The 60,948-nt window shown below is 36.3% G+C and overlaps 5 protein-coding genes and 1 pseudogene across 6 annotated transcripts in view; 2 read left to right on the top strand and 4 right to left on the bottom strand.

Annotated features, from left to right (window-relative positions):
• Nucleotides 1-450: 450 nt before the first annotated feature.
• Nucleotides 451-5,763, bottom strand: LOC147523898 (single-strand DNA endonuclease 1-like). Its single transcript, XM_086600698.1, is given in 15 exon segments — nucleotides 451-915; nucleotides 1,017-1,147; nucleotides 1,470-1,570; nucleotides 1,781-1,863; nucleotides 2,258-2,350; nucleotides 2,906-3,078; nucleotides 3,293-3,355; nucleotides 3,633-3,692; nucleotides 3,694-3,707; nucleotides 3,840-3,912; nucleotides 4,006-4,057; nucleotides 4,965-5,089; nucleotides 5,181-5,242; nucleotides 5,312-5,469; nucleotides 5,553-5,763. Coding segments are annotated over 15 exon segments (1,659 nt in total). The 5' UTR covers nucleotides 5,621-5,763; the 3' UTR covers nucleotides 451-512.
• Nucleotides 5,764-6,446: 683 nt separating this feature from the next.
• Nucleotides 6,447-13,461, bottom strand: NAD-ME2 (NAD-dependent malic enzyme 2). Its single transcript, XM_086600702.1, is given in 24 exon segments — nucleotides 6,447-6,771; nucleotides 7,047-7,161; nucleotides 7,338-7,400; nucleotides 7,553-7,624; nucleotides 7,713-7,763; nucleotides 7,874-7,929; nucleotides 7,932-7,975; nucleotides 8,072-8,144; nucleotides 8,452-8,517; nucleotides 8,913-9,026; nucleotides 9,456-9,558; nucleotides 9,654-9,760; nucleotides 9,850-9,877; nucleotides 9,879-9,931; nucleotides 10,020-10,123; nucleotides 10,302-10,362; nucleotides 10,823-10,951; nucleotides 11,577-11,614; nucleotides 11,617-11,646; nucleotides 11,649-11,711; nucleotides 11,714-11,741; nucleotides 11,826-11,944; nucleotides 12,683-12,779; nucleotides 12,994-13,461. Coding segments are annotated over 24 exon segments (1,818 nt in total). The 5' UTR covers nucleotides 13,126-13,461; the 3' UTR covers nucleotides 6,447-6,699.
• A 784-nt stretch (nucleotides 13,462-14,245) lies between these two features.
• LOC147523896 (uncharacterized) lies at nucleotides 14,246-16,314 on the bottom strand. The gene is made up of 2 exons (XM_086600688.1): nucleotides 16,019-16,314; nucleotides 14,246-14,657 (listed from the first exon to the last, which is right to left on the bottom strand). The coding sequence occupies exons 1-2, from the start codon at nucleotides 16,187-16,189 to the stop codon at nucleotides 14,571-14,573; spliced, it is 258 nt and encodes an 85-aa protein (XP_086456814.1). The 5' UTR covers nucleotides 16,190-16,314; the 3' UTR covers nucleotides 14,246-14,570.
• Nucleotides 16,315-17,337: 1,023 nt separating this feature from the next.
• Nucleotides 17,338-22,765, bottom strand: LOC147523895 (Cleavage/polyadenylation specificity factor, 25kDa subunit). The gene is made up of 7 exons (XM_086600680.1): nucleotides 22,476-22,765; nucleotides 22,270-22,315; nucleotides 19,387-19,480; nucleotides 19,232-19,305; nucleotides 18,852-18,938; nucleotides 18,668-18,778; nucleotides 17,338-17,711 (listed from the first exon to the last, which is right to left on the bottom strand). The coding sequence occupies exons 1-7, from the start codon at nucleotides 22,592-22,594 to the stop codon at nucleotides 17,637-17,639; spliced, it is 606 nt and encodes a 201-aa protein (XP_086456806.1). The 5' UTR covers nucleotides 22,595-22,765; the 3' UTR covers nucleotides 17,338-17,636.
• A 3,176-nt stretch (nucleotides 22,766-25,941) lies between these two features.
• Nucleotides 25,942-27,555, top strand: LOC147523894 (LIM domain-containing protein WLIM2b-like; annotated as a pseudogene). Its single transcript, XR_015196808.1, has 5 exons — nucleotides 25,942-26,211; nucleotides 26,524-26,623; nucleotides 26,720-26,748; nucleotides 26,842-26,931; nucleotides 27,096-27,555. The product of XR_015196808.1 is annotated as an LIM domain-containing protein WLIM2b-like (transcript).
• Nucleotides 27,556-57,822: 30,267 nt separating this feature from the next.
• The window catches only part of RH8 (RNAhelicase-like 8), a 7,458-nt gene continuing 4,332 nt past the window's right edge, over nucleotides 57,823-60,948 (top strand). Inside the window, 4 exon segments of the mRNA XM_086600614.1 lie at nucleotides 57,823-58,512; nucleotides 58,600-58,660; nucleotides 60,083-60,133; nucleotides 60,136-60,319. Coding sequence (XP_086456740.1) covers nucleotides 58,187-58,512; nucleotides 58,600-58,660; nucleotides 60,083-60,133; nucleotides 60,136-60,319 — 622 coding nt within the window. The 5' untranslated portion in view covers nucleotides 57,823-58,186.

Genomic DNA, 60,948 nt, shown 5'->3' with positions numbered 1-60,948 from the left:
CGGCTCTTTATTAAAATGTGTAGTCGTATAATAAATTAATCGAGTCTGAGAGATACTGAAGTTACTCTTTTGCTTGAACTCCGAAGATCTATGCTACTGGAGTTAGTAACTTGGGAATAGATTTTTACCTTTCTGAGGGGTGGTCACTTGTTGATTGTTTTTTCATGTTAAATCAGTGCACTTTTTTTTTTACGTCCAATTACTTTCTGGGAAGGGGTTCTGGGCACATATATTACAGAATCTGCCTTTCTCTGTTCCAATTTTTTTTCTCCACACATGTTCACTACTCACTAGGGATCATCTATCCCCGTGATTTGGATGCTCAGAAAGTGTTAAAACGGGTAAAGCATCAAAGAAAGGACGATGATTTGGGTTGTCTCTGGTGAATATGCCCAAGGTTAAAAAAAAAGAAAAAAACACAGAAGAACAAAAAATATTGACAACAAAACGTTAACAGGAGTAATATTAATTAAATACACATAAGATTACTTTACATCACCACTGCAGTTGGTTTAGGACACATCAGTTTTGATACTTGCTATAAATAACCTGAGCTCTCTTGCCTTCCTTGCATATTCAGGAGAGGTGTCAGTTTCTGATTCACTTACATAAATTACATCAACGAGTGGATCAATGGTTTTTTGTAATTTCCATGTTTTACAAGGCAAAGGGCTCAAAATATCAATTACCTCTGGTAAGGCCTTCCCTATAGGTAGTTGAGTATGTGCACCGCGACATGGAGTAGAACCAGAAACAGCATTGTTTTCTGATTCTATATCGATCAACAGGCCTTTAAGTTTTAGATCAATTTCATCCAAAGCAGCTGTCTTTTGTGGTTTCTTCGTCTTTGGTTTGAGACTCTTCTTCTTCCCTTGAGTTTTCTCCTCAAATTCAACTATCTTCTCAGGACAAGCACTACATCAAAAACCCAAAAGGATAAACTGTTATTACGCACCTTAATATAATTAGAATTTATGGTCTAATTTAGCATGCGGATGGAAGTTTCGAACTGTTACCACTCTATTAAATCAGCTGGAACAACAGAGCTTTTGAGTCCATCATACTCTTTCCAAGCCACCTCAAAGCATTTGCTTCCCTGCACTATCCTGCGCTTGATGATAGCAGATATAGGGCATGTGACTGGTATCTGCAAATTAAACTGTTTTAGTATAGAACAAAGGAGTATATACTCAGTTCCAGAGAGCAACTTGCACAATAAACAAACTAACGAAATCGGCCAACACTTCGAATAGAACAAAGTCAATTATTATTATTTTATTAGCACATCCATCCGTAATAGTTCCAAAACCATATATACAAACTGAAACTATAATATATATCAAAAAATAGTTTAGACAGTTGAAGTGTCAAGACTCAAGTGTGCAGAGTTCCGAATCATGACAATCGAACACAGATCAAGTCATCCAAACATGAGACAACTAAGCTACCAAAATTTTCAAATATAGTACCTCTTGCAGTGGAAGCTGGACTCCGAATTCTGATGATGTTGACCGCAGAATGGCAAATCGCCTCAAATCTCTCTCAGAAATCTTTGGAAGAATATACTCATCTGCGCCCCAAAAGCAATTATATATAACTCCAACAAGATAAACACATGCATAGTTGGTGGTTTTTTTTGTCACAGAGGTTGGCTTGGGTCAGTGGAACATTAATTTGTATAAAGATTATAAGAATTACAATAAAATCTTTTACATGACGCTTCTATGACGTTTACTCATGCATCCTTCAAAAAATAGCATTTCCAAACGATGAGGAGCACCTGTCTTTTCAGAAGGCCAACCAAAGAATTGACTGCACAACTTTTGAAGTTCAGACCTCCGAAATGGATGATGAACAAGAACCCTACAGAGGTTAAGACCTTATTAGGATCAAGAGTAACAAATGGGTCAACATGTAGAGCATGAGTATTTGCCAAACCAAAGAGTTACCAATGACCAGTCATATCATATATCAATGAATCAATATATCTATAGCTGGAAGCATATAAGCACAATCATTGACTACCCCACAGTTTGATAATAAGTAGTATTCCTAAGTACACACAACTTTTATAACATTCTTAGGTGAATAGTGTATGCATACACAATGGTGTTGTAGACTACGCAAGAGGAAGAATTCAAGAGAGAAGTACAAGAAAATCATCCTAGTGCATACCATTTAAATGTTATTATGATGTGCAAAACAATAGAATACTGTGTCAAGACCAATGCACTAAATTTGGTAGAGATGACTCTACCTATGCACCATCTCCGAATCTGGTGAGTGACATTTTGGCTTCAAATATGCATCAATCACCTTTTATGAACTGATGATCCTTCTGCATGTCTTTCTCATCTGCTGACCATATCCAATTAAGAAGAAAGAATCAGCTGAAATTAAGCATTCATCATTTGAAGTCAATGATCCAAGAAAAGGAATACAATTTGTGTTACATCTAACTTAAGTATCCCTAGAACGATAACACAGAATGCGCACATATTCCATGCATATATCGGTTACCAGATACCTCAGTACTCATTATCATATAGATGTTTGGGCCGACTGCAACTAAAAGTCATTTACGGATAACCAAAAATGATGACCACTTCAAATGTCATTACAGTGAATGGAGTGTTTCAAAAAGAATTAGGATAAAATCGAACTCCAAGAACAAAAATGATGAAGCTTCTTTGAGGTCACAAGAGAACTCACTGTACTCCCAGTAAATACTTTTTTTTTTTTTAAATACTTCAAAAGTCATATACTTGTCTTTTCTTTTCAACTCTACCTCTCTTATTTTCCCTTTGTTTCTTACTAGTACAACCTCGAACCACGCCAACTTAAAAAATATAGATGCAGGTATGGCTTAACAAGTTATCATTATCCAGACAAGAGATTTCGTTACTCACCAATATTTTTCTGTCTATAACCCAGGGAGTTCTCCTTGTTTGCGTCACAATTACGAACTTCCCCTTGTTTCTTCAACCCTTTGGTCTTTTTGACAAATGCAAATCCCTCTGAAGCAACCTGCCGAAGGACATTATGATCCCCCAAAGATCTAACAATCTGGCATGCTGTCTCCTGTGACCAGCAGAAAAGCTTCAATTAATCAGTACAAACAATTTCAACTTGTTGGACTCTTCAACTTCTTACAGAAAAACACAAATATGCAATTCTGTAAATTGAGGGGGGGAAGGAAAACTTCTAGACACTGACTGTGCCTTAATACCCCATCATGTTTTTAATATCCAAACAAAAAAAATAGTTAAATGCGCAAGTGATTCTTTCTTACATACCGGCCAAACCCATGAACACCATGAGAGTAGTCACTTCCAAGAAGTAGGGCCAGTGTAATCTGAGAGACAGAATTTGCAATTGTTCCGTGAGATTATTGAAAAGATAGATATCCTATACTGTAAAGCAAGGTCCAAACTTAAGGGTACGCTGTACACTAAACTTGTTCACAGCCATGAGCAGAATCTCTTAACAAACCACAATCATAAAAGCAATAATATTACGAACTTCTTTAAGTAACCAAATACTCTTGACAAATATCTTGAGCTGCTTAGTAAGCATTTTATAGGCCCACAGTTTGCAAGGAGATGTTTATAAATATCTAAAACAGAACTTACAAGTGAGTTCCGTCCAAAACCAAGTTTTCTCTCAATATCTACCATTTCATAACAAACTACTGTGACCACCATCCCCTGAGTCATCATCAAAATATGTCATGTTTAGTACAATAACAGGGCATATGAGACAAATATATTCGACCATCCCGAGACAAGTTGAGAGACGAGCACCTCAAGATGTCGAAAACCCTGTACAGACTCGCTTACCTAGGTCAATATCTCTGTAGATTGTCTTTGCGCCAAAGAGGAAAACATCTGAATCTGCAGTAAAACATCCATCCTGGAGAATATGGCACAAAGCATTTTAAAATCTTTAGTACTTACCAGAGTATGATCAAAAGTTCAAAACTCCAGAAGAATTCAATCAACTTACACACAAGGATTCTGAGTTCAACAACGCACATTGTGCTTCAGCTTCCTCAATGCTGTTTAGAAAAAAATTCAAATGAGAGAAGAAAAACAGATACTATCTCTACACTATCTTCTTTTCATTGTTATCAAAAAAGTATTAAATAAACAAAAACAAAACCTTTAAAAAACAGGTAACAGTTGTGATATTACATCAATCCTAATCGCTAAACATGAGTTATAGTCGTGCATATCTATATTTCGATCAAATGATCAAAAGAAATTAATGTTTGCAGGTATCATAGGGAAAGGTAGTGTTGAATCAGAATTCTGAACATACTTGGCACCCTTCATCCAATCCAGAAAACTTTTATGGCTCGTTTGCCTTCGCTTAAATTTTAAGATGCTTGTATAGCATATGCTACAATATACAACCCTACCAAAGCTTGTACTTGTACCAATTTCCAGACTCATTAAGGTATTAATAAAATTTGTCTCTTAAATGATTCTGCTGATTGCTTTTTAAGATTACACATAGTTAATCTAGTTAGGAACATTGTGTATGAGAGCATCTCTTATAAAACTCAAGGAAAAACTCAAAGTAAAACAATGTCAAACGCACCCCAAGACTTGAAGCTTCAGAAAGTTCTCCCCCAAAGTTGAAAACAAAACAGCAATCATTACGGACTTCAAAGCAACTAACAAAACATGTCTCCAGGTAATGGCTTACATATTCAAAATTTCAAATGCTCGATACACTTCCTAATCCACGTTTGTTCACACCAAGTTTCTTTTTAGATTTTGAAACCAGTTTAACACTCATTTCAACTCCAAATGAACAAATTACATTGTGCCCATACAATTAAAGAACATCACCACAAAAGATGATGTATATCACTATAATTTTTCATAATAAATGTCATTCTCTTTATTAAGTGCTTCTTTGTTGAAAAATAGAACTAGGGAAGTGCAAGTAAGGATTACCTATCTAAACACGGGATACCCAATGCCATGCCAAGGACTTTGGCCTCTTTTATCATACATGAAAACTCAGAACCCATGTTTCTAGGAAGGGACAGCTTTTGCGATTTTTTTTCATCTCGTGTGGCCTGTCTCAATAGGGTTGTTTCCTTAGTACAACAGAGACATGAAATGTCAAAGAAAAATAAATAATAATGCATGGAGTGGAGCAGCTCCTACCTCACTTCCTGAACCAAGACGCCGTCTATAAGTAGACAATTTGATGGCTGGAATAGAACCATCTAAACCATAACAACAACAAGTCAACAACAAAAATGTTGTTAGATGATAGAGAGAAGAGAGGCACATACCAGCAACTAAAACAAGGGTGCAGTTCAAAGCGAGAAGTGCTCTAAGACGGTGAAAGAGGCTTCTGAGATAAACTTTGTCCTTGATGCTAGAATGAGATTTACACACATTTTGTAGCTGAACTATCCAACACGACAGATCTATGCAAACTCTCTTGTTCCTTAATTTTCAACATTCAAAAATAAAACAAAATCAAATAAACAAAACAAATCTTCATTAATTTAAGCAGTGTCAACTACTTACTGAAGGTGATGAAGGGGTAGAGTTTTCTTGCAAGATTCCAATATATCCCATAAGTTTTTCACACCCATTTTCTTTTTCAATCTTCAAATTTTAAAATTTTAAACCCCCCAAATTATGGTGGCAGGGCATTATTACCGTTGCTGTTGATGGAAATGCTACTTCCAGTTTGATATGGGGTTTTTTTATTGGGCCGGATTGGGAAGTTGGATCAGATGAGACCCCATTTATAAGGGCTCGAGCCCATGTAAAGGTTAGGGCTTCACTCTAGTGCCTTTACGGCTTTGGAACAATGTCGACTAGATAATGGATGAGAGTTTTATTTTTTTCTCCAAACTTACACTAGATAACTGCAAGCAGTGGAGCAGTAGGGGCGTGAGCAGAGGTGGAGAAGAGAGAGGGAGAAATGGATTTGTGGTGGAAAAAGAGAGAGAGTTGGATTTGGTTGAGAAGGAAAGAGGGAGAGGGAGAGAAATTGCTCAGGACAAACCAGAAACCAACCAAAATGCTTTTTGGGCCACATACACCCCCTGTCAGCCCAGAATTCACTTGATAACTAGATAACTGCAAACATTGGGGGTGAGCAGAGGTGGAGAAAAAAAACGGGAGAAATGGGGGTCTGTAGTGGAGAGAGAGAGAATTAGATTTGGTTGAAAAGAAAAGAGGGAGATTGAGAGTGAAAGAGAGAGATTGAGAGTTGCGTGGAGAGAGAGAGAGAGGGACAAAGAGAATAGAAGAGATGAGGACAAACAGAAACCAACCAAACACTTTTTTATCCGCATACCCCTTTCTGCCAAGAAGGTTCGCTCCACTCACTTGATTATAGCTACAAGTTTTGTCCACTAACACGTACCAAGTGCTGCTGTGCAAAGAATGGAAAAGCTTAACACTTTCTGATGGTCCAACTGTCCGACATCTATACCATATTATGGTGAATGAATGTATATAAAGTTGAAATATAACAATCATTCAAGCGCTGAACAATTCGATCTAGTTCATAACTATTTTGGTTCTCTCAAAACTGCCGGGACTCACGAGTATACATGGTAAATATCGTTCAGCAGCTCAAGCTTTGACACATCTGCCTAAGATTGATTAGCAAATTTTTGTGGAAAGCTGCAAATCAGTCAGTGGCAGCAACAGGAAAGGCTCATTGTTCGTGAACAAGGGGGCTGTAAACAGGGTACCACATATTACGTGCCACGTATTCGGCTGTCTCATCCTGCACCAAAGTAAATTAGATTGAGTGAATAAAGATGGCACTTCCACCAGTCAATATAAACTCACTACAACTACTACTACTACTACTGAACATCCCATACACGGGCTGAGAATTCATAACTTTACAGTTTTTGTTAGAGAATTTTTTTGAAATGCAAACATCTTAGAAAATATATTAAGAAATTTTGCACTAGTATATCGGATTTTTCTTTCAGGGTAGGTACCACCAAAACACAATCTATTATTCAGAAAATAGGAAAGCCAATAACTTCCAACCTTTGACATGTGCATGAGCTCCTTGGGACCCACATCACAGTGTCCTTCAGCTAAATCCTCAGCGACAGCCTCACGCAAAACAGCTGTTCCAACTTCTGTTGTAATTTGCCTAATACTGTGTTGCATACCATAAAATTGAAGTTATATTACAACCAGACACCCACTTTGCAAGAAGTACCATGTAAGAAAACTATTGCAAAGCCTACAAACTCACTCATTCCTTCAATAGATATATAGTTATTCTGCCTCATGCACAATGTACAATTCATTCTAGACTGACTACGATATTACCTTTGAATGGAGGGATAAAGAATCCCATTCTGGATCTCTTCATCTGTCATATACGATGCAAGGCTGTAAAAATGCCAAATTAGAACAGAACCGTGAGCACAGGGTAAATAAATTAAGAAAAATACATATCAACAAATAGAGGAGTAAAAGACGCTAATGCTGTAAATCTGCTATATCATTCATGATATAACGGGTTGCAAAGATGTTACTCTTACCATTCAGAAGCAGCTTGGAGCATCCCATCTGAAATAGAACGAGCACCTGAGAGAAGAGCTCCTAACCCAATCCTGAATTTACAGATGATATTTCCATATATAAATAATGTTGTGTCTCAGTTAACAATAGTTTGATCAACCTACATAAACAAAAACGTACCCTGAAAACAAATACATGTTATTTGCTTGATTAACATGTCCGACTTTTCCGCTCCTGCACAGAGGCAATAGTTGTTCAGGAAATACATCAGATTTCTTAGAAGTGTGATTTGATAAAAGTATCTTAGTTTAAAACGAAATCCCTAAACTTGATGGTAGGACTTGGGAGTCTAACCGAGTGTAACGCTCTCAAAAGGACTTCCACTAGCAAAAACTATGTGTTCTCCCCAAGATATTTAAATGCATCAGCAGCAGTGCATTCAGCTGTTCAATATGAAAAGATAATGAAAAATACTCAAATTCAAAGGAAAATCAGTGAAATAAAACAGCTAAAAACTCTTAAGGTTCAAAAAGACACACCATTTGTTGTAGGATTTGACATAGAAAATATTGCAGGCCTAGTGGAATCTGACTCCCGCATGGCCCTGAGTACCTGTTTTATACGTCAGAGAAGATATCAAGCAATACTAACATTGAATTGAGTAAATTATAGAAGCATATGGACAGAAGAAAGAAACCACTGGTGGAATGAAAGTACACATATTGAGTATCAAAACATACAAAACCACCGAAACGTATCAAAACATTGGAAAAGCCATGTGTTCTAGACATTCACACAAACAAAGAATTAAGTTCAAGCAGAAATGAAAATACCCTTTAACGTATACATTCGCCGCCACGATATTAACAAAAAGGGAAGGAAAAAAAATGAAAATAGAGTAAGATCTTGTTCAACTTACCTCCTCATTGAAGACTCCTCCGACTCCAGATAGACCAAGAAGCACATGGGGTTTCACTTTTTTAACCTGTAAAAAAGGGAGTAACAAATATAGACCTGAACACAAATATCTAAAGCTTGAAGTGGCTGACCACCTTCATGAATGGAGATAAAAATTGGACAAAAAAACACTTTTAACACGTGGATATCCACATATTCTTTCTGCAAATTATTAGATTTAGAAATATCTATATTTGTGAGTTTATTTTAACGGTCATAAATTAAAATTTTACAACCCTCTTTTGGAATCGTTAGAAATTTTCAAATAAACCACACTTTTTTGCAGGGATGTTCTCCATAGTGGGAAGATGACATCCACAAAAAATCAAGTCATAAACAAATTTGTAGAGTGAGATGGAGGCCACTGTATAGAAAGTGTTGTATATTGATCCTATCCCTTATATATAATACTACTTTATTTACCACTTCAACAAGACTAGCTCCCTCCCCAAGTCCCTCAATCTCTCCTGAACCAAATCCTCTTGCAAAAGGTTCAGCCGATGGATCAATATACTTCCTGCCTTTTGTGACAAGTCCCTGCAGCCAAATAATACTTATCAAACAGCTACCAAAAGTCCAAACTAATCGGTTACTACAAGTAGAAATGACCTCAAGGAAGGACAATCCAACTTCCAAATGCCTATGGGGCATCAAGGACATTGGGTACACATACACATATAATTAGATAAAATAAAATTATCATGGTATAGCTATACATATATGCCATGTCCACGGCATAAATTTCTGGTTGCACTAGGTGCCAACCATTTTTAATCAATATTAATCTATGAGCACTAATTTCTGCCTAATGCTTTCTTTCTTACATGCAAACTGGTATATGCACATCGTACGATCACCAAATGTTTGTGCTTGTTTTGGGAAATATACCACGATATCCTAAAGAATAAAATGATGATAGTAATGATGAGATTCGACAATGATTGTAATGATGAGATTCGACAATACATCTTTGTCAAGTAGCCAGAATGGATTGTGCGTTCCCGTTTCACTGTTTCCCGTCATCCTTGAAACAGCCTGTTTGGCCATGTTAAGAACACCAATCCCTGCACTATACGCAAGGTAAAAGCATTCGAAAAATGCAGAGTGAGAAATTAATTGGCAAAACTTTGATGCATAAAGTGTAAAGGTTAAGTTTTCCAATACCTTCCAGCTCCAACTACAACTATCTTTTGTTTTACAAAATCACTCAACGGTCGGCCCTGAGCTCTTACAGCTCCTAGTAAGCCGGCCAGTGCAACACCAGCTGTTCCCTGATAGACACGAAGAGTAAACTTACTAATCATAAGTGCAGTTGATGACAACGGGTCAATATTTCATGGGAAAACAAAGAAATATGCACCTGTATGTCGCCATTGAACATGCAAAACCTTTATGTAGCGTTGTAGAGTTTCAAAAGCCCATTTCATTTGAAAATCCTCAAACTGAAAAATTGGCAGGACCGGCCAAGTAACAAGAGTGAGAATGTTCAAGGTTAAAAATGTTCGATAACATTCCTTAAAATGATTCTACCTGGACAATGGCTTTGGGCCAACGTGTGAAAACTGCTTCCATGAATTCATCAACAACAGATAAATATTCTTCTCCTTCCAATCTAGGCTGACGTACTCCTAAATCTGTGAGGTTAACAAGTGATAGAGGAGACTCATTACATTTGCATGATTAACGGTAAGGGTTTGCAAGAAAAATGTCAACACCAAATATGTACTCTTATGCTTCCAAAAGTGTACTCAAGCATTTTATGGAAAACTGAAGGTGAAAGAAGATTAGACGGAATAAGTACTCAGTACTCACAAAGACGATCTTCAAGAAGTTTCTGATTGTTGGTACCAACATCAAGCATTACAGGAAGAATCTGTGACACAATAATTTCACTTAATCAATCATATCAGGAAATAGCTTGTGACATATGATGTTAAAGGGAGACCACAGACACGCAAACGCACCGGACACACATACAAACTGCTCGAATATAATAGTACACAATAAAAAAAAAAACAAAGAATTATTCACAAAAAGTATTAGAGCAGAGATCCAGGATTTGGGACCGGACTTTTGAAATTTGGAGAGCGAGATTTTTAGAAGGCTTCACTAAAAAGCCAACCACTAGAGTAAGGTTTTAGAGTGGCAGTTGTACTCCTGGTAGGAGGTTTGTGTTATTAAAACCAGTCCGTGACCAACATTGCTTTCGGTTCATGAACACTCACTGATCTAGAGAAATTTGAAGTCATGTTTAACATATAACAAAGGAAAACTTTCTTAAGTAAAGAACTTACAGATATGAGATTGAAAAATCTAACAACGCGACTACTTACCCTCTGTGGGTTTATACCTGCTGCAGCAACATACATATCAAGTTTACCAATGGGTATTCCAATTCCTTGAACTCCAAGGTCACCAAGCCCGAGTATACGACTCCCATCTGTCAACACTATCATGTCTACCTGCAGTGTAACAAACAGTTCTAGTGGATAAATAGAAAATAACAGCAAAAATGTTGAAACTAATAGATTTCCGAATGAGGGAGAAAGTCATGCATCCTGAATTGCTATGTGTACTTTTGTGCTAACTAGTGTTGAACCAACAAACAAAATTTAAATTGAGAACTAATATTTTACTACTTCACAAGGCTACTATTTCATCAGTATTTTGACTAACTGATTAGTTAAAAGAAGTGAATATACATTTAAGACAATGTTGTTGAGTTTATGAAATAACATTTGACACTTGTTCATATCGCCGACATGGAGATAAGGATTGATTTTGGTTGGGGATGGTCTCCGTCATGGAAAATTGGACATCATAAAAAAAATAGTCCTATATTCATCTCCATTTGAGCTCCATAAAGGGGGGGTTAAAATAATAAACAACCAGTAGTGCATAACTTTAACACCAATTTTCAAACGAAGCATTTTAACATTGCACTACTCACTAGAAGGATGATTCTGCAAGAATGGTGGAATAGATGAAAAGTAGTTCACCTGTTTGGAATCTGGAACATTTGTAACACCAATAGTAATATACCGAAAATAAATGGATATGTAGCACTCTAGCAGATATGCAAGATACCTTTTGAGATGGCCAGTTGTAGATCATGGACATCATCTCCCTTTATCTTTTGCACTAAAATACATTCCACGGGCCGCCTAAACAAGCCTCCATAGTTTTGACAAACCAAGCCCACAGTTGGAGTGTATATTATTGAGCAAAGTCTTTAATGTTATCGATAAGAGCCTATAAAAATATAGCATCAAATTAGATGGATTTGAGTTAATATTACATTAGAGAAGTGACCTTTATTTTGTCCATCAACCTTACCCGGTAGTATAAAGTTTCATTCCTGTCATGCAGTCTGTTGAGGATTCTCCACTTTGCTAAAGATACTTCATTTGGCGGCGCACCAAGGGTGTGTTTCTCCAGTGATCTATATGATTCCACTAACAATTTCAGAAAAAAAAAATGAATGAGTGAAAACATACCAATGATAAAGATGTACTAAAACCAATAAACGTCGAGATCAATTTAAAATAAAATAATCAAGATGTACTAGTCATGCACAAGATATTTTACACCATATTGTTGTTGTTGTTTTTTTTTTTTTTGGCAAGCCTGTTTTAAATGAGATCAGTAACTCTTTGATGCTGGCGGGGTTCGAGCCCCAGACCTCTGGTATCATCACCCAAAGGTTTTACCGACTTTGCTAGTCGGCACCTTCATATATTGTTTTTCAATAGTAAGAAAAATATTAAAGAAGAATCGTTTCTGAAAAGCTTTCCTTTTAAAACAAGAAACGCAGCAATGTCCATGACCAGGTATGAGATCATTGAGGGTATGTTGTTTTTTCTGTTCTTTTCTTTTCTATGTCTGTGGATGTGAGAGTGTGTATGGTTTTTCACAAGCTATGTGGTTATTTAATTGGGGACTTAAGCAGCATAATTAAAATCATGCTAAGACCTTTTATTATTTTAGTCTGGGCTATGAAAGCATCACACATCTCCAGGAAATATACTAATCAAAAGTTGGCAAAATATAAGAATATGTTCACAAATTCTAAACGGAAAAGAAAAATGTATATGTTAATCATGGAAAGGGATAAGCGTAGCATAATGAGAGTATGAACTTGAGACTGCAAAAGATAGTATATGGAAAAAAACACTTAGACCCATCAGACTTACTGAAGCGGTCATATTGCTGCTCAAATGATATAATTCGAGGTGGAAGAAGGCCACGGAGTCCTAGCCGATCTCTTTCTGTCAGAGGGAAACCGGTATCCTGCTCCAAATACAACATATTAAACATCAGAAGAAGGAAATTTATTACAAATTCATATCTCAAGTTAAAACATGAAACGTTAATCGCCATAAGAACAATTACTAAATCTAGATAAAACATGACAACCATAGTAGAAAACTAAAGCCACATTTGTACTTTGAAGTCTAGCATAAACCAATCAAATAAGCAAAAGAATGAAAAAATATTTGCCAACCTTATTGAACCAGGGATCGTGAAGAATATCAGCACCACGTTTGTGAACAATACAAGGACCAGGTATTGCTGCAGAGAACAACCTCGTTTGCCGACGGTTCAACTCCACAGAAGCTCGTGCAACTCTCCACATTTTTTTTTTTTTTTAATTTTATTATTATAGATCTCACTTCAAAACTAATGAGTGAAGTGAAGTGTTAACTTCGAACTAGTTCTAGCTTAGCTTAGTTTCTACCAGTACTTATTAGTTTTAAAACAACAACTAGTTTGGTTTAGTTTTAACTTTTAAGTTGTAAGTGTGAAGATGGTCAGATTGGGAATAGATTTTATTCTGGATTTGCTTTTAAAGGATTAGATATTTAGATGTCTTTGTCTCTCTCTCTTTTCTAGCCTTATTTCGATGTCGAGTTTCGCTGTTTGAAAAACTAATCAGATCAATCAAACAAAGAGCTCAAAGTAAACTGCCCGAAGACTTGTACTGAAAGTGCGTGTGTGGATGGTAGTTGAAAATGAGAGGGAGGTGGTATTCTGCCCAAACAGAACGGGCAGTATTAGGGAATTGACCAATAGCAGGACTGCAGAGCCTATGACATTATTCTGACTTGCCTGATCAGCAAAGCGTTGGCACTGAATTATTTTCATGGATGGACAATGTTGTTGTGATCCTGGGACTACAAACTAAAAACCTCAAAAAGTCGGAGTTGTTACATGAGCACCCAAACTATGATACTTTTGACTTTACTACTGAGTTTTGCGTGTTTCCAGTTTCCACTGTTTGTATGTTAAATTCTCCAATTTATGCTCTATATTTTTTTTATTTTAACGAACCCAAGTACACACCAACCGTTTAAATGAGCAGAATTTTGTTCCAATTCCAACTCAATCATTCATTTGCCATAAGAATGAATGATTTCAAGAAAGCAAGGATGCTAATATGCTAAAACTAAAAAATTGTTTACTAGAGTATCACCGAATCATTCAGTTCAAATTAGTATTGATGCCTTTGGTAAGAACTCTTTCAAACCATAGCTGAAAGATAGGAATAGATGCCAATCTTGCACTGCCTTACTTGAAGGGGAACACACTGTACAACAATAGCATGCACTTTGAAAAGCATGCCTATAACTCTGACCGGTAGAGTTTTAACCTAAAGATGGAAAAAACTATTCTTTATTCAACCTGTAAAAAGTTTGACATCCACAACTGCTATAACATACCAATTGTACCAAAGGGTACATCAATGACGGCCAAAATTTCTGACAAACTTTTAATCTTTAGAGAGAAGGAAATGATACTCAATCAACACCCAAGAATACTAAGGTGATCTACCAGTGAAAGACCATCCATTGTACGGCGCTTTCTCGTCCACTAGATTAAAGATTCTAGCATCAAATACATGCAAAAATTTCAGCTACAAAACATCATTCCATAGATATAAAAACAGACAGCAAAAACATCATTGGTCACCAAAACTTATTCAATTCAAGTCACGTAATCATGGAGGTTGTGATGTCCCAGTCGGTTGATTGGTTTAAATACAAACAAGACAGAAATATAACACACTTGTCCTCGTTCCAATTAGGTTGGCTTCTCATAGTCCTTTGGTCCAAAATTCTTACACCAAAGCTGAGAAGGAATCGGGCGAACAGGATGGTGAGGTCGTTGCTGCCAAAAGGAATAAACCGTTACATTTCAATGAAAATTAATTGAGAGAACTTATGAGAATAGGAAACACGCACATAGGATGTCAGAGTTACTAATGACCCGATTTCAAATTTCAAAGATACATTGAAGACCTAAACTACTACAATGAAGCTGAGATGAGTAGATGATGTTTTAAATAATTCAGTATGTAGATAAATAAGACTAATTCCACTATAAACCATAGTTACCACAGTGAAGACTTTATAAAGTTTTCTTTTAGGGTGTGTGTTTGAGTGTGAGAGAGAACTTTTGAGGGTATATCTTACTGTTTTGTAGAGATTAGCGGAAAAAAAATACTGTCTAGTAGAGAATTTTCTTGAGGTAAGAAATTCCCTGTGATTTTTTCTACTGTGAGAATTAGTCTGTACAATTTCTCTCATGCTCCTCCTGTGAATTCTCCAATAAAATTTCTCCCAGGAAGGTTTTTGAGGGTAAAGAAATATATAAAAAAGCTTCCTATCTCATTAATACACTCCACTCAAAAGTAAAACCCACAAATTGAGATTCACCCCTGAGAATTCTTCCCCACAATCAAATAAACCCTTAAATAAAACAGAGAGTACAATGAATGTCTTCAATTTCAGCGGCCTAGGCAACAACCAATATCACTAATGTGTCTGCTGGATGGATCTTAAAGTAAAAGGGAAAGTGGCGTATGGTGAAAAGGAATTTATATCTTGGGAATGGGGTCTAAGAAAGGTCCAACAAATCTATCTAAGACTATGAATGGTGAAGCTGCCTACGGTCTGTCGAAACACTGCTTGGAACTTTGCTTCCAGCTAGAGGTAAAATTATTAATAGAATTTATAAGCGGGATGTAATCAAAGTCAAAAATGTATAAATATGCCTAATATATACATTCCCTGTCTAATTTTTTTTTGCAATATATGCAACAAAATAGTTATGTATAAGCAATCAGGGAATTAGGCTAATTGCACTATTGTCTTGGCAAGCATAACTTTGAAAGGAAGTAGCTCCTATAAAAATTTATGCCTCATTCAAATTTGCTTTCCAAACCAAGAAAACTTTCATAGTATCCAGCACAACATATGACATGTGTAATCGAATGACTACCTACATATGGCCAAGCTCTTCATCATCCCAATATACACTACTCATTCAGCTCATTGCAACTTTTCAACTACACTGTGCTGACATCTCACGAAAATAAAATAAAATCCACCCATCTTTCTAATTGTTTGAAAAGATTTACAATTACCCTAATTGTCGATTGCAATTCGTAAATCCAGAATATTCACTGCACTACGTAATCAAAGATTCATAACAATCATCAATTTAAAGATGTAAGAAAAAGTGGAAACCTCGAGCTTAGCTGATAACATGGCGATAGGAATACAGACAAGGAAAACGCCGAACATGGCAATTGCAGTGTTGCGCTTCCAGTGTTTTGGCCTGCAATTCGGACCACCAGTCATGCTCCATACTTTCCCCCTGAAATCTTCTCCATTTGCGTGTCCGTGATCTCCTCCCATTACTTATTTTTTTCTTAATTCAACTGTGGAGATAAATAGATCCAAATTTATTTCTATAATAATTTCGTAAATTGAAATCAATCGAATGAATGCAGTGAAAGTTGATGTGTTTACTCTTTACCTTGTGCCCGTGAATTACATACAGAGTCAGTTGAAGTGTTAACGACCCTCTTTATATTTGAGTCCTGTTATTGATGGACCCATTTTGTATTGGGCAGACCCCAACCCAATTTGGAGTCTGTAATTATGTTGGGCACAACACACAACATAGAGTGTTGGGCAGACCCATCACCAAAACCCGAACAAAAATAAACTGGAAATAACCAGTTTATACCCCAACCAAAGAAATCAGTTATCAACCTTCGTCTCTGTTTCCTCTACTCCACCAAAAACCTAAAATTGATTCGGTCTCTGCGAAATTAAAAATTGATTCGATCTAATCTCTTGGTTTCTCTTCAGTTGCAAATTCTTATGTCAACACAAAATATGATTTTTAAGTCAATGGCAAATTTGTAGTAATATTTTTTTTTGTTCCGCCCAACACAAAATTGGAAAGTGCCCATAGCAAATACCTTATTTGGAAGGGCGTAGTTTTATAAAACATTCGGGCACATGATATAGGATAGAACCTTTTGACAACTGCAATTACACGTAACAAATATAGTACATTCGCCATAGTAAGTGTTCAAAATCATGGCATTGATCTAGGAGGCCTCCAGGCAAATGATATTCACATCTCATCCCACCCATTTAAGCTGTCATTCTTTGTTTGACAGAGTAACTTTAGTAAGAGAGAAGAGATACTACTTCACATGGGAGGGAAATCTCATCACTCCCATATCCTCTACTAAAACATTGGATGTTATGAACATGAAAACACAAATTATGCCCGAGAATTATAGCCTATCATGTTAAAATCATGCAAACGATTACAACTCCTCTAATCAGCCAAAAGTATAGCCATTCTTGAAAATGGATCAATTAGTCGCCCAGTTACGGTACATTTACACTTTTACAGCGCAAGTATAAGTGCCAAGACATGTGAGAGCCCATTACATTCTCATCCTTAGCATACATATCTAATTACTCAACGCCTTGAGAATTACAACTATAGCTACAGATACAGAGTCAGCAACAAACCCCTACAATTCCTACAACATCACATACAATTGATGATTCTTCCGGGAGTCGATACAGAGGATAACCAGAAACTGCTTTGAGCCACATCAAAGCCACATGCATGAATCAAATTCTACAGACAAATATTAAAGGAGCGAGAATTTTACAAGTGCAAAAGGCTGTATAATACTAGACTGAATAGACCAAATAAGTTAATCTAATTAGCTTCACTCCTTTGTGTAACTCCAAAAGTTGATAACCCTATCCTAAGAATGAGATCATCAAAACCAGTCTCAGCCTGATGTGAAATCACGGTAGCTTAAGTGTCTCATGCATTATTGATCATATTGAACTGGAATCTCGACAGCTGCTGTGGAATGGTGGAGATAACTGGTCCATACCTCTGCAGCAAGTAACAAAAAAAATTCCAAGTAAGATTCACATTTGTCAAGGGAAGGGCGGCGAGACTAATGGAAGTGTAAAAATTATACCACAATTCCATGGAAACCTAAACAACTTATAATGAGCGAGCAAGAAGGTGACTCTACATGAAGATGGTTTATTATCAAGTAACATTTTTCAGATGTCAGGAGATAAGCGAGGCAGTACATGAAAGTAAGAAATGTGTGAGTGGTAATCAAATCTGTCAGCATGATGAAATCAGAGTAATGGACATGCTGCAGAGAAAGAAATTGGTGTACTCTTTGATCTTCAATCATCTGAATTCCCAAATGTAAAACTTCTTATCTAAAAGTCAGTTTTAAACAGATTTGGTATTTTAGCAAGAGAAATGTGAAAAAGCTACCCCTCCAAAGAGGAAGCACGGGCATACCCAAAACAATATACGGTACTATATACTTTCAATTCTCAAGGCATAGCACATAACTACAGAAATCTTGTCTTTTACAGGAGTAGCTTGGGCTAGTACATAAACAGATTATTCCGTGTCCTGTTTTTCGTTATCACTGGAGAATTTTCAAAGTAAAGTTATGATGAAGACCAAATCTAACATTGTTTATGTTTGTGTGAAATGTGTAACTATTAAAAAAATTATAATAATATGTTTATTTGTGGGGGGTGGGGGGAAGCATATAAACATGTGTCATGTGTCTGCATCCCATGAACAGGAAGTATCAAATTAGTTGTTTAAGACTTTAAGCAAAATTTACTCTAAATCTGTGAAATTGGGTGCAACATTTGCAAACATTAATATAAACACTCTTATATACAGTACATTAAAAGTTGCAACAGTTTCTCCCAGATGATGAGAAATGCAGGTTCTTTGAAGTATGATACTTTTTAAAAGTGTCACTAGGAGAGGGGAAGGGGGATTTGACAGGAGGGGACTGAAATAAATACCTGAACATTGTCATAGAGCTCAAACAACGGAACAGCTAACAGTTTCAAATTTTTGGGTACTGCAAAGTATTCTCTTTCTGACAAGTGAACAAGGAAGAGTTTCTTGCATTCCTGGCTCAAAAATCATTTTAAGATTAGTAAGGGGAGAAATTTACAAAGCCAAAAGTACCACAGACAGCACTACCTTTGGTTTTGTGATGTGGGGAGGGCAGTATGGGTACATTATTGTTTCAAAGTTCGGCCTCCACCAGATCGCTACGCATTCACCAATCTGAGACCAAGAAACAATTGAGAAATTGAGAAAAAAATCCTCTCAAAAGAATATTAACCTAAATTTGTGTTTTGCTAGTTAGTTCGTGTAAACTCAACAAATTAATAGTTCAACAACCAACCAGAGAAGTTACATTATGATTCGTCATGCCAGGAGAATTGCAAGCTTCACAATGACTTGGTTATAGACTTATAGTGTTCAAATATTGTTGGAGATAGACAACCCATGGATTGTAAGTACCAAAGTGGGAGAAGATCTCCTTATAAGTCGTTAAAATAAATAATAGACTCTACCTGCCAATCTGGCTGAAGTGCGCTTGAATTAGCAGCAAGCTTGCTAGACAGCTTTCGCTTCAACCCCTCAATTTCTGCACAGTTCATAGAAGATTATAGAAAATGCATCATGAGTTATGACCCATTAAGTAAATCAGGAAGAGTAATCAGCATACCATTCTCTCCAGGCTTCAGACGCCCGCCAGGAAGTTTGCAGAAAGTGTTACCAATTTGCAGAAGCAGTATATGAGGGTGGTTATGCTCCTGTACCTGAAAGGGGAAAAAACAAATATTGTAAGACCATTGTGGCAACCACCTCCACTCTAGCGCCGATACTATCGGTCTATCCCCACTCAACCATCCCATAATACAGGTGTGGGGTTCCTCAAAAAGCCGCGGTACCGGGTAGAGATTGATCATCACTTAAGAACACCAAGTCTAGGACGACACCCACCTAAGTACCTAACTGATGGGGGACTAAATTCCCGGAGGAACCTTTCCCTTTTGAGTTAGGTGACATTTCCAGTATATCCTTGGGAAACTAAAACCATATGAACTTAAAAGGTTTACAGTAACTGTTGAAATCCCTCCGAAGGGGAATGCCATATACAAATGGGGAATCATGGGACAGAAATAGCGACTTAGCATATACCTAATTTTGTATGCTAATATACAGGAAATATGACTATGCAGATAACGAAATAAAAACTATTGCCAAGCCTTTATATATTACCAAGACAAACCTAAAACCTTTTGGCTTTTGCTATTCAACTATTCAAAATTTAATGAAACGATAACACCCTCTTAGACCACTCAGTCAATTCTCTTTACTTTGTTCATCAACCCATCTACATTGTGATGAGTTCTTGATAGGTCACTGTGCTTTGTACCTTTGAGGTGAGGTAGCTTTACATCTTAAGTTCCATATAGTTTAGGGAACAAAGATCTATACCCAAATAAGCTAAGTGGATTACAAATTAATCTAGCTGTAAATTGGAAATTTCCTATATGGCAGTTTCCAAATAATATAACAGGAATCAAAGAACTGTACGCAAGAGATTTAGCATGAGAACATACACATGGAGAGCCTGCACAACTATATAAATTTCCAGAGGATACTTAACACACATCAAAATATGCACAACCAAACCTACTTCTCAGTTCCATAACGAGAGATGCATAAAAAAACAGGACCTAACCCTAATTGGAATGTAATGACACAGAGATGCATATCTAAAAATGCTATGTACTTACGTACACTCAAATGACCTTCTCACAATCAGAACTTGGATAAACCTAATTCAGTCTGATCCAGTAAGGATTGAATCAACTCGGTAATCACAAAAAGCATTCAAAAACCACCAGCACTATCAAAAGCTAATCCTGAACCTTAGGTAACTCACAACCCTACCAACTTACCGAGTAATAACATAGCCAAAACAATGATTATTATCAAGGACAAGTTGGTTCTTCTGTAAAATGTGTCCCGAAGGATTCTACGATATCTTCCAAGTATTTATTCCAACAAGTTGCAATCGCAATCAATCCGAAAACAAAATAAAATAAGACCTGCAATCTTGCACTTACAATTAGCTAATCTATGTGTCCCTTCAAACATTAAATCGCCTTCCATAGATGAATTGCCTGTGAATTACGATAATCATTTTTCATTCACAGCTAATACCATTTGCATCTTGGTGTATCACTTCATAGAGGACACAAGCGTCAGGCTTGAGAGATGCTTGTATATGATTGAGGCAGTATCCAGTCTGAGAAACAACTTCTCTTGAAGTGAACTCACTCTAACTGTTTTTAATTAAAAAAATATGAATCATGCTACATTCGCTATTTCTTGCCCAGTGGCTATTACAGTTCAGTTGGGTAGATATAGAAATCGGAACATCTGATAGTAAACTGGGAAGTCGACAAGACTAAGATCTTGTAGTACATGATCTATTTGTCTTTTGTTCTGAGATAGAAACAATTGACAAGTAAATTACTTTGATGCACTCTTTTCATCTTTTTATTTCCCAATATATGAGGCAATAACCCTTGTCGTACAAGGCATTATTTTAGGTAGTAAGCAGAAAATTGTAGCTTTATTTATATATATCCAATCAAAAGATACAATAGGATGAGACATCCTGCAATACAAACATCTGAAGAAATGGAAAAAAAACACAAAAGACAAAATACAAAATACAACATAGTACAACTTTACAAGAATACATGGAAAGTCATCAATTGCTAATCGACTTCCATCTACACACAAAGTGTCCACAAGCGTATGTTCCATACTACAGTGTCACCTCGTGACATTAAACCAAAAGAACCCAAATGCCTTGATAGACAAAACAACTTCCACTACTGGGACCACCACTCCATCAAACTTTCCTACATCAGAAACATCTGGAAAGAGATATAGAAATATAAAAAAGGAATGACAAGAAACAGACAGTACAAGAATAAAAGGAACACTGTTTATCAACTCGCAATGGACTTCCATCTACACACAAAGTGCTTATAGGTATGTCCCATGTCACTTCATGCAGTATAGACCAAAAGAACATATGTATCTCAATAGACAAAACAAGTCCCTCTACTGGCAATGCCACTCCTTCAAAATGTCTTGTTTTAGTATTTCTATCCAACCAAAAGTCTAAGAAAACTACAAAAGTTAACATATTCCATATAAAACCCCTCTCTTCAAATGAACTATCAACTTTGACAAGGCTAGTATCCCCTTCAACAAACCTGGCGCCATGGCACGCTTGTTAGAGGGGAGGATACTCAAGATCCCTATAAAATAAGCTCCTCCTTTTTAAAGTTGTGATCCTATTAACAACTTTATAAATTCTTACAATTCTGAAAGCAAAAGATAGTGCATTTTGTTCCTCGGTAATCCTTAAACTGAAGATTAATGCATCCCCAAAGTGTCATTAAAAAAAGAACTGAAAACTACTTCAAATACTACAGAGAGCTATAAGCGAAACTAATGATCTAACCAACAATTGCATTTAAAGTGAATAAAATAATCTATACAAAAGTTTATCACTTACCAGTAGAATCGCTTCGACGCTTGTCCGCATTCCTTCTCTCATGTAGCTGTTAAAAACAAAACCAAAAATACTTGGTTGTTATCAGTCAAAAAAAAAGGTGTATTTATAGATCTAGGTTTTGCTGTGAACATATATAAACCCTAACAAGAAATTTTAAAGTAAAATCTAGGGTTTTGAGGTTTGACTTAATAAGAGAGAAGACTGACTTGACTTTCATTCGAGCGAGTCGATCAGCAACAGAAGTGTCTTTCTCCATCTTCGGCTCCTTAGTTCCGAATGTGTAGCTTGATAAAGGGTATGTGTTTACAATCGCTGAATTCACCATTTTTTTTTCACTCTCTCTTCGCTTTGGCAAACAAAATCAACTATTTATTTGTCTAAGCAGAGAACAAGGCTTTTTTTCAAGTTTCAACACTCTGCACTTCTGGAGCGTAGCGGTCTTTCAACTTTTCAGAAAACCTTTAGAAAAATACACTACTGACTGACGATAATACCCTTTATAGCATTGCTCAACCGAAATATATCGGCTTTTTTTCAAATCTCGAATACCGGACTGTTCACTGTTGACGCATCCGCATTTTGTGAATAGAAAAGTACGTTTAAGCAAGACCAATGGAGGGCTGCTAAACCCTTGCCACATAGGATTTTTAGGGTATTTTTATCTTGCCAGCTAAAACTTTTAATTTCATTCTAATTGCTTTTTTTCTGTTTTGAAGTGTTAAATGATACGAACGACACAGTTTCTACCGTCTGTCTATTATTTTGTAATTTAAGTTTTTTGGACAAATGGCAAAAATTTAACACGCAAACGCAAAAACTACGTCGTTTGTGTCCCGAAACTTATTATGACAGTTGTTAGACAAGGTCACAAATTTGATTGGGTTTGTCACACCAGCCAAATTAAAAAACCTTCTAGCAATCCCATTAGAATGACATTTTGGTGTTTGGGATGCTATATGGCATTTTAGCAGCCCCATATAGCACCCTATTGGATTTGCTCTTAAAATAGTGGTCTAAATAGTCAGGACCCGGGAGGATAATGGAATGACTTGAAGGAGAAGGCCACGTGCTAGAACAATTGAGAGCATTTCCAATGCAAGCCACTATTATTCACCTTCACGTAGGATGTATTTTATTTCTTTTTCACCATTTTGGTAAAAAACAAGGTGAAGTTGTCCAATGCAAAGGTAAACAATAATCTCATACGGGATGTTGGATTCCGTCTGAATGTAGAAATCGAAAAAACGTGCCGGACGGAATGAAACATCCCGTATGAAGTTAAAAAAAAAACAAAAAAAAATCGAAAACATGCTAGACGGAATCCAATATCCTGTCTGGAAAAAAAACGATTTAAAAAAAACACACAAGACGAAATCTAACATCTCGTCCGAAGTTCACAACTCAATCACTATATCGGTTAAAGATTTCACCCTTATTTTGACTTGGGAAAATAGTCACCACCATATTCTAGTGGTGTCAAATGGGCTGGGCTGGGCTGGCCCGACCCTCAAACAATGAAGCCCACATGCTTTGAGGGTCGGGCTAGCCCTACCCTTATCGGGTTGGGTCGGGCCAATGCTTAAATCTCGAAGCCTTTACCCGCCCCTCAACCCTCTCGAGAAGGCTTGAAGGGCTGGGATTGAGGGCCAAACGCGAGGGCCGGATACTATGTTATACATTTGATTTACAAAATAAATTTATAAACACTAGTTAAAAATGATAAAATCGAATGCACTTCACAATTAAACCTTCAAACTACTAAAAAAACTTGTTAAAGTTGTATTAGTCAATTAAGATCAGTTAAATTCATTTCATAAAATATTATAATGAAATTATAAGGTTGGCAAACTTAATAGATAAACGTTTTTTTAAGTGATTTTTAGCATATTAATGTTAAAATGAAATAAATTGTAAATTTTTTTATTAAAATATATGTAATAAATGTTGAGGGCTTAACGAGGGCCGGGCTTAAGGGAAGGCTTAAGTTTCGAAGTCTAGGCTCATACCCTCCCCTCCAAGGCTTGAAGGCCGGGTCGGCCCAGCCAACGAATGTGTGAGGGCTTAATTTTGAGGGCTTTTTCGGCCCATGGGCCGGGTCGGAGCGGGGGATAAACGTTTTTTTAAGTGTTTTTTAGCATATTAATGTTAAAATGAAATAGATTGTAAATTTTTTTATTAAAATATATGTAATAAATGTTGAGGGCCGGGCTTAAGGGAAGGCTTAAGTTTCGAAGTCTAGGCCCATACCCTCCCCTCCAAGGCTTGAAGGTCGGATTTATTGACCCACAAAATGTGTGAGGGCTTAATTTTGAGGGTTTTTTCCGCCCATGGGCCTGGTCGGAGCGGGCGGGCTAAGGGTTTGAGGGCCATTTTGACACCCCTGTGGCATATTCACTTTTGCCCAAAAGGTTTTGAAGGATATAGAGGTAAAAAGGTGTGTTTGTTAAATTTTAACTCATGGAAAGTAAAAACTGGGGAAAGGAAAGTAAAAATTGGAGAAATGAATAATCATGTTTGTTTGCAAAAGCTATGGAAATGAATAATTGTATTGTTGGGTCATGGGTGTATTAGTAGTAAGCCCTATCTATCTATTTCCTTTCCACAAAAATTTCAGGGGTTAGCTAAGGACACAAAACCTTTTCTATTTATATGATTTTGTTTTCATATGGAGAAGCTCATTTTCTTTCCATGGGTAAACAAACGCTTTAAAAACTATGGAAAAAGTGGACCACTCTTATTTTCCTTTCCTTTCCATAGTGTTTCCATCATAACAAACAAGTCACATATCCACTGCATTCATTGGGAATGTACTGAACAGCCACTTAAGCCACGAGTTATTTAGACAATTTATTCAACTACTTCAAATACAGTAATTCAACTGTACAACCATGGCGAAAGATCTCCACGCTATGGAATACGTCGGGATCACTGAAATGTCACGGAAAATATTGACGGAGGTATCTATATTCAAGACAAAATTTTAATGCGATGTTACAATTGGTTGATATAATAGAATATTAGGTATTAACGTTCAGACCTACTTGGCAACATTTCCTGTTTTTCTCAACTAATTTTGCTGAGTAGTGGTTTTCTCATTTTAGTTGAATAGAAGCTATGAATTCAATTTGTTTGGTTTCTCTCTGCATTCAATGAATATGAGATACTTTTGGATTTCCTCTCAGATGACCCAACATTTTCCTGGTATAACAATTCGAGTTACACAACTTACACCTAAGTGCCTTTTAAGTTCCGAATAAATTTAGATGAAGGTTTTTAGTATTTGGTTATGGTGCGTACATAATTTCCAGTTGTAGAGATTGTAAAGAGAAAATAAACTTACAAAACAATTATAACCACCCAACTGCCAACAGAAAAATAGCTGAATTGTTGCTATTTTAGTACCAGCTATTTTTCTTTCTCAGACTTGGTCAGGATGACAGGATATCATCTGTCTCTTAATTATTAAAGGCTATATTTGTAACCTTAATCTCCAATACCTCCTAAGTATTTGGAGCTTCAATCATGTGTCCTGCTGACAACCAAGCCAGTCATTACAAAGAAACGCTAAGATCCGATATAATGTGATTTAAAAAGGTTGTGATTAACCTTATTCACGAGTTCAATCTTTCCTCTAATTTTGTTGGGATATAAGATTATAGAACTCCAATTGGAATTCTTTCTTGCACCTCCAACTTTTAGTTTTTATTCCAATCATTCTCATTAAGATTGGAATATCTTTCTTTCCTTGGTTTTTTTTTTTTTCATTTTTTATTTACAGATCTTCAATAGAAGAATAAGGAAAAGAAAATGTCATTCACCGGGACTCTGCAGAAGTGCAATGCTTGCGAGAAGACTGTTTACGTGGTTGATTTGCTGTCTGCAGATGGAGTCCCGTATCATAAGTCCTGCTTCAAATGCAGCCATTGCAAAGGAACTCTTGTGGTATGTAGACAACGCTTTAGCTCAATCTGTTTGGCCCTTTACCTGATTATTCAGTGTATATGAAGATAACAATATGCAGAATGAAAAAAATTGTACGGACTGTAACGTTATAAACATGTAAGCCATGATGAAATTCATATTAGATCACATCAAACAAATGTTTTGAACACAAGTCTACTTAACGTTTAACTTCTACTAGGGGTTTCACAAATTAAAATCATGGTTTATGCCATGAATTGAATTAAATAGTGCCAACTTTCTGTATTGGCGGAATACGTTAATTAATTAAGCGCGTTTAATACGTGAACACAGATGAGCAGCTATTCCTCGATGGATGGGGTGCTCTACTGCAAGCCTCATTTTGAGCAACTCTTCAAGGAGACAGGCAGCTTCAGTAAGAATTTTCATGCGTGTGAGTAACCTCTCTTGCTGCTAAATAATTTCCATCCATATGTCATCAACCTAGTTAGGCTAATGGTATTCTGTTGTTTTTATGATCTATGTCCAGCTCCAAAGCCTGAGAACAAAAGTGAGCTGGTAACTTGCAAATCCATCCACTTATTAGTTTTGTGATTCTCTCGAGACTGGATGCTTGATATCTGATGAAATCTTTTATATAATCTTTTACAGCCAAGGGCACCTAGCAAGCTATCTGCTATGTTCTCTGGGACACAGGATAAATGTGCCACTTGCAAGAAAACAGCTTACCCGTTGGAGAAGGTTTGCATTATATTACCGAGCTCTATATTCTTACCACTGGGATGGTCTTCAGTTGTTTATTCCTTACGATAGTGGGAACCAATTTTCTTAACTAGTATGAACATAAGAAATATTGATCTATTCACAGATTCTTACATATGTATAATTGATAATATCTGTTATAGGTAACTGTAGAGGGAGAATCGTACCATAAATCTTGCTTCAAGTGTGCTCATGGTGGATGCGCCCTCACACCTTCATCTTATGCTGCTTTGGGCCGGAATCCTTTATTGCAAGCACCATTTCTCCCAGTTGTTTAAAGAGAAGGGAAGCTACAACCATTTAATCAAGGCTACTTCAATGAGGCGTAATGCTGCATCTGTACCAGAACCAAAACCAAAACCAGAACCAGTACCAGAATCAGATACGGAAGCAGCCACAGAAACAGCACCAGAACCAGACCAGACACAAGACCAATCATAAGTGTGCCTTAATCATTGACGTTCTTACCCTTTTCCATCTGTTCAAAACTTTTGGCGTATTTTTCAGTGGAGGCAGAGAATATACTCTTTAAGTTTGAATTCTTTTTCCATGCCAACACATTTCCGCATCAAGAGGGAAATCGTATCTAAAACTGTCGGGTCATTTGCGTTCTGTTTACTGTCCATTGTTCATTTAAATGCATGGTATTCACAGTATTCTTGGTGAAAACTTAGGCTGGGTATTCAAAAGCAATGGTCCTGCACTTATTTTATTGGCAAAATAAGAGAAACCTGGACGACCTCATTCTGCATTTAATACGTACATATACAGTGACTACCGGCATGCTCTTTTTTTCTGTGTTTTTAACCCTCTGCATTCTATTTACTGGTTTAGCAAAGTGGCTGCCTGCCCAGCCTTAACACATCAAACCTTCGCCATCACCTTCTCTGCTAACGTGAACTCATTCCTAACACTGCAACGTCTAAGCAGAGCTCTAAAAATGGCAGTTATAATGTTCAAATTAAATGGCATCTCTTTGAAAAGCAACTATGCTTCATCTAGCATAAATTACAGAAAAGTATAAAAGAAACATAAATTTCTATGGCGCTTCATGGAATATATACAATGGCAATTGGGAAATCATTAAATTCCAATATACTAGCTACGTCCGTTTCATAGTTTCAGGCATTTTGTCAAACAATTGTCTCCGGGATCAAACTCCGCCAACATTTACATACTCAGGAATCATTTTTTTTTTCGATAATAACTCAGGAATCATTCAACCAACCAGAAATGAATGTATCTGTTTCAGCCGTTTGAAGGTGCATCGTTAAAGAGCGTGCACAAGGGTAGTGGATACTGGAGTGTATGGTTGCCACTTGGCTAATACTAAATGTTTTATCAAGAAATTGGTCTAGAGGACCAATTTTGAGCCAAAATAGGCTAGAGTACAGCCTATTTTAGAAACCACTCACAAATGTTTTGGGTATGAACAATCCGTGTTCATATCTGTTTTGAGTGTGAACATTTATTATTCTTATATGTTTTGTTCATACCTATTGTTCATAGCTAATGTTCATAATTTGGGGTATGAACAATTATTGTTCGTATCTGTTTTGGGTTCATGTTTTCATAGCCACAATCAATATTTATAGCTGATGTTCAGCATGGGTAGGTATAAACAATCAATGTTCATAACTGGATCAATGTTCATACATGGATAGGTATGAACAATGCTTGTTCATAGCTTAAATAGGTATGAATACTCATTGTTCATAGCTAATGTTCATAATTGGGGGTATGAACAATCAATGTTCATAGCTATTGTTTATACATAGATAGGTATGAACCTATTGTGGGTATGAATAATCAATGTTCATAATCGAGTTGTTTCAATTGGGTCGGGTCGTTTATTTTTTTTCTTCAGGGGTATACTTGACCTTTCATCTACTCGAGCCGATCTTATTTCGCATCAAAGATAAACTTGTGAGTGATTACAAAAATAACGTGTCCTCTAGAGTTTCTCTTTCGGCCCATTTGTCCTCTAGAGTCGCTCCCTGATGTTTTATACCATCTGTGATAGGGCTTCACTTCAGTTTGGGCCGAATCGTGTCCCAATAACAGAATTGGCTTCCAAATGTCACTCCAAACTCCAAACCCAATGATAGACTCGTTCCAATTTGTCTCGCAAAGGCTTTAGAAAACCGGTTTATATTTTTAGGTCATGTCCCTTTATATTTTGTAGTACTAGCATGTGTCCTGTGCTACGCATCAGTTCGCCAAGTTGTAAAGAACTAAAATGAAAATTGTTAAAAAAACTAAAGAGAAACAATTTTTTGTGAATCTCTCACTAAGAAAAGAGAAACAATTTTGTAAAAATGGGGAAGATATACAATTCCTATACATAAATTTTAGCTTTTAAATTAAGAAGACTATCCTACAATTATTGAAGAAGGAGGTGGTTCAATTTTAATAGAGATCAGGGAGCCAATTGTAATTATTAATAAATAGGAGAGATATAATTTAAATAAACGTAGGGAGGTGGTTCTAAAATCTTAAAATTGAGATATTAGAAATACTATACACTGTTCGGTTGAGAAGTGTGGTTCCTACAAACCCGGCTATCATATAGTGTAGAAATTAGGTCTTTGTCCTTTTATTTCTGTTTATTATTATAATATGGCCCTATGAACAAAAAATCAATTAATAAGTTTGACTTCCCGTTCAAAACAAAAAAAAAAAAAATAGTCACATTTGCAAGATACGACCACGGACGAGTATAAAACTAACTGCATCGAAGCAGCTATGATTCCGGGTTTATGAACGACGGGTACTTCATATAGTCATAGTGTAAATACTAACGGGCGTAAAGCTAAAGACATCAATACATATGCGGTCTCGACTTCACAAAACGATCTATCATAAATAACAATAATAATAATAACTGGTATACGCACTTTTGAACAGATAACACAATTTCATATTTAGCAAAAGCGGGTGGCACTTATATTAATTGCAAAACCTTTAGCAGAAGTTATTCTTCTGACAACCAGTTTTCAATAGTTTCGACTGTTATTTTCTCACTGCAGAAAAATATAATCTAGTGTTTTAATTAGCAGTTAGACCATAAGACCATATAGCTTCTTTAGCATTTCAACGTTCTAGAGCTAAGAGCTTCCATCCACACTTGGATACCGTATATTGTTTCCAGTATTTTGTGGAAAAAGAATAAATATGATACTTGATGGGTTTTTTTTGTTTTAGGCTTCTGACATTACTACAGTAGTATTTTGGGTTTTAACTCCTGCAATTTGTGAGCAATTTGGGTTTTGACTCCTGCTAGAATAAAGTTCTTGCACTTTGTTTGTTATCGTGACGATCATTTGTTTTTGTATATATCCTAATAATCTTTGTATCATGTTTATGGATTCATCCCTTTTAGTGAAAGCACAAGGACTGTAGGAGCTGGTTTAGCTGTTCCTGCCATGCAATATGGATGCATGCAGATGGCTGATGTTTTCAAACTAGCAGTCTCAAGCTTCAAGGTCCAAGACTGGAATCTTTTCGGTTATGGGATTTGAGAAAGGTATCACAAAGCTGTTTTAAACAATACCGTTCCTTATGGTATTGTTGTTGTCTTGAATTTGGATATTATTTTGTTTTGCCTAGTTGATTAATTTCCTCTTTTTAATTGTTCTCAAGTTTGTTATTGCATCTCGCCTTTTCAGTTTTCATGTGGCCTAGGCCATGATTTGGATGTCTAACTTTATATTTGGTTGTATACCCAAGTCAGCTGTAGTTGCCATTTTAATACCATGTCGTCAACTTGTTCTGAACACATTGTTTTTTTTATCAGTTATTGATTCTGAACATTCACTCTTAGTGTTATATGCAAACCTGCAAAACTTGATTGATTATCTGGTTAGTGGAAAAGCACTAGCCATTAGTGTTTGATCTGTGAAGCAAGACTACTGTTGCAGTGCTGCATAATGGTTGGTTTTTTTATATGCACAGTACGACAGTCGAGTCACATTCATTATACGCTCTTAATAATCTTTTCTTGAACCACCAAAGTCATTGATTTTGTGTCTGTGTGTGGGAGAGAGATTTTGTTCATTATTTCCTACAGATGTTTTAGGTTTACTCATATTTTGTTTGTTTCTCTTGCGAATTGCCGTCGTGCCCTACGTATGTAAATTTGTGTTGATCAATGATCATTGCCTACAATACTAGTAAACACCTCGATATAACAGCTCATTATTCACAAGTTAATCTACCATTTTCTTTTTCCTTATTCTAGACAACTTACGTACCATCAAGCCATCTGCTCTTTCGTTGTAGACTTGTAGTGACTTTTCCTCATGAATTAACTATACCATAACAAGATATGTGATGAATTTGGGGATTGGTTCGTGGGTACCGCTGCTCGACTTTCTTCTTTTGTGTTATTATTTTTTTATTTTGTGTGTGTGCCTGCTTGTGTGAGCGCGATTACATTAGTATCATGTAGTGGAAAAGAAAAGTAGAAAACGTAGTGGATTTCTCTGTGCTGAGTTTAGTGTTTGCAATTGAAAATAACTATATAAAGAATGTGATTAGTTTAATTATATATTTTTGTTGGTTCTATAGGGAAGTACTAGAAGCTAGAGATTTGGAATATCAAGCATGGGCGCATGTTCGAAGCCTTAATTCTTCTCTTGATGAGCACAACTTAGAGTCACGTGTTAAAGCTGCAAATGAAGCTAAATACTATTAAGATTTTGTATGTTTCTTCCACACAATTAATTCCTTTTGAGCTTCCACTTATTGGGAAGTAATATATTGTGCATATTTGACTAAGTACACAGACACATAAGTTTTGTTTCATTCATAACTTGCACAGTTGTACTAGTACATACATAGCTAGTCATGGAATGAATACTTTATATATATTACGGAGCAATGGAGCACATGACCCTCATTGTTCTTTATGACCCACTATACTAACTTTACAAGGACGCGTGGCTTGACCACGTGTCAATGTCTTCACAATTTATCATTATTTGTTGACTTTTTAGGTTTGGTTTTCCCTATTGGTGGACTAGAGTTTGCATTGTGATTAAGAAATATAAAACAGGTTGGACAAATCTTTCATACAACTCTTTCTTACCTTTCTTTTTATCTACAATTTCTCTACTCCATTTATCTCCGTATTTGAAACTAATGTCTTGATTATTAGATGCTTCTAGTTGGGTGTCATGGTTAGAGAATCCACATTATTTGCTCTATATATTATCATTTGACACAAGTGTTTGTTTGAAAATTTGAATTTCACTTGGTACAAAGTAGGCCAACCTGCTTTATACATTGTTATGTTCCGACCCCTCCTTTTTAGAGTTATGTTGGATCCATGGCTTGCTAGTACATGTTGATGCAGGACAATATTTTTGGACAGTCCTAGGTTTATAGAAGTGGTGTTTTTGTTTATATATAAAGTGTTTCAAAGCCTTTTAGAATAGTTAGATAGATCATTTTGTTGCCGTTCAATGTGTTGTGTAGGGTATCAATTTGATGGAGGGAAAAGCAAGAAGCAGACCAAAATAATTACTTCCCAATCAAATGATCATGCTCACCTCAAGCTCCTTGTCAAGGTAAAAGCTTAAAATTCCACCCTCTATTTTCTCATTTGTTCAACTTCTTACTTCCTTTAGGTGGATTTTCAAATATTTAATTAATTGCACGGGTTTAATTAGTACTATTGTATTTTTAAGTTCATTATTTGTTTTGTGAATTTTTAGAAATTAGATGGACTTTGTGGAGCCGCATTAGAACTTATAGTGAGTGCAGACATCACCAATACTTGGTATTGCAATGATTCGAGATTGCTTGGAAAATCGTATTGAATATGTTACCCTTATTTGTAAATATGAATTTGTAACTCTTAAAAAATATTTTAAAGTTATATTGCATACATGGTTTAAAGAATATCTTATTTTTTTCAGTATTTTGTTTGTGTTTGCTATTATTTACTTGTCAAATGGTATGAAAAGGCAATGGGGACTTTATCATGGAATTGAGATGTTTGTTTCAATATGGGGCAGGTTTAGCTGGTTGTTACAAAATAAAATAGGATTTTTTTTTTTATTTGCAACCCATCAGCAACGGTTCATAACCGTTACAAATTTAAAAACGTTGCTAAAATTTTGAACGAAACAGGCATAAACAAGCGTTACAAATAATATTTGCAACGCTTAAAAACCGTTGGAAAGTTTTTCTTGCAACGGTTAATAAGCGTTGGAAATTTCTGTTTGCAACGGTTAATAAGCGTTGGAAAGTTTAGTTTGCAACGGTTAATAACCGTTGGAAATTTCTGTTTGCAACGCTTATTTACCGTTGCAAAAATTTCCAACACTTTACCCACGCCATATTTGCAACACTTAAAAAACGTTGCAAAAATGATTAACAACGATTTTTTGCCGTTGCAAATAGTCTGTTATGGTGTAGTGTTCCTCTTCAATAGTCGCTCTTTCTTCTTCCCATATATCATCATTATTATAAAGCAAAAAGTTATGCAACCCACAACATGCACAAATTATCTTTGCTTGTGTTTGAACGTCATGGTGGGGAGCGTGCCTAAGATACGCAAATCTTTTTTTCAACACACCAATTGTCCTTTCAACAACATTCCGCAAAAATGAATGACGGAAGTTATACATTTCTTTTGCATTTCAGGCACCGTTGTATCTAGAGTTACGTTGTTGGTCACTAAAATGATATCTTACAACACGATATGGTGTAAAGAAGTGTGAAACTAGCGAGAACCCAGCATCGGCGAGATAATACTTACCTATGTGAAAAAATTAATTAGAATGATTGCTGAATTTTAATAATACTAAAAAACAGTTGGGATTTGAAATGTTTTAAGGATATGGTACCATGTGGTACAGTTAGTTTGTGCCCTGGCCGACTCACTGCATTTCTCAGCAAACGACCATCATGGGAGGAACCCTCCCAACCAATAAGTGCATAGGTGAATCTCATACCAAATATACATGCCACTAAGACATTATGAGTAACACGACCCTTTCGATTATGATACCTAACTTGATCTTGAGGTGGTATGTAAGCTTCAAAGTGGGTGCCATCAATTGCATCCACAACATCCTAATTAATATACCATCATCAGTAAAAGAATTACTAATTAACATTATGTACATTAGATATATAGCTAACAAACCTGGAAAAAATGGTGCCAAGGTCTAGGTGTTCCACCACAGTCGGCTGGAGAGTTTTCCATGATAGCAGGTCGAATCTCATCTTTATGTAGCCTAAGCAGTGCATTTAAGACTCGGTGGAAGTATCGGTTATTGTTTCGGTTGATCTAAAAAACTGAACTTCCAAATTCCGATTCCTTAAGTCGTGCCCAACCGTGTGTAAGAAAATGGCTACTTGTTCTTCAACATTAACAGACCGACTATCAACTAACCCATACGCCGACAATCGAGTGTATAGACGTTCAAATGTGAATATTCTCATTCTCAACTTGTCACACCCCGAATTTCGACAGAATTCGGAAAAACATTATTTGTTCCCGACTCTTCGATCTCCGAGGTGTGACGCACTCTCAACTCCCAAAAACCCATAAACAGTTTAAATATGCGGATAATAAAAACCAATAAAATTTTTAACTTAAACAAAAGTCTTCTTCATGACAAAGATTCACAAATAAGATTAGGTTACAACTCTCATTTCAATAACTCTTTAATAAAATTTACAAATGAAAATACAAAAACATTGTCTAGACTGAAATTCTATGTCACCTCAAGGGAAAACAAAACAAATCCTGAGATGCAACGCTAACGCAAACCACAAGCAGCAACCACTCTTCTTCGATCAACACTAAACCTGTCAAAACTTATCAACTATGTTCATTGAATGAACACACCCGATAAGCAAACATGCAAATCGGGTCAGCATTATAAAAATGCTGGTGTGAGTAGCTCTAAAAACAACATATACTTATACAAATATATACATAATCCATAATGGCAGTAGTTCCCGCACCGAAGTATTTTAACTTTCAACGACTAATATAACATACTCAAATACAATAATTAAGGCAGGTAGTTCCTCCACTGAGGCGCCTTAACTTCTCACTAACCACACAACAAACTATACACATCATAAATAAGGCATGTAGTTCCTCCATCGAGGCGCCTTAGGTTATAACTAAACAAATAACCAACCAAACATATTACCATAATTAGATTAATTTAGACTTTCTTTGTGTGTCCCCACTACTACAGAATGACACTTATACCACTGTTTTTAAGTGTGGTATAAATATATTTACCATTGTTATACAACCGTGACAATAGGTGGTGTGGTATATAATAATAGCAAAACTGTGGTATATATGTTTAACGGATACCACGGTTTTTCAAAGAACCGTGGTTTGTAATGCCCATTATATACCACAGTTGTCAACATAACCATGGCATATAAGTTATTGAAACCGTGGTTTATATTAGTGTATGTGTTATAATACCGTGGTATATAGTTATACTAAACACTACGGTTTATGCCAAACCGTGGTATATATATATATATATATATATTTTAATATTGAAACTATTTGTTCAATATTGAAACAAACATCTCATTTCTATATTAAAACAAACATCTCAATTCCATGATAAAGTCCGCATTGACTTTTCATACCATTTAACAAGTAAATAATAGCAAACACAAACAAAAGACTGAAAAAAAAAAAAATATTTGTTAAACCATATATGCAATATAACTTCAAAATATTTTCTAAGAGTTACAAATTCATATTTACAAATAAGGGTAACATATTCAATACGACTTTCCAAACAATCTCGAATAATTGCAATACCAAGTATTGGTGATGGCTTCACTCACTATAAATCCTAGTGCGGCTCCACAAAGTCCATCTAATTCCTAAAAATTCACAAAACAAATAATGAACTTATAAATACAATATTACTAATTAAACTCATGCAATTAATTAAATATTTGAAAATCCACCTAAAAGAAGTAAGAAGTTGAATAAATGAGAAAATGGAAGGTGGAATTTTAAGCTTTTACCTTGACGAGGAGCTCGAGGTGAGCATGGTCATTTGATTGGGGAGCAATTATTTTGGTCTGCTTCTTGCTTTTCCCTCCATCAAATTGATACCCTACACAACACACTGAACAACACATTGAACGACAACAAAATGATATTCTAAAAGGCTTTGAAACACTTTATATATAAACAAAAGCACCACTTCTATAAACCTAGGACTGTCCAAAAATATTGTCATGCATCAACATGTACTAGCAAGCCATGGACCCAAAATAACTCTAAAAAGAAGGGGTCGGAACATAATAATGTATAGAGTAGGTCGACCTACTTTGTACCAAGTGAAATTCAAATTTTCAAACTAACACTTGTGTCCAATGATAATATATAGAGCAAACCCAACTAGAAGCATCTAGTCATCAAGACATTAGTTTCAAACACAGAAATAAATGGGGCAGAGAAATTGTAGATAAAAAAAAAGGTAAGAAAGAGTTGTACGAAAGATTTGTTTAACCTATTTTATATTCCTTAAGCACAATGCAAACTCAGATACCGAGTAGTCCACCAATGGGGAAAACCAAACCTAAAAAGTCAACAAATAATGATAAATTGTGAAGACATTGACACGTGGTTGAGCCACGCATTCTTGTAGAGTTAGTATAACAGGTTATAAAAAACAATGAGGCTCATGTGCTCCATTGCTCAATAATATATATAAAGTATTCATTCCATGACTAGCTATGTATGTACTAGTGCAAGTTATGAATGAAACAAAACTTATGTGCCTGTGTACTTAGTCAAATATGCACAATATATTACTTCCCAATAAGTGGAAGCTCAAAAGGAATTAATTGTGTGGAAGTGCCCCACTGTGTTGCTTGCTCAAAACCTTTTATTTCCTTTATGAGTAAAGGGAGGAAATAAAGAGAACGAATGATTTAGTGCTCCACCAAGGTTTGTTTGGCATGTTAGGTTGGGCTAGGGCAGTAGAAATTAGATCTATGTTGGTATCGAGATGTGGCTATTCTAACTCCATCTTAGCAAGACAATAGTGAAGGGGAGATAGTGAACCGTAAGAATAGAGTTTTCAAAATCTGGAATCGCTGAACGCGTTCCTCCACTACTCCCCATCCCGAAAGAGACCCTAAACCCGACGGAGTGCGAAATTTAACATTTCACTAAGTAGTAGATTCTCGTTGAATAAGCGGTTGAGCTAGTCGATCAAATCTCATTATCGGGAACCACCGCCAGCATTAGATCCCTCAGAGCCGGTTTAAGCATTACTATAAGAAGCAGTTGATTCCGTTGATTAATGTGATCCGGGGCACCTAGGTTATTAAAGATCTACGCTTAGAGGTATAGGACCGCATAACCGATTGATTCATTTCAACCAACAAAGAATACCCAAGAACATACCTAGTTGCCTATCCGATTGGATATCGAGACCGCATCTAAGCCCGGTGTATCATATATTGATCCATACCTTTTGCATATCCAAGACCGGTGAAGAGCTAGCCATCGATGTGGCATATCCACCAGCGGTGCTAGTGGCATTATAGGCGCATATGTTGATCCATCGGTAGCGGCGGGCGGATGCATAACCACATCACTTCAGCCGCATACCTTCGGGATCGAGATAGAGACCTAGCGGCATCAATAGCGATGGATCCATCCGAGTCGGCGAGCCACCAAAGATAGGCGCAGGGAATCGATGCGAGCAAAGACATAGGGTGGTTGATCCAAAGATATTGTGCGGAGTTGTTTACCCGATCCGGTCGAGAACCCAACAAAGAGTATAGTAGCGGAGGAAGCAATGATAGAGCTAGTTTATGAAGTAAAATGAAGCGGATCCTCGCCGCTTCATACATCTCGCGATCGATAACGGGTTATGGATCTAAAGGTAACATTTAGTCCTGCTCCGGGTTTTCCCACATCCCCCAACTCGTGAACGGATTCACTTCGGCCGGGATTATCCGCATCAAAGGTGCGAGATACATCTCGAGATTGAGATGGAGACCCATGGCAAATTGTTGAGATCGAAGCGGACCAGTGGTTTGAACCCCCATTGACCTAGCACTAATTGATCTTGAATCAGTAAATGACCCAGCAGATTAAGAAGCAGGGGTGGTGAGAGTCGGACCAAATGGAATGCCATAGACAGCAACTCGGTGAAAGCCTAATGAGACGTAGGTTTCATAATTAGAATAGCCAAGTTATAAGAAAATGACCTCAGGTTATAGTAGGAATTTTCATACCTGCAAAGAAGCCAATTGTTGTTAGATTAGCAATGGCCATTGTATGGTAGATTAGAAATTCACTCAAGAAGTGGCCCAAGGCATAGATGAATGATAGGAAGGTCACGGCATGCATCAGCTTGTTCTCAAGGTTGAATGCGCAAAGAAAGCAAAGGGTGCAAGTCAGAAGTGTCCACACTCCAAATGTTCTTCCATGAACGTCAGTCACTACAATATAAAAGCATATCCTTTTAAGAGAATCAATGTCATCAATAGAAATATATAAAACAACAACAAAGATGAAATGATGTGGAAACGATCACTTAGGGAAAAATTAAGGAAATGGGACTTGGACAGTGGAATGAAATGTGTAAATGGATTAAGAAAGTGAGCAGATTAGAAATCATCGACAACATATATAAAGGTCCTTTAGCCCAATCCCTCAACAGGCCACCTGCACTTATTCCAATATAAGAAAAATTCTATGTATTTGATAGAGCTCCTAATATTCCAGGTATATCAAGACAGATGTTTTTGATATTCTGTCTTTACTTCATTCTTGATACTAAGAACTGCTATTTAACTATAGAGGAGAGTAAAACGCCACACAAAGTAACAAATGAACATATCATACCAGCCCATAGGTCAGATCTAGCAATCGATTGCTTCAAACTTAAATTTGCTTTTCCTAAGGAGTTTATCATAGAGACAAAAAATAATAAGAAACTCAATTCAGTATTTAAAGTTCTTAAAGAAACATATCTGCTTTATTGATCTCACCTTTCTTCTTCTTTATATACAAATCCTAAACGGTAACTTTTTTCATAGAGGTGTTAAACTTTAGATTTCATTTTCAATCTTTCTATTGATCATTACAACTCAAGATAAAGATCACCTAATTCTTCACACCTCTTAAACTCTAGCATCTAATAAGAAACCAATCATAGCTCCAGTAGTTATGTAAATAACATTGCTTATACTTGAAATAATCCAAGACACGTGGTCTCAAAATTAATTCTCTTTCCTTCACCTTCTGACATATCGGTAGCAAAGAGCCATATCACTCTTACCGATATGGTAACAAAGAGCCATATCGGTAGAGTGGTAAATTATCATCCTATATTCCAAAATCAGATATAAGAAATGGGCATTTAACATGAAAGCATCCGATTGAATTTATGGATATAAGAAAAACTTGTATATTTACGGCATAACTTCAAGTATCTTTGTGTTTTTGCAGCCTCATCCCAAACCCAATCGAATCTTGCAGTCTACGTAACAAAAATACAAAAAAAAGCAAAAAGAAAGAAAGAACATAAGTAGTCATTTCGGGCATACATTTGCATGTGAGTATTAACAGATATATTGGAAAACATACCTCTAGATAGTGCAAATGTAAAAAATCGATTACCAAGTAGCCCTGAATCAAAGATGCGAAGAATTAGACACATTACCAAGAACAAATCTCGAGTAAAAGCGAAAAGGCACTCAAAAGCGAAACCTGAAAATGTGGATGAGCCGCTGCAATTCAAAATCTCTAAGGAAAATTGCTTTACCAAAGTTGATGAGTTCAAACTATTTATTGAGAACATAAAAGTATCACCCATTAATAATTTCATACATACAAACGAGCCACATTAAAACAATTCTTACAAGTAAGAGTGATTTATTACCAAAAATACAGCCAACGGACCGGATGTTCATCAATGAAGTAATCGCGTAGCTCCAAGAAGCACTTCGTGCTGCTTTCGATACCACGAGTAAGGATCTGAAACCATCGCTCAAATTCAACATTACTATCTAACTAACAAATTTTAACATCATAGTCACAGGACTATATGTAGTAAGTACCTCATGAGTATACTTCTTCATTGGCAAAGTGAACGCCGAGCAAGACCGAGATCGACTATCTTAAGCATCATTGTCTTTGGGTCCATGAGAAGATTGTGAGGCTTCGATCCCTATGCAACACTCCATGACCATGGCAAAAAGAAACTCCTTTGCAAAGTTGGTACATGAGATTCTTAATTGTCCGAGGAATAATCTCCCCTTATTACCAAAACTCCGCGATAAACTTCTTCAAATCGTGTCCATGTATTCAAAAATAAGATACGAAACAATTTTTCCCTTCTTTATTCTCGTGCTTGTTTAACATCCAACAATCTAATTTGAACAAAAAACTAATTAAACCCTAATAATAATAAATAAAACAAGCCTAATTAAATAAAGATTGATTATTTATACCTGACAACGGAGGGATCTAGAGAAAGCATTCTGAGAATGGAGATTTCACGGAGGGTAGTGGGTGGGACACCTTCTTCGTCTTCACGAAGTCTTCATTCTTTAGAACAAGTTTTCAAGTCGTGTTCTTGAGAAGAAACAAGAATAATAATACCTCCTTCTTCTTCTTCATCATCGCCTTAGCAAAATAAGAAAACCCTAACCTAGCGGTGTGAGAGAGAGAAAGAGAGAGTGATTTCTTTTTTGTTTCCCTCTTTTCGAAATTTCGATGATGTTTTGGTTTTTTGGATTTGTAACACTTCTCAAACGATTTTCAAGCGTTAGCAATTAATTCCGGAAATTCACCAAAATTAAGTAACGCTTTACAACATTGCCAACGCTTATATAGCGTTGACAACTTACTAACGGTAAATAACCGTTGCAAAGCAAAAAAAGTGCATGTTGCAAATATTCTATTATGGTGTAGTGATTGCAAGATAGAAATACCTTCAATGTGCCACGGTACCCTACAACACGCACAGTGGACAAGATCAAAGACCCTGTCAGAATACGGTAATCTCTTAGTCCCCATGACGACTGATATAGCTGGTAAAAACAATTAAATTTAAAACTCAATCAACAAGAAATTTATAAACCCTAGAAAATGAATTCACGAATTACAAAACCAAAATAGCGAAAGACAAAATTGAACTTCGTCGAAAGTAGTAGTATAGATACCCTAAAAAATCGGAAAGATGGTACCTTTGTCTGAGATGAAGAAATTGAGATGAACAAAAACTGCTTCCTTTAGTTCAATTTCATCGAAATTTGGGGAAGATGAACAAAAATGAGGTGGAATTCAAATAGATCAAGAAACATGGAGAAAACATCATGCGGAGTTAAGAGGGAAGGGGTTTCTCTTTGTTGTGTTCTTGAGTTGAGGTCGAGAAGAAATCCAATTCCTTGCCTTTCATGGTGTGTAGTGGCCGCTTTTCTCACCGTTGTGGGAATCCTAAGAGTCGTAGAACCGTAGAAGTTGTGGGGAGAGACCGAGAGAATAGCGGGAATCCAATTTGAATGAGTTTCAGATCGTATTTTTTTTTTCGATTTGACTATTTGGCATAAAGTCATAAACCACGGTAGAAAGTGGAAAATTTATATACCAATCGCTTATGTTTAAGGTAGTGGGATGTGGAGTACTCTCTCATGCTGAAAAAAAACTAACCATGGTATATGGCCCAACTTATCCCACGGTTTTCATGCAACTGTGACATATACTAGTAAACCAATGACCAAAGAAATTTCTGCCGTGGTATACAAGTATTTCCCACGGTTTTTGAAAGAACCGTGGTATAAACGTTCTTATTGACCGTGGTATATGTGTCATTCTGTAGTAGATCCCTAAAATCACGCCGTATCTATGTCTTACCTAGTTTTCCTGGCTACCACAATCGCTACCCAACGTCGAACATGTACATCCACATGCCTCCCCTTATAGAATGAACCACTCCGTGCGTAACCACCCTGAGCGGGATGCCGCACACCAGGTAAATCCTCACACGGAAGCAATTATGTAAGTAATGCCACTATTCGGCATAAAATATTTCGCATCTCGTTCTACTTTGCGAACGGAATAATCAAGCCATTATTCAGCTACGATTGCCCAACACATGGGTCAATCAACATCTCATATATATACAACATCGTATATATCAACATCTTATATATCAAGCCACTATTCGGCTACGATTGCCCAACACATGGGTCAATCAACATCTCATATATATACAACATCTTATATATCAACATCTTATATATCAAGCCACTATTCGGCTACGATTGCCCAACACATGGGTCAATCAACATCTCATATATATACAACATCTTATATATCAAATACGCCCACACCAGGCAGATCACATGAGTTGTGGTAGTCAGGTTCTAGGATTTTCGTTACGTAACTTATTCAGGTGTCATACATTTATGACTCATAAACGTTTCACTATATCACGTGCATGTCAAATACATTATTGCACTAAGCCACAATATTTAGAAATGTCTCGAATATATCTCATAACCATTTTCATTCTTTCACGTGCCAATATATTATTGCACTAAGCCACAATCCCGTAGGCAAATATTCACCAATCATATACTACCTCATAGTAGCATTTCACATATATAATAATGGAGTGTTTATACATTTATTTCTCCCAAACATATTGCATTATATATATATCCCAACATATTATATAATGTCACAATATCAACGTCAAATCTTAATTAGATAATGACCACCAAATTTATACAAGCTTCTACAAAGATTTTAGCATTTGATTTGTCCATACAATTTACAACATATAATGCAAAGACAATTAAATGATCCACATATCCACAATCAAAGCCCAATATATATAAGCTTTACACACTACTCACGTCAAATCTTAATTCGATAATGACAAACAACGTTATATGATGTTCGACAATATTTTATTATTATATTTGTCTATATTCTTAAATATGTGAAAAATGGGAAAAAGTCAACAGTCAAAGTCTACACGTCCTGGTCAAAGTCAAACTTGCATGGTCAAAGTCAAACTGGCATTTCCATGTTCGACAAGTTTAGAGTCATAGCCATGGTTCATGGCTAAGGTCAATGTGCATGGCTCATAGGCTCATGACTACGGAAACGGTTCGGACCCAACTAGCCGAGCCCAAACCTTAGAACCCGAAAATCTAAAACCAACTTATTTATTACACCTGACCCAATTGGGATCTATATTAAGTCCTATGGACTGGCCCCAAGCAATATTAGAACTGGCCCAAAACAGTTAAGTGATTCGGTCCAAAAATAACTAATGTGGTCCGGTTCAAAACAAATTAAACTAAAAGAGCCCAAACAAAACAAATAAAAGGTTGGCCCAAACAACTAAAACAAACTGGGCCCAAAAACTTAAACATTTTGGCCCAAGCAACAAAAACCAAAAGAAATGAATTCGGCCCAAAACCTCAGGCCCAAGAGAAACCAAAATAAACCGGCCCATCAACTAACCCACCTAAGGCCCAAGCCCAATTCACCCCAAACAAGCATCGTTCATCTTCTCCCACCTGTTCTCTCCTCCACCACCACCAAAATCGACCGGCCACCACCATCTCCCATTTCATCAAGTCGATTTTGATCCTCATACAAAAACAAACAACATTAATGAAAGAAAAACCCCAAATTGTTAAATCCAAACCTCACCCAAAACTAGATCTAGAAATCATTCCCGCCGCCATTAACGCTATACAACCTCCTCCGACCCCCATTCGAACATCAATACCCACACTACACTAACCATTTCAACCCATTATCCATCAACCAACAACATCAACCAAAATGGTTAGAATTAAATTTATGGAGATCGCCCGGCGTGCGCCCATCGACGCCCTCTAACAGCTTCGACAGCACCCACGACAACCTCCAGCAGCCACCACCAATCGAAATCCCACTACCTAACCCACACCACCAACAGTTATATAAACTTGTATCGGCGATTTCTTGGTGCCGCCATTAATGGTTCTTGAGCTTGAAATGTATTTCATCCAAACCACAATAACCAACCTCAAACCTATAACCCCCGACATAATTCAACACATTCCAAGCCACAGTAAAGAAAACAAATGAGTTCAAACAGAGAAACAGATAAACAAAGAAAAATGACGATCTATAGACTTGGCTTTAACTGCCCTTAACCGGCCATAAAGCTTGGACAGTTCAAATTCGATTTCCTATCCTCAACAGAGTGTCGACAGTTTAACTAATATGACGGAAAAATCGACAGTACACTTAACCCAAAATTATACTGAGCCCGAAGCCAAAACTCTGACAATACCGTAGGTTCGGTGAAAATTTAAAAATATAACCACTCACCGGTATTAACAGCTCCTACGAATCCTCCTAGTCCAAATCGTCGCGCTCCACCCTCTAGCAATCCAATTTTTATCTCTGCCTCCATTTTTATTATTTTATTTTTCTTAGAATCCTATTCTCTAGAACAATGTGTTTATATACTTGGGTCTGAAACCCAAGCCCAACACAGACTCGGGCCCAAAAACCAGGCCCACGTATCCCGAACCCAATCCGACCGATTTTTAAATAAATAAATTTAATTAATTAATAAATAGATAAAAACGTATTTTAAAAATACGGGCGTTACACAACTGTTCGTAGCATATACGATCACTACACCAACATTCGCGTGAACACAGTTTCTCTGAGCATCCCAATTTCTAATGAGGGCCCTAAGAACTATAACCCTTTGCTTATTTCTCCTATACTATTGGTACCACATCATAGCCTGCATGATTGTTAACATCATGGTAACCGCAACAAACCTACGCTCTTCGTCAGTCGGCATTCTACATAATTAAATGGACAGTCATGAATGAGACCAAATAAGATAAAGCAAAAACATGGAAAACCCTAATTGATAAAAACTTTAAACCCATCAAGTGTGATTTAAAATATGCAATGGTTGTTAATCTTAAGAAAGTATAAAATAAACTATATGCTGTTAATCTCAATAAAGTATAAAATAATCTTAGTAGGTACAAGATTCCCTTGGTTGCCAAGGGCCATGCTTAGGCTTGAGTAACATTCCAGAACAAATAACTTTTATCCTATTAGAAATACAATAGTTTTTTTTTTTTTGGGGTTGAACACAAGTACCACATTCCGGAACAAATAACTTTTATCCTATTAGAAATACAATAGTTTTTATTATTATTATTTTTTTTGGGTTGAACACAAATAGTTTGTTCTTAACATTCTTGTCGTGCACTGGATGTAAGTCATAACTAATAATTAACCAAAATGATCACACCCCCATTTCATAATTACACTTGAAATTTACCAAAGTGGCAAGACCCAAATAAAAAATACTTCAAAATTGACTAAAATAAAGAGATGGGTACCAAAATTGAACAAGAAGGAACAAACTTTTTATCTAAAAAGTTGCCAAAACATTCTCAATATAAAAAATATATATATTACCGAATAGAGAAAGAGAGGAGGAGGGATGAAGGAGAGGAAGAGAGAGGAACGAACCTGGTAAGGAGAGGAAGTGATTTCTTCCTTGAGAAAATTGCAACTCACTGATTGGATTTTGAAGAAGTTGGGTTGGAGAGATGTTACCGGGTTTTTTTCTTTTGGTGCGGCAATTTTTTTTTTCGATGACAAATTCATGTGTTATTTTGGCGTTGCAAAATTTACGCAGCTCCCCCCAATGCAAAATTTGTCACGAAAATGGTGGTAAATCAAAGGGTGTGACAAATCTTTGGAAAATTTGCCACCGGGTTAAAAAAGTATCAAACAGTGGCAAATATAAGTTTTTTGCATTTGCCATTATTTGTCATGGTAAATGAGTAAATGGGCTATCAAACACAGCCTAAAGGTGCATTTAAATTTTAAAGCATTAATATTTTTAGAAATACACCACAAAAATGAGACTCAATTTCTTTTGTTCAGATTGGCACCTCTACCAAGTAGGGGTGAGAATTTGGCCCTAACGACCCTAACCCGACCCTGACCGACCCGACCCTAAGCCCTATAAAGCCCTCACAACTAAAGCCCTCACAGAGTTTAGGGTAGGGCCGGCCGGCCCTAATGCCTTCTAGGGCGGGGGCTAGGGGCTAAGATTCTAAAATATAGGCCCCGACCCTAATTCAAATTTCATTAGCCCGACCCTAACCAAGCCCTAACTCGGCCCTCGTTTCACACTTTTTCACTATAAATACACATACCATAATTGTCCAACTATTTGTTAAATATTTTCAATTAAAATAACATTGTCCTTTGTAATTTATCACTTACACCCAAGGGTACTTCCAATAACTTGTCTTATATAACAAAAACTTGTATCAACTTAACAGCCATGAAGAACAATGAGCATTAGCCTAATAAAAAATAAGACTTTATTTATTTGATCATCAAGTCAAAGTCCATAACTTATTATTCTCAATTTCTTTTCTCACTTATTTCTTATAAATTATATTTTTATTCACATCCAAGCCAAGTTTAAAACTAAAGATTTCCTTCCACACCATTAAAGCAAAATACAGAGCAGACATTTGTAACATAGAAACTAAAAAACAACCTTTGTCAGAAAAATGACATTTGTAATCTCAAACCTTTCTCCATCACTTGTTCAAAAGCCAATATTTTCATTTCCATATACAAAGCTTGAATCACTTTTAAATTAGAAGAAAGATAATATTATATTTGTTTGAATCTATTATAGAAATAATTTATGATATTACAAATAGTTTAACAACTTCCATGACCCTTAACCAAAACTATTATGTTTCTTCTTTATATCTATTACTTCTTCCTTTAAAATGATAATATAATTATTTGTCTATGTATTTCAATTTAAAATGTAATTTTAGTGAGGTTTGAGTACAAGGAAGAACAAATTCGAACTCTCGATGTACTTGAGTTCATTAGATTGTGGATGTGCATTTTAAATTTTTGGACTTATACAGATTATTACTAGATTGGTTGGACTTTGAGTTTGTAGATTATTGTACATTTTTGTAATATAAATGAGTTTTAAACCGATGTAGTAAATATATATATATATATATATATATATATATATATATATATATATATATATATATATATATATATATATATAGGCGCCCCAAAGCCTTTAAAGAGGGCTTAGGGGTAGGTGTAAGGGCTTGAGGTTTAGACTTGTGACCCAGCCCCAACCCGAATCTCTATCTTTTTAGGGCCGGGTCTAATATTTGAAGGGCTTTAAATGTTTAGGGCCAGGCTAGTCCGACCCGGCCCATTGCCCACCCCCACTACCAAGTTAACTAATAGTACCTTTAACAACGCCAAAAGCAGCGAAGGCCCCACTCTTCAGATGAACATCATCCAAGTCTCTCCTTATAGTGTATCGGTAGGTTACACCAAATAAAGCACAACTTATGGCGGTGATTGCTAGAGGGAGTAGTAATTGTTCAGTGCTGGATACCTGAGAGAATGAAATAGGGAGTCCAGCGAGTGTGCCAACCATGGCGGAAATAGATGCTGCTTTAACAGACTCCCATCTTTCTTGATCTTTGTCAATTTCCACATCTTCAGAACTAACACCATCCATATTCAGTGAAAGAGAACGATTGAAGTGTTCTTCGACCTGAGGTTGCTGGTTCAGTTGGAGTTGTCGTGCTTAGGGTTTGCTGGTTCGTTGGTTAAGGAAGAAGATGAAGGCGAGGGTGATCCTATACACTCTGTCGTTGTTTAGGTTTAGTTAGTTGGGTTTGGACCGATTTCTTTTAGTTTGTGTTTAACCCCGAGGGGTATTTTAGGTAATAGAACAAATATGGATGATTTCTAAACAGGGTTGGGACGGAGTGGGGGGTCTTTTGTGATGATTCAAATTTTGGGGGGTAAACACAAATGTATGTCATAAAATGGGGGTTTTGGCCAATAAACCCTTGACTTTATGTTGTTTCAAGACAATTCAAATTAAAATTGAAATTACAATATTGGAAATGAACTAAAAACAACAATGGAAATGAAATAACTAAAACAACATTGAAATTAATCTAAGTAGTAGAAACACCACCCCCACTAAAACTCTAGAAGCACCACTTGGAGTTCCAAATATTCTATTATCTCCTTTGGCGAATTATCTCCATTTTCATCATCTTGAAATATTAGACAACTTTCGGCTCAAAAGTAGAAGTATCTTGTGCTAATATTTTGTTGTCTTCTTTCCACTTCTTGAGCTCCATCATCTTCACCCTATCGGTGGCGACATTCGTCATTTGTTCCAAATACTTTTCCATCATCTTGTAATTCTCTCTTCCTTTCTTCCTCACCCCTTGTTCTCGGTGGTCGTTTTTTCTTAGTTCCACTTCCATTTCTACTTCCACCTCCACCTCCACTTCCATCCCTAACTTGTGTAGGAAACGGATCAATTGGAGCGCCACTAAGAGTTGGCGATGGCATTGTGGGTGTTAAAGGCACAACTTCTTCATCTACATCAAGAATGATGTTGGTTCGTCTCCTCGATGTAGTTGTGGACTGACTCTCCAATTCTTCATTCCATTTTGGCCTATCCTTGAGGAGGACCCAACAATGTTCAAATTGAAAGTGTGTGTTATGAGCTAACATATATGTTGTTTTTCCCTCGGTCAACCGATCTTGGATCGTTGTGCCACTTTTTGCGATCTTTTCCGTAAAGAAGATAATTTTCGTCCACCGGTTGCAAGCTTTTTGGATTTGTCCAAATCAAGTGGACACCGAAGCCTTGCTTCTCTTATTGTTTTCGCCAACTCTCTCTCGAAAATTTTATAATATTCTCTCCCAATAGTGTGTGACTTGTTGCCCCGCACCAACAATTCAATATTCATTAACATTTATCAACGCTTTGCAAATAGCCTCGTCTTCTTGAATTGAATTGAAAAATTGGCGGACCTTATAGATTTATTTACTTTTGATGTGGTTGTATGTTCATTTGGATTATAATACCCCGTGTTTTATTATTTTATTTTTCCTAATAATAATAATAATGGATAATAGATAAAATAAAATAGGATAAGTGTTAGTGGAAATAGGAGACGTGGGTTTATGGGATAAACCCTTTTTCCTATTTCGGGGGTTTTTAAAAACAGAAAAGAAAAAAAAAAATAGGGTTGGTAAAAAACAGAGAGTTTTACAGAAAAGAGAGTTAGTTTCACAGAGAGGAAAGAGATAAGATAAGTTTCTTGTTGGAGATCTTGCTGACAGCAAAAAAGGAAGATTTTTCTATTAGCTAGCTGATAGTCGGAGCGCGCTACGGGTGAGTAGATATTTTACATTTTTTTTATTTATCGTTTACTGTAGGTTGTATGATACGAGAAAAAAGAAAATATATAATATTTACTGTTCACATGCTGCTTTATTCACTACTCTATGCCGTTTAGTGCTAATTGCGTTTACATGTTGGGTGTCTACTGAAGAACCACTCTGGTCTCCGGAAAGAAAAGTTGGTCCAGATAACTTGATAAAAATCGAGTAATCAAGCGATTAAGAAGTTATGCAAATTACTTTGTATATATAGGTATTTAATATGCGTTTTTCGCGTTTTGGATTGAACTGTACGTCGAAGCCTTGAAAACAGGTTGTTAATGGCGCCGCCACATGAACCAAATCGTCCTGATTTCTGTTGGGTTTGAATGAGTTGTTTTGTTTGATTTTGTTGTGATGTTATACTATTAGTTTGATTTTGATGTTTGGTTTGAATGGGCGATGGAGAGTGTGATGTGAATCTCTGTAAATGCGTTAATGGAGGTGCGAACTCGAATCGGTACTATTTAATTTTGTTGTGTGTTTTGGTGGGTTATACTGTGATTCTAGTATGGAACTGTGTTGGTGAACTGAGATTTGATTTCGTAGTGGGTTGGGGGCTGTTGAAGCTCCAGAGAAGCCATTAATGGCGTCGATCGCGATTTTCGCAGTATAATGAAATTGAGATTTGAGGGTATTCGTGGATTGGGTTTTTTGTGATGAGTCAAACCGTGGGATTTAAATTGGAGATAGGTTGGTGGGTTGTGGTGGTCATTTGGTGGAAGTGGCGAGTTGGTGAGGGAGGAGGAAGATGAACAGTACGTGAGTTTTAGTTTTGGTTTGGGCTTGGGCCGAACTAAAAATGTGGGCTTGTATGTTTTTTTTTTTTTTTTTTAAATTCTATTTTGGATTTTAGTTTTAGACTTTGGGCTTTTGGGTTAGAGGAGTTTGGGGCTGGTTGACTGCTGTTGACCTGACTGGGTTAACTTTGACTGTTGACCAGGGTTGGCTTTGACCAGTTGACCCAATTTGACTTTTAACTCGGATTATGATTCGGTCTATTAGGATAGGTCTAGGGCTATTAGCATGTTTGGCTTTAGGCTAAGACCTTTCTATATATATGTGTGTACGTGTATTAACTACTATGTGATATTGCAGTATTTTATGATATGCAATGTTATGACACTTAGATATCTATATAATTAATAATGCGGAAACCAAAAATACATGAAACAAGATACTCCTACGTTCTCTAAAATAATTTATGCAATAAAGTTCAATAATGCGTAAACAAATTTACCGCACCCTTTTAGATCTCTCCACGTCTCAAGTTTTGGAAATGAGTCTTATGACTGAAGATGTCATGTGATAGGTGGGCATTTATTGAATGTGCCATAAATGGCCCGTTAGCGTTATAATTGGGTATTCATTGACTGTGCCATAAATGACCCGAGTATTCATTGAACGTGTCATGAATGACTAGATTGTTTTGACTGTCCTAGAGAGGAACTAAGGTATTCGCCTTGTGGGTTAGTTGTATTGATTTGATTGTGCGAGTGTACTTGGATTTACATTTGAATATCTATAAGATATCTACATATGTTATATAAAATTTATAACTTATGTTTGCAGGAGGGTAGGACTTAATAATCTTTTGTGCAGGGACGCTGTCCTACACTTATACAAAAGTGGATATCGGTAAGGTTTAATTCAATTACTAAGTTATTAAGATGAGTTAATAGAATGGAAGTCTTGCTTGAGAAGAAACTATGTCGGTTGAAATAACGGAACTACCTGTCTTCCAAGATGAGAATGATTAAGTTATGGAAAAATATAAAGTGATTTGTTTGGATAATTAAAGTATGATATTGTTTTATGTGGTTAATCTATTCATACCAGCAAATTCTATTTTGCTGACCCATGTTTGCTTTGTTTTGGCAACGTGTGTGTGTTCTTGGAAACATAGGTGGAAGGCAGTGGAACCACAGTGTTTGATTTGGATTTGTTTCTGGAGCAGTCCGGGAGTTTATTTTATTAGGTATGATCTTTTTGGAAATATGTAATAGCATAATTTTATATTCATATGACATGAGAATACTATGTTGAAGACCTATTATTCTTAGAATGTTATATTGATGATTTTTGGGATGGAAGATTGTCACACCCCGAATTTCGATAAATCAGATAATAATAATGGTATCCGACTCCTTGATATCCGAGTTGTGACAACAACTTCACAACCCAATCTATATCATAACCCTAATGAATAATAACACATGCGGAAAACTAAACAATAAAATACTCCAAACAATCCACTCATCATTAAGGAAACTTGTGATAAAAAATTAAGTTACAAACTTCTTCACTTAAAAATTCGGAAAAAATAAATTAAACATATGTCCCTAACAAATTCCACTACATCTCTGAGGAAAACTGAAGCGACATCTTATTAAAAATAAAAGCTAACATCAATCGCGAGCAGCACGCCACCTTCTCGAACATCAGGTAACCCTGTCCAGGCTGATTGACTATGTTCATATAAGAACACACCCGATTAGCAAACATGCAAATCGGTTCAACATTATAAATAATGCTGGTATGAGTAGCCTTAGCAAAACCATTTAGATATACATAACATTTCATTCTTTACATGGCAGGTAGTTCCTCCACCGAGGCGCCTTAGCTTAAGGTAGTTAGTTCCTTCATAAAGGCACCTTAGCTTCTAACTAAGAGTAAATAACTTATGTCAGCCTAGTACTTACCTTTATGCATGCTCTATCGCAGAGTGGGTCCTCTCTGCAAGAATAATTAGTTTAACCCACTCTCCTGCAAGCAATTTGTAATAATCATAACAAAAATGAAACTTAACTTGAAAGGCTTAAATTAATAACCACGCCTGAGGAAAATACCATGGCAGTAACATTTATCAAGTGTCCCTAATAACCCGTCGTCTCTATGTTTTACCTAGTTTTCTTGGCTACCACAATCGCTACCCAACGCCGAACATGTACATCCACATGCCTCCCCTTACATAATGTACCACTCCGTGCGTAACTACCCTAAGCGGGATGCCGCACACCAGGTAACCCTCACACGAAAGCCATTATGTAAGTAATGCTACTATTCGACATAAAATATCGCGCGTCTCGTTCTATTTTGCGAACGGAATAATCAAGCCATTATTCGGCTACGCCAGAAGGGCCAATCAAATTGCACACGCCTACACAGGGCAAGCCACATGAGTTGTGGTAGCTAGGTTCTAGAATTTTCGTGACGTAATTTATTCAAATGTATATATCTATGCATCTTAAAATTTCTCTATCTTCACGTGTCAAAATTTACACAAGATCGACGTCAAATCTATATTAGATACTAACAAACAAGTTATACAAGAGTCACCCACATCCTATCATCGGATTGGTCCATAAAATCAATCTATAACATTTTAAGAAAAAGTCAACGGGTCAACAGTCAACCCAACAGTCGACGGTCCTAACAGGTGGTCATTCCTCCCGGTCCTCACCCAAACCCATATTTAAAAAGAGTTCAAACCCAGGTCCTAAGCGACTAGCTAAACTGATCCGGTTTAACCCGGCCCATAAACTGATCTGGCCCAACTGGAAATCTCAAAACTAACTAGATCCCATGCGACCAAATTCAAATTTTAGGACTAGCCCACATAAACCTTGTAAACCGGCCCAACCAGAACTGATAGAGTTCGGCCCAACTAATTAATCCTAACTCAAAACAGTAAATCGCGACATGGAGCACCCGATCGCTCTCACGGTCATCCCCTTCGCATCAACAGCCGCTAGCTTCTAGCCACCTCCAAAAATCTTTCACACACCACCCACCAATAACTAAGCGAAAATTATGTGGGTGAAAAACCCCACAACTTTACTTCCCCACCCGATTTCCAGTTTTCGCCATCCCCTTCAAATCCCAGATCCGACCGCCATTAATATTTTTGAAGCTTTCAAACCCCCCACAAACTCCCCACTACCACCATACATCAAACCACCAACCCACAATACAACAAAACAGTTCAAACACGAAAATAAATACACAAAAATCAAATTCCTCAGTTTCACAGTAATGGCAGTAATGACGTTTTTACAGAGAAGGAGGTTAGGGGCTCGCGCCTCCCTTCACCACCACCTAATGGTGTTGACAGTACTAACAATCTACTAAGGTTTTAAACATACATATTAAGAATACTCTTTGAAGAGAAAAAAATAGCAGAAAACAAAATATGAACATAATAGTTTTTTTTTTGCATACATACCATTCGCGTGTCCATATAATGGAAAAAAAAAAAAATAAACTACTCACCTCCCGTGTTATCGGCAAATGAAAAAATATCGAAAAAAAGAGAGAACCAATCCCACCTAGCTCGCTTGAAATCCGCTTCTTCTCCGCTTTTAGGCTTGTGTGTGTTGTTTGTGGTTTTTCGAATAACTAGTTTCTCCTGAGACACACCCTATATTCTCCTTAACTTCCAAATTACTAAATATTCTTATATCCTAACTATGGAAATATTATTTCTATTAAAAGGATTATATATATGTTACTTAGGTTAATATCTTGTTTCCTTTTTATTTAAAGCTTTCCAAAAATTAAAGATAAATTACCCACATTCAAAATTCAAATACTAGTTTCCTATATTAACATTATTCGAAATTACTATTTGGTATTCCACATTAGGGGTGGGAATTTGGCCCTAACAACCCTAACCCGGCCCTGACCGACCCGATCCTAAGCCCTATAAAGTCCTTACAACTAAAGCCTTCACAGAGTTTAAGGCAGGGCCGACCCGGCCCTAATGCCTTCTAAGGCAAGGTCAGGGCTAAGGTTCTGAAACATAGGCCCGACCCTAACTAAGCCCTAACCAAGCCCTAATTATAATTTCACTATAAAATAGACAACTAAAACTATCCAACTCCTTGTTACATATTTTCAATTAAAATAACACTGTCCTTTGTAATTTATCACTTCACCGTATGGGGTACTTCTAATAACTTGTCTTATATCATAAAACTTGTAAACCTAATTGTTTCTATCTCATAACTCACGCATATCTCACAACTCCCCGCGCCTAACCTAGTCGCCAAGAACAATAATAATGAGCACCGGGCACTAGCCTAATGAAAAATAGGTTGACGTTAGTAAAACTCATTCCATACTCTTATTTGTCTTTGTGTTCTTCAATGTTAAATGTAATTTTGGTGAGATTTGAAGTACAAGAAATAACGGATTTATGTCGGAAAGCTCATTCCAAAATAAGTCTTGTGCATTTTAACCGTAATTTTGAAATATAAATATGAGTCTCTATGTACTTTCAGTTTTATTAGATTGTGGATATGCATTTTAAATTGTTGGACTTATCAAGAATTATTACTAGATTGGTTATTATTCAAATTTCAAAGTGGTGGGACTTTGAGTTTGCAAATCTTTGAATTTTTTTATAATATAAGTGAGTTTTTAAAACCTACGCAAAAAAATAAAATATATAGACCCGCCCTAAACTCAAGTAAAGAGGGCTTAGGGTAGGGTCAGGGCTTGAAATTTAGACTTATGACCCGGCCCGACCCGGCCTTATGGGGACTTTAGGACCGGGCTGGCCTTAATAACTTAAAGGCTTTAAATGTTTAGGGGTCGGACTAGCCCGACCCGGCCCATTGCCCACCCCTATTCCACATGCTAGCACGTTGACCAGAAAAATACAGTCAAATACAGAAAATATTAAATATTGTTACGCAGATAATGTAAATATAAAATAGGGGTCTTACAAAGATAGTCTTTAATAAAGTGATGGTTGAGAAAGTTTGGAGATTATTGTTGTTAAGTTGATTCTTTATGATGTTTGAGATATTTATATTTCAAATATTTACTTTGTAATTGTTTATAAATTCGGGTTGTGACATAGATCTATTGTTGTACTTGGATTAGTGATTGTTGGAGTTGGAGTAGATAGAAATTGTATGAGAATTAAGAGCAAATGGTGAGAGAGTTGTGTGAAGTAGTTGCTATAAATTTGCAATTTCAGAAAAACTAGCCGTTTCTAGTCGTTGGGATGTTTAGACTAGACAGACGGCAAAATTTATTTATGCCGGCCACAATTTAACGCATCTGCACGCCAGCAGAAACTTTGTCGTCCAGATCCCTAACATAACAATACAAATGCCTAAAAGTCCCCTATTGGACTGATTTTTCAGATTTTTAGAACCAAATTTGACTGGGACTGCTAAAGGGCCTAAGTGACACATTTTAGTAGCCCATTATAACTACTCCCCATTGGACTTGCTTTAACACATCAAACCTACGCCATCACCTTATGTGAACTCATTCCTAACCCTGCACCGTCTAAGCAAAGCTCTAAAAATGGCAGTTATCATGTTCAAATTAAATGGCATCTCTTTGAAAAGAAACTATGCTTCATCTAACATAAATTACAGAACAATATAAAAGAAACATAAATTTCTAGGGTGCTTCATGGAATATATACAATGGAAATTGGGAAATCATTAAATTCCAATATAAGCTACGTCCGTTTCATAGTTTCGGGCATTTTGTCAAACAATTGTCTCCGGGATCAAACTCCGCCAACATTTACATACTCAGGAATCATTTTTTTTTTCGATAATAACTCAGGAATCATTCAACGAACCAGAAATGAATGTATGTATCTGTTTCAGCCGTTTGAAGGTGCATTGTTAAAGAGCGTGCACAAGGGTAGTGGATACTGGAGTGGGTTGCCACTTGGCTAATACTAAATGTTTTATACCCTGTGTGATAGGGCTTCACTTCAGTTTGGGTCGAATCGTGTCCCAATAACAGAATTGGATTCCAAAGGTCACTCCAAACTCCAAACCCAATGATAGACTCGTTCCAATTTGTTTCGCAAAGACTTTAGAAAACCGGTTTATATTTTTAGGTCATGTCCCTTTATATTTTGTAGTATTAGGTCTTTGTCCTTTTATTTCTGTTTATTATTATAATCTGGCCCCATGAACAAAAAATCAATTGACAAGTTTGACTTCCCGTTCAAAACAAAAAAAAAATAGTCACATTTGCAAGATACGACCACGGACGAGTATAAAACTAACTGCATCGAAGCAGCTATGATTCCGGGGATTTCCGGGTTTATGAACGGTACTTCATATAGTCACAGTGTAAATACTAACGGGCGTAAAGCTAAAGACATCAATACATATACGGTCTCGACTTCACAAAACGATTTATCATAAATAACAATAATAATAATAATTGGTATACGCACTTTTAAACAGATAACATAATTTCATATTTAGCAAAAACGGGTGGCACTTATATTAATTAGTTTAGGGACTGTTTGTTTTTTTAATTCAACATTGAGAGCCTCTTAAATTTAAGTTTTAAACATTTACAGTCTTAAAATTTGTATGTTTTTTGTAAGTAGTTTAAACATTCAGTGGTACTTTCAGCATTCAGCACCAATGTTTCTTCTGAATGCTAAATTTTAATACTTGAAACGAATAAGTCATTTCTTACTCTTTTTTAAAAACCCAATCTCAAAAACACATCTACTTTCTTATCTTGATCTTTATGGCTTCAAAATATGTTATTCAAAATTTGCTGTTGGCGTCACGGGTTTTTTCATTTTTTTGGGTGAATGATATTCACTTTGTTAAAAATAGAATTACATATATATTTTATGAAAGTAAACAAACTATGAAAAATAAACCTTTAAAATATATTTGTGAAAACATATTTTAAATAAATTTATTTATTATTTTTTAATTCGATAATCCATCTTCCATCCTCAAATATAATATATATTTTGTTTTATAAGAAATCAAGTTATTGTTTAAAATAGATAGCATGAGTAAAATTGTCCGAATGATTTATATGCAGCCTTCAAAGCCAGATTATTCTAACAGAAAACAAACATGTTTTTAAGAATTCAGAATTCAGCATTCATTATTTAACATTTAGAGGACGAGTCATTTAACGACTCCTAATTTAATTTCATAATACAAAGCAAAAATTGCATTATGACTTATTAATAAACTACCAAAATGAATTAAGTTATGAATTACACCCGGCCTGTCTTAGTAAGTGCACGTACGATCTGAAAACACAAACTTTAAGCGAGTCTCAACTATTTATCGTAGTTTTAATTAATAAATTTCAATTACAGAGTCATCAATCACTACTATATAACCATGGCAAAATCTATAAATACGCTGGATTATGGATGCGCAGTCCATCTGGGCCCTCCACCAACAAAAGGTATGGGTGTATGGCATGACAAGATACTGGATCTAGGTTCTCTTAGGCATGGGTACCGGTACAGCCAGGGCATACTAGAATCCCTCTATAACCATTTTCCAACAAAAAAACAACCACAAAACCATTTAGCCATTGCGCACAATAATTTATCTGAGCCAGACATAATCCTAGTTCTAACTTCTGAGGGTGTTGCACAATTCTCAAAGTCACAGGGAGTCGATAACAAATAATTCACCTAGCCAAAAAGAATATTTCGAGAATTTACAATAAACTCCCTTACTCAATAAAATGCCCTATATAATAACATACATTTTTTCATTCCGAAACCGCCCATCACAAACAACCGAAACTACCACTCCTCTCGTCTCCTTGTTTTTTCCAACTAGGTCAAAATCCAGAAACCAAAACCTTTTCATTTGATGATGAATCTTGTTTTCGTTCTTCCAAACTCTCCTTAAAAATCAATTACTGTTCTCTCCCATAAACTCTCAGATCTTTAGTTTGTGTCGTTTTTTTTTTTTTTTTTTTTTTTATAATTAGGTTTAAAAAAAAAATCCAAAAACAAAAAAAAAATGCATTTCCTCTTCGTTTTTATGTTTCATTAGAAGATTAGTATAGTTTATTTCACAAATCTTTGTATTTCGTAATTTTCGTGTGTTTTGAAAATCGAATCTTGGGATGAATCCACGAGGTAGATATCCACCTGGGATTGGTTATGGTGGACGCGGTAGTGGTAGTGGTAGTGGTTACGTCAACAATAACAACAACAATAATAATAATAATAATAACTCCCCAAACCCTAATTTTCAACCAAGAAACCCTCAACAACAATATGTTCAGAGGAATCCCGTGCCTCAAAATCAGCAGCAGTATCAGCAGCAACAGCAACAGCAGCAGCAGCAGCAGCAGCAGCAGCAATGGCTGAGAAGGAACCCGATGAGTGGAGGAGATCCCGGTGCGAATGAGGTTGAGAAAACAGTTCAGTCTGAAACTATTGATCCAAAGTGAGTTTATATTTCTTTTATGAAGTATTTGGTTTTAATGAATAGACTAGTTGTCTTATGTTTTTATGTATTTTGTTTAAATGATAGTGCTCAAGATTGGAAAGCAAGACTGAAGATACCACCAAGCGATACACGCTACAGGACTGAGGTACTATTTATTTATTTTACTGTGACTTTAAGGGTTGTCTGATGAGAAAACAAAACATAAGAAGAATAAAAATGGAACAACAAATTACAACTAAAAATAGATATATGATCTTAGTAACTCACATCAGTGCATAAGAATCTCCAATCTATATGCAATGTGGTCACACAGTATGCCATCTGATACTGATTTATTTTATAATCTAAGTTCGATTTGGTCATTTGGGTAACCTTTGGCTTGCTTGCCAAGGATTTGTTTAGGCCAGATAGACTCTAAGAATCTCCAATCTATGCACAAGGTGGCCAAACAACACTAGAAAAGAAGAAGAATTAACCATTCCATTAACTATTTGGTTTGAGCGAGTTGTTAGTGTTCTTTAGATGTTTTAATGGTTTTGCATTTACTTCAGGTTTATACTCTTTGGTTTGTTTGCCAAGGACTAATATAGGTCATATAGACCTTTTGTTTCGCATGATTGAAGGCCAAAGTCAAGTAGTTGGGAATCATATCTGATATCCCTGTAATCCTCATCTTATTTTCCTCTCATTTTTATTTTTTTAGAAGTAGATTTCGCTATTAAACAAAGACTGATTATTATTTCCTACTCACTTTCACGGACTATTTTATGATAATGTTTGGCTTGAGCAAATATTTTCAACAGTGTCAACCTCGAACTTATGATACAATGAAAAATATTTTCACATCGTAGAGAGGGGACATATATGACAACTCAAGAAGTCTTCACTGGGGAGGGGACATATCGTCTGTATGAACTTAAAATGTTATTTATAATAGTTAGTCATAATATGTTATTATTTCTGAAAGAGTTTCAGTCCTTTTGTCTACATTTTAAACATCTTCTCTGCCACACATGTGCGTTTAATTCTGGTGGGGAAAATATGACATAGGCAATATGCAATTTCCCAACTGTGTAAGTGTTGGATTTATGGAGTTTGATCCACAGCCCAGCACTAATTCTAACAATCTAATATAAGGATATTGAATGAGAACCTCACTAGTTTCAATCCAAATGATATTGACTGAGGAAACCTTTCGAAGGTTCTGTAACTTTTTGTAATTGGTTATTTATACAAATTATACGAGTCTTACAATTTCGTCTTTGTAAATTTTACGGATTCAAATATGTTTTTCACATGACAGACTATGTCATTATGCTCGTACATATACCAAACACGCTAAGGAGAACGAGTGGATGTTCACATGGTGCTATATTGTACATTGTCTTAATATTTAGTAATTAGTGCAGTACTTAGGTTCATTCTCTTACAGAGATTTCATTAGATATAGATTAGTTTATTATATGACTGGTTAAATAGTTATGGGATTTAATATTCCATTTGAACTTATTGGAGCAGTTAAGCCTGTGAATGGGTATGTAGTCTTGAAATATTCTTTTGCTTCCAGGATGTGACTGCTACCAAAGGAAATGAATTTGAAGACTACTTTTTGAAACGCTGAAGTTGCTTATGGGGATATATGAGAAGGGGTTTGAAAGACCTTCTCCCATTCAAGAAGAGAGCATTCCAATTGCGTTAACTGGAAGTGATATTCTTGCTAGAGCGAAAAATGGAACCGGGAAGACAGCTGCATTTTGCATTCCTGCATTGGAAAAAATTGATCAAGAAAACAATGTCATTCAAGGTTTACTCACAACCATCTAGTTATAAGTATCTCTGTAAAATTTGTATCTTTAGTAAAGCAGTCGAGATATTTACATGTGCATAGATGTGTACAATAAAGTTGTGGTGATTGGTAAACCAAATGATACGGGGAATTAAGCTTTGAAAGCTAAAGTTTCCATCTTCCTGGGGTTGTGGACTTGTGGTAGTGTAGGTAAAAGTAATTTACTTGAATAACATTTTTCTCATCTTTACCATCTTAAAGCAAATATTCTTTATTTACGAAATGTTTTGTTTAAGGTTATGGGATGATTTTGTGGTTGTGATTCCTCTGGCCTAGGACTAAACTTTTCCGATTTGGTCTTTGTTGGGGTAAATCCACAACGCGCCATGTCTTCATTAACTGGGGACATGGACACGCAGTGCATTTAGATTTTAGAGTAATTCTAGGCTGAAGCATTGTGCTGTATCGTGTTGATTATTGTAGAATATTTAATAGTTGGCAGTCTTGGCACAGTCCAGCTGTCCTGTACTTGTGATATATTACTGATACTGCACCTAATGCCTCTTCAGTTTTCCTGAAGATCTCATATCTATTACTGATGCTACTTACCCTTGCGAAAGTGAATAATATTTCCAGCTCCACCATCA

The sequence above is a fragment of the Coptis chinensis genome, chromosome 1 (assembly GCF_015680905.1).
Source record: "Coptis chinensis isolate HL-2020 chromosome 1, ASM1568090v1, whole genome shotgun sequence".
NCBI lineage: Eukaryota > Viridiplantae > Streptophyta > Magnoliopsida > Ranunculales > Ranunculaceae > Coptis > Coptis chinensis.
This window is presented reverse-complemented; position numbering and strand designations above follow the sequence as displayed.

Excerpts from the sequence above, each read along its gene's own strand:
- LOC147523896 (XM_086600688.1), bottom strand. The coding sequence starts at position 16,189 with ATGGGAGGAGATCACGGACACGCAAATGGAGAAGATTTCAGGGGGAAA. Across the intron at positions 14,658-16,018 it reads TGTTATCAGCTAAGCTCGAG|CAACGACCTCACCATCCTGT; the intron begins GTTTCCACTTTT and ends TCCTTTTGGCAG.
- LOC147523895 (XM_086600680.1), bottom strand. The coding sequence starts at position 22,594 with ATGGTGAATTCAGCGATTGTAAACACATACCCTTTATCAAGCTACACA. Across the intron at positions 18,939-19,231 it reads CACTTCAGCCAGATTGGCAG|ATTGGTGAATGCGTAGCGAT; the intron begins GTAGAGTCTATT and ends TCTTGGTCTCAG. Across the intron at positions 17,712-18,667 it reads AGCTCTATGACAATGTTCAG|AGGTATGGACCAGTTATCTC; the intron begins GTATTTATTTCA and ends TACTTGCTGCAG.